Raw genomic sequence first — 72,089 nt, forward strand, 5'->3', positions numbered from 1 at the left:
GAAATCTGGATTTGAAATTATGAACCAAAACCCTAACCTCTTCGATTCGCATGATTTAGGAACTTTTAGGAGAAATTAAGATGATATTCGTGTTGTGTGTTCTTAGACGGTTCGATTGGTTATATGCATGCTAATTTCTGTGAAGATTTTGTGTTCATCAATTTCTTGAGGATTCTGGAAAATCTGGGCGAAAGTGATGATGATAGGTGTGTTAGATCCGTTTTTCCATTTAAATTTTCAAACTACATGTTTCCCGCTCCCGCCATCTTTATTTACCAAACTGCCATTGTAAATTCCATTTAATTTGATTAATTCTTAAAAAATTATAAACACCTTAAAAAATTCATAGAAAATTGAAGAAAAATCAGAAAAATGTGAGAATTTTTGTGTTGACTTTGTTGTTGACTGTAGGATTTATTTGACTCATTTTTGAAGGTTGTGCATGGTAGGAATTTTGTTTGACCTAGGCTTGTTTCACATGTACTCATTTTTGATACATTCTACCAAATCCAATGTGAAATGCTCATAGTGTGAAATAAATTCTTGAAAATTTTTGTGATGATTGTGGACTGATCAATGTTTATTTACATGTAAATTTCATGAATTTTTGATACCTGGCCATTGAGATATGAATTTTGGAACTTAGGTGTGATAATTTGTGTCACACCTCATTATGTCAACTTGCTGGATTTATTTGAATGACCTAGACCTGTTAGAATAATATGAAATTTTGCATGATGGTTGATTAACATGTTAGGATGCTATGTGAATTTTTGTGGAATTTTATGTGGCATTTTCAAATTGATTGCTATTTTCCATTTCTGTTGGTCAAATATGCAAGCTTGTGTGACATAGGTTGGAATATTTGATGTGAAATGCTCATATGGTATTGAATGATCATGAGATTTGGTATGCTTGTGATAGACACATGATGTGACATCCCTGTTTTGGTCTCATCCATTTCTTTATTGTCTTCATGGATTTATGAATTTTTTAAGTGGAAGCATGTGTTGATGTTGTGATTTGGAGCATGTAATTGTGTCTGTTTGTGTTGATTTTCATTGACATAGTTACCTTTGCCCAATTAAGCTGAAATTTGGTGTGCCATACCTGGATTAGGCCCTGTTTAGGTGTAATTTATTTGAGAATTTTTGAAGTTGTTTTGATGTGGATTTGAATGCAATAGTTCTGTTTGCATGTTTGGTGCTTCATTTGAACTAATTTGCCTTGTTTTGTGCATAACATGAACATGATGGATGATATAAACATGAGACTAATGGTGTTTGCTCTTGTTTGACATTAATTTGACTTTGGTTGGTGAATACCTTGCTGTTTAGGAATTTTTCTTGCCTTTGGACCCTAGGCTTAGCCTAGTGGTCTTGTTGCTAATATTTGCTTGATTTTTCAGGATCAAAAGCATAATGCACATGGAGAATGAATCAAGTTAAATGCAATTGATGTTGTTTGATGTTTGTACACTAACATAACATTGTTTTGTAGGTTGTGAAGTTTGGGATTAAGCTTTGAGCTTGCTTTGTTGTGCATTGATCTGTATAGATTAATTGGTTGATACTTGCTGTTTAGTTTTGTCTGTCTGAATACTAACTGTGTTTGACTGTTTCCAGGTACTTTTAGTTGCTCAGTTCCTTGTGAACTTTTGCTTTGCTTTGCTTAAGCAACTTGCATTGAGGTATAACTTCCTAACTTCATGTAGTCTGGAGACCCGGCTGTTACCGGGCCGGGCAAATAAATGTCTGAAGTCCTCCTTAAGAGGCGATGATTGTGATTGTTTAATTTTGTGCCTAAGCAGGTAAAGTCCTTAATCAAGGCAATTGGTGGAAGGTAGGGATATGCAATCTATCCCCCACTATTAAGTTGAGTCTTCTCCTTGCTCCCATTACATGGTTGTAGCATTGAGATTACAAGCCCAAGATCTTGTGCAGTGCACATTGTGTCAGAGTCTCTGAGTATAGAAGGGTTCCCCCATTCTGGACCCATGCTCATTTGTCAGAAGCTCTCCCTGGTTAGGGATAAGAGCTGTGAGGTCTGATCCTCACTTCATCCTTTCATCTGCTTCACCTTAGCCTCGTAATGGCAAGGTTAAGAGCAAACCCAGCCCGTACAGACGACTCGCTTCGGCAGTCAAACCTATTGTGTGAGCCACTTGTTTGGTTATAGTGCGTGCTATGTGGATATCTGATTGACATGCTTGTTTGAGATGCTTGTTCTCATTTGATGTATGCTTATATTCTGTATGCTTGTGTGCTTGCTTCTTTCCTGGATAGGAGTAGTTTGCTTATGCAAGTAGGATAGAAAACTGAACTTAGGGATGACTGTGCATGACAACATCTAGGCTCGAGTCGTAGTCTCCCTAGTGTTGTGTCTCCCTGGTTTCTGGTTAGCAATTCAGTCCCTTTCAGGGGAACTACATCGCCCTGATCCTCGTTCCAGACGAGGTATGTAGGCAGGTGGTCGTGCGAGACCACTCCGGGCAACCTTTTCCTTTTTTGCGTGTGTTTACTTGTTATCTGGTTGCATGTTTGGCTCGGATGCCGACGTAAGTCCAGTAAGTGGCTGTCGGGCTCCACGTTTGCCTTTTGAGTGTGTTTTGGTTCGGATGCCGACGTAATTCCATCCAGTGGTTGTCGGGCTCCATGTTTGCCACCCTTGCTTGTTTGTATGTTTTGTGTTGTTTGGCGTGCGTAAGCCGAACTACAGAGGCTCTGATTCTTGTTCCAGACAAGATATGTAGGCATAAGGTGCGATACCTTATCGAGCCCGTTCCTCTTAACCCCACCTGCGTTCCCCGTGTGTGTGTGTGATGTCTAGCAACCTATTCTTTATTCTAGGACGTGGATCCCGTCGAGTACGACGGACGTGAGGGGTGCTAATACCTTCCCCTCGCGTAACCGACTCCCTTACCCTTTCTCTTTGGTCGCAAGACCATTTCCTTTCCAGGTTTCTCTGAGCGTTTCCTTTCCCTTTCTTGGGATAAATAACGCGCAGTGGCGGCTCTGTGTGTGTTTTTCCTTTGAGTCTCGCCGGTTGATTTTTCGCAGGATGCGACAGCTTGGAACCAACACCATCATCTTTTTATCATCATCTAATCCTTAACAACTTCTCCTCTTGCATTTCTTAAGGTGGGTTCTAGTTAGAAACCCTAGGATTTCTAAAAGATTAGAGTTGTAGAATCATAGATAAATCATGAAAATCCATGCTATATGATGAATATTTCTCTTGATTTTGTTGATTTCCATGAACATGTGCTTTGATATGTTCTTCATGATTGTTGTGACTACATGATTTGTTGTGGTTGTGGTTATGAACTTGAAACCCTTGATATATATGTGTATATGAGCATATGGTATGATGGGTTTGTTGGAAGAAGAAGTGGGTGATTTGTTAGAAATGGAGCAACATAGGAAATGGTGTTCTATGAAGTGAAAAGTGGAAATGTGTGAGGACCAATCGTTTGGTCCCTGTCTCCAATCGATTGCACAACCCTTTTGTTTTGCAGAAAATGAAATTTTAGCAAGACCAATCGATTGACAGTAGATTACATTCGATTGCATGAACTATCTGTTTTGGAACAGTGAAAATTTTCGTGAGCCCATCGATTGACACTAAGGATCAATCGATTGATATTTTGCAAACTTTGAAAAACAGAAATGTGAGAGGAACAAATCGATTGGGCTTCCCCAACCAATCAATTGACTTATGCCAAACACTTCAAAAACTCATTTCTTTGATGTTCTGAATGCTTTTTATCGACCATTAATCAATTGTGATGCTATGCTTATGTTGAATACATGGTAATGGTGAAAACTACATAATGAAACTAGCGAGTTAACCTAGGATTGGTATTAGGCGATAAGTTAAGTTTATAACTTAGATAACATTTGAAGGCGGCATTCATTCGTACGAAGCTTATGTGGAGGTCGTGGACGAATGGTTGCCATAGTTGAGAATGAAACACATTGTATGGAACATGCCATGTTATTGTTTGTCTATTATGGTGAATGAAGTCACATGTGATTGATGGATCTTGTTATGATTTGTGGAACCGATCATGTATTCAGAATGTGTGTTTTTATGTGATGGTGCACATCTTTATTTGGTATGCTTAGATGAGTAAGCATTGGGATGTGAGACCGATGATTCGTTCCTCAATTGGGTTTGAGTCCCAACCACGACGAACGTGGGGGAAAGGTGGACACCTAAGTTGGTTAGAGTCCCATACGGTGAAAGAGACCCTAAGTGGGTTAGAGTCCCATATGGGTAACTGTGGCTTGAACTGGGGATTAAGCCTCATAGAGGACCCGATATCCACCGCGAAAGTTGAATCATATGAGCATGCATGAATCGGGTCTGGCTTAGACGTAAGTCCGTTCGGGGATTGATGTTTCGTGATCTGAATAATGATCCGGGTTGAGTTTTGAGAACTCAGGTGCATGTTGCCATACATTGCGAGTTAGTTCTCCTTTTCTTAAGTCTTCGTTCCCTTGTTGACTTGAGTTGAATATTGATTAGAAAACCCTGTAGAGCCGAGTGGACCCATAAGATAGGGAACACACGAAGATTATTATCTCACCCCATGTTGTTGATTATTTTCCAGGTGGTTCTGAGCAGGCGAAGGGTAAGGACAAGATAGAGTGATGTCTTGCTTACCTGATGGCTAGATGGCTGCTCCCCTGTATAGATTTTTTTGGGATCATTGTTTAATGATCTAGCCCCTAGTTTTTATTTTAGGCACTTTTGTGTACATTTTGTGCCATGTTATGTTTCTTTTGGACATGTATATATATGTACACTGTGTTGCTAGGCGCTTATGTATTTCAGTACCAGTTTTACACTATGTACAATATGTATTCTAGACATATATTATATGTGGGTGTTATAGTTGGTATCAGAGCAGGTCGTATCCTCGACCTAGCCATGAAGTATTATAAGCATTCCTTTCTGCCTCATATGTGGGTTGTCATCATTGTCCTTGGTGTTATATTCATAGTATTGAGCCTAATCAACTTAATCCTATCTGTATGACATTCAGGATCATGGCTGACAGGTGCAAAGGTCGTTGTAGACCCAAAACCTAGAATTCAGACTCTGAACCGCCAAGTGGTAGTGAAGGTTTTCAATGGCCTCAGTTTGTGCAACAGATGCAACAACAACAAAATAAATTCATGCAACAGATGATGCAACAGTGGAATGGTGGTTTTCATCCTCAAGGGGTTCCACAAGAAGCTATAGGTGGTAGTTTCCGAGAATTCTTCCGCATGAATCCTCCTGAATTCCATGGTGGGTTGAATCTTGTGGAGGCTCATGAGTAGATAGCCAGCATGGAAAGAATTTTTCATGTAGTGAATTGTAGTGAAGAGAATAAGGTTGTGTTTTCTTCTCACATGATGAAGGGTCCAGCTGTGAGATGGTGGGAGAGTGCTTCGACTCTTATGACCAATCAAGGAATACCTAGGGATTGAGAGCATTTTAAGACTACTTTCCTGGATAAGTATTTTCCTAGCCCTTTGAGGACTCAAAAAGAGTTTGAGTTTCAACAGCTTAGATAGGGTACTATGACAGTAGCTACGTATGCTGAGAAGTTCGAAGATATGGCTGCTTATTCTAGACAGGCTGCGTACGCACCAGATGAGAGGTGGAATATTGATCAGTTTCTTTTTGGTCTAAGAGGTGAAATTTCTCATAGTGTTTCTCAAAGGGAATTCACTACTTATGCTGAATTGTTAAGGCAATGTTATGTGGCCGAGAACAGTTTGAAGAAAGTTCAATAAGAAAGGGATCAATATAGGAGTGGACAGAAAGACCAAGGGAGGCCAGGTAACCAGTTTAGGCCTAGACCTCAAGCTTTCAAGGGAAAACAAGTGCAACATGCAAGACCTAACCCTACTCCTCAATGTCAAGTATGTAAGAGGTCTCATTTTAGAAGTTGTGCTGGAAGTGGAGTTAGGTGTTTTACTTGTTAGAGGGAAGGGCACATGTCTATGGAATATCCTTATAATAAGAATCAGATGGAAGGGAGGAGCACTATCCGAGTTTATACTTTGGATGTAAGGGAGGCTAAGAGCAACAATGCCTTAATTGTTGGTATGTGTCTCGTCAATAATCATCCTTGTTTTGTATTGTTTGATTGTGGGGCGACACACTCTTTTGTATCAGTTTAGTGCATGAAGTGTCTTGCCTTGCAAGAAATTCCCTTGTTTCCTCCTATGGTGGTTACTACCTCCATGGATGATGTGGTTGAGACACCATTGATTTGTGAAAATTGTTCGCTCTCGGTGAATGATAGAATTTTCCAGATTGATCTTATTTGTTTACCACTTAAGAAGGTTGACGTGGTTTTGGGGATGGATTGGCTTTCGTCCAATTCGGTGTTTATTGGATGTGAATAGAAGTTGATTATCATTCCATCTAGTGAAGCTACTCCAAAGGATGTATTAACTACTATCTTAGAAGGTGTGGTTGGTATGGTTAATTTCTTATTTGAGAAGGAAAAGTCAGATCTCTTGGTTCTCACCAAGGAGTCTAGCGATAATCTGAGTGTTACACAAATTCCTGTCGTTTGTGAATTTCCGGAAGTTTTCCCTGAGGATGTCACCTCTCTTCCTCCTGAAAGGGAAGTGGAATTCTCTATTGATCTGATATCTGGGACGACTCCAATCTCCGTTTCTCCGTATCGCATGGCACCACTCGAGTTGAGAGAGTTGAAAAATCAATTGGAAGAGTTGTTAACCAAGCATTTCATCCGACCTAGTGTCTCACCATGGGGAGCTTTAGTGTTATTAGTAAAGAAGAAGGATGGTAGTATGCAGTTGTGTATTGATTATCGCCAGTTGAATAAAGTCACCATTAAGAACAAGTATCCTCGGCCAAGGATAGACGATTTGTTAGATCAGTTGAAAGGAGCCTATGTGTTCTCGAAGATTGATTTATGACCGGGCTATCATCTAATAAGAGTTAAGAGTTCAGATGTACCAAATACCGTATTTAGAACCCGATATGGCCATTATGAGTTTCTCGTAATTCCTTTTGGTGTAACGAATGCCCCTGCTGTTTTCATGGACTATATGAATCAGATATTTCAACCATACTTGGACCAGTTCGTGGTGATCTTTATTGATGACATTCTTATTTATTCTCGTACTCCCCAAGAGCACGGAGAACACCTAAGAATTGTCCCGTCAGTACTGCAAGAGAAGCATGTTTTTGCCAAGTTAAGTAAATGTGAGTTTTGGATGAACGAAGTGATATTTCTTGGTCATGTCATATCACAAGGAGGAGTATCAATGGATCCATCTAAAGTCGAAGCAGTTATTAATTGGGAAAGACCGAAGAATGCTTCTGAAGTCAGAAGTTTCTTAGGTTTCAAAGGTTACTATCGAAGATTTATAAAGGGGTTTTCGCATATAGGATTACCAATGACTAGACTTACCCGAAAGGAAATTTCTTTTAAGTGGGATTCGAAGTGTGAATGGAGTTTCATGAGTTTGATGGAAAAGCTAACGATTGCTCCTGTTTTAATCATCCCTGATCCTAGTTAGTCTTATGAAGTATTTTGTGAGCCTCTAAGAAAGGATTAGGAGGGGTGTTAATGAAGAGTGGTCAGGTTGTAGCTTATGCCTTTCGTCAGTTGAAGCCTCATGAAGAGAACTATCCAACTCATGATCTTGAACTAGCTTCTGTTGTTTTTGCATTGAAGGTGTGGCGACATTACTTGTATGGGGTGTGTTTTGAGATGTTTAGAGATCACAAGAGTTTGAAATACTTATTTGACCATAAAGAGTTAAACATGAGACAAAGGAGATGGATGGAGTATTTGAAGGACTTTGATTTTGAGCTTAAGTATCACTCGGGGAAGGCGAATAAGGTTGCGGGTTCCTTAAGTCGGAAAGAGATGCATAAAGTTGAGTTGATGATGTTAGAATACACATTGTTGGAAAAGTTCCGAGATCTTAATATTCAGTTTAGTTGGACGCAGGATGGTGTGATAATGGGAAATTTGAATGTTACTTATAACCTAAGGGAAGAGATCCGACAAGGACAAATGATAGATGAGAAGTTGCAAGAGATGTCGATTCAACTAGGTTTCGCTCAGTCACCAGATGGAGTTATTCTGTTTAATCAAAGGATTTGTGTTCCGAATGATGCTGAGCTGAAAATAAAAGTTTTAGAGGAAGGCCACAAGGGGCGTTTACCATACATCCAGGTTTGTCAAAGATGTATCAAGACTTGAAGAAGGAATATTGGTGGTCTGGAATTAAAAGGGATATTGCATAGTATGTGTCGGAATGCATAGTGTGCCAACAGGTGAAGATCGAACATCAGAAGCCAGGTGGTTTATTGCGACCTTTAGAGATTCTAGTTTAGAAGTGGGATAGTATTTCAATGGATTTTGCAGTAGGGTTACCTCGGACCCAAGGTGGTTATGATTAGATTTGGGTGATTGTGGATCGGTTGACTAAGTCCGTGCACTTCTTGGTCGTGAAGACTACTTACAAGGAAAGTCATCTTGCACGGTTGGTCATTTTAGAAATTGTTAGGCTGCATGGTGTTCCAACTAGTGTTGTGTCCGATAGAGACCCAAAGTTTACTTCAATATTTTGGAAAGCATTCCAGCAAGCTATAGGATCAAAATTATGTTTGAGTACGTCTAATCATCCTCAAACGGATGGTTAGACTGAACGAACGATACAAACACTGAAAGATATGTTAAGAGCTTGTGTACTTGAAAGTTGAGGGAATTGGAAGGAGGTCTTACCATTGATTGAATTCACATATAAAAATAGTTATCATGTAAGTATCGGGATGGCTCCTTATGAAGCCTTATATGGACGGAAATGTAGAACACCTCTATGTTGGACGGAAGTTGATGAAGGAAGGATCTTAGGACCGAAGATTATTCAAGAGACTACTGAAAAGATAAGGATGGTCCGTGATAAGATGAAGAAAGCACAAAATTGCCAAAAGAGCTATGCAGATCACAGAAGAAGACCACTGGAATTTGATGAAGGTGATCATGTATTTTTGAAGGTGACTCCGAGGTTGAGACTGAAAGGACCGTTTAAGTCACGGAAGCTAAGTCTGAGATACATAGGGCCATACAAGATTATGGAGAGGATTGGATAAGTAGCCTAAAAATTATCCTTACCACCTTCTCTATCAAAATTGCATGACATTTTTCACGTATCCCAACTCCGGAAGTTCATTCCAGATTCTCTTCAGCCTAATCTTCCAGATTCAATAGAAGTAGAAGCAGATCTGACTTTCGAACCTCTACCAAGTCGAGTTGTAGGACGAGAAGTTAAGGTATTAAGGAATAAGTAGATTCCTCTTGTTAAGGTTTAGTGGGATGAATCACATCCGGGCGATGCAACCTGGGAACTGGAGACAGAAATGCGAGAAGCATACCCTCATCTCTTCCAGGTAATATTTAAATTCATGGACAAATTTTTATTTAAGGGGGGGGGGATGTAATACCCCGTATTTCCTTAAATACCCATATTCCTATTAATTGAGATCAATTGAGTTCCTATGTGCTCTAAAAGTTATCAATTGGGATAAATAGAGTAAATAGTGAGTTCAGGTTGACTTAATTAATATTGATTGAGACTGACCTTTTATTATTTGGGACATTTTGGTAAAACTAATAATGGGTCAATAGCTCTAGTAGAACAAATATTACAAGTATAGTGCCACTTGAGATATTTGTTACTACTAGTAACCACTTTCTAACCCCACAAATGTTCCATGGCTTGTGGTCCACATGTTATTATATCTTACCAATTACCCACATGTGCTATTTCATTTGCTCTATGTATCAGAAAGCTAGAAAGATAGAAGAAGAGGAAGCAAGCTAGTGAAGAAGAAGAAGAAGAAGAAGAAACTTGGAGAAATCAAGGGCCTGGAACCAACACAATCAACTTTTTATCATCATCTCATCCTCAACAACTTCTCCTCTTCCATTTCTTGAGGTGAGTTCTAGTTAGAAACCCTAGGATTTCTAGAAGATTAAAGTTGTAGAATCATAGATAAATCATGAAAAACCATGGTATATGATGAATATTTCTCTTGATTTTGTTGATTTCCATGAACATGTGCTTTGATATGTTCTTCATGATTGTTGTGACTACATGATTTGTTGTGGTTGTGGTTATGAACTTGAAACCCTTGATATATATGTGTATATGAGCATGTGGTATGATGGGTTCTTTGGAAGAAGAAGTGGGTGATTTGTTAGAAATGGAGCAACAGAGGAAATGGTGTTTTGTGAAGTGAAAAGTGGAAATGTGTGAGGACCAATCGATTGGTCCCTGTCTCCAATATATTACTTGTCCATTTGATAATTGGTTACAGAAGATTTTTTTTACCTATAATCATCTTGAGCAAATTATTTTTGTTGCGAAACATTTTATTTTGAAAAAAAAGTATTTATTTTATCAAATCTAATTTATGTCAAAGGTCTGTTGGTATGGCCCCACATCGCTTCATCTTCATCTCTCAAATTAACATTGACTCTCAATTTAAACTTATTACATAGTTTTGCGGTGGTAAAGTGGAATTATTGTTTAACATTTGGCTTATATATCTAATTGTATATTTAAATTATATAGAATTTTGTTTTAAATCCATGTAAGTACTTGGTTTCAGTCCTTACATTTTTTTTGTTTATTCTTGTTATTTTATTTTAATGTTTGTAATATATTTAGTATTTGATTTTAGTCTTTTAAGTCAATAATATAAAAATTTCACATGATACAATGCTAATTTCAAATATAAGTCTAAAATTATATCAGAGAATATTTGATAGATCCAAAGCAAAAACCAAAAAAATTACCGTGACTAAAAACAAATTGTAAAATATTTGCTAGGACAATGTACATATTTAAATTGTAAAATATGATATTAAATATCAAAGTGTTTAATTTATTTTCAAGTTTATGTTATATCCTAAGATTATAATGGTGTTCGAATCACCAAGTAACAACTCTAAATACGCATTTCATTGACATGTAAACAAATATTTTTGAGGGTGAGTGGTAAATTTTTTTGAAAGTTAAAGTAAACATATGAATATCATCTGCCATGTTTACATAGCTTTTCATATTGGAAGATATAATACTTGTCGTGTATCAACATACACAACAGTTACTACATTAAGTATTTAGATAAACATTAACACGTTATTACACTTCAACAAACAATCATATGATAATATTTAGCGAATTTACGGCACATATACAAAATTTAATGCACTTTTACGATTAGAAGTCTATCCCTATTTTTTCAAGTCACGAAACATGTTTTACAAACTAGTTATCCCTCAGAAGTATTATAACATGATATTTATGGTCATCATGATATTAGGAAACACATGTCACACATACAATTGCGAGTCACAGGTACATTTTATTTATTAACTGACTCCAAATACAAAAAAATGAAGTGATAGATAGTAATTATATTAATATCTATATTTTTAATCTCAAATAACTTATTCCTTACTTATTAATTATTTTTCAATATTTAGTCATAAAATTTCATATAATAAATATATTATGGGCCCACCACGCTTCCGCTGCGGCACTCTGATTAACGTTCAATTCAAAAATTTCATATAATAAATATATTATGGGCCCACCACGCTTCCGCTGCGGCACTCTGATTAACGTTCAATTCAAAAATTTCATATAATAAATATATTATGCATTGGTGATATCAAATGAAAATTTTCATTTGGTAAAGAGTTCATGTCCAAATAACAACGAGCAATAAACCATTTATCATATTTTCACCTTTATGCTTGCTACACATCATACCAATGCTAGAATAACCAACAACTAACTTAAAAAAATCTATTTCACAAACACACCTATAAACAACGAAGAGTGAGTGGTAAAGAAATATAAAAAATAAAACACACATGTATAAGAAGATCATCGCTAGTATTTGTAGAATTTTTTATAATGACATAGATACGCATATCTCATGTATCAACATATTAAATAACGTGTACGTTTTAATTTCTAGAAACTCATTATAACTTAAACACATATCCGTAAGAAAAGTTAGACATCAAGTACGGGCATATTAATGCATATAAATAGATATTTCACATTCACAACTAGAGTTCTGTTTAATTTGTTGCAAATGACATCATAAATTTAACTAGAATCATTATGTTAGCATTCTAACCTGACACGTATATTCATTATGATTAACTAACACACAAGCCTCACATAAACATTTCAGTCACACAAACATTTTGTTGAACAAGTAACTTCGCACACCCGAACGGGAAAAGGCGTAAATGTTTGATACTAATAAGAATATCTAGAGTTTGAATATGTACACTTTTCAATTAAAACCACAGGGTATCTGATCATAATGGTTGATATAAATCATTCATTCATTTATTAAATTTACACGTCATTTTAGTATTTTTTGTAGGTCATCTTGCAATTCGAGATTGTCTTGGTGTAAAGGTACTTTCCGGCGTCTGTGGTGAGTAGACTACTGAGTGCAATACTTGTAATCTGGTACCTCCAATATATTACTTGTCCATTTAATAATTGGTTACGGAAGAAACAATTTACCTATAATCATCTTGAGCAAATTATTTTTGTTAGGAAACTTTTTTTTTTGAAAAATAAATTATTTATTTTATCAAATCTAGTTTATGTCAAAGGTTTGTTGGTATGGGCCCACATCGCTTCATCTACATCTCTCAAATTAAAATTAAATCTAAATTTAAACTTATTACATAGTTTTGTGGTGGTAACATGGAATTATTGTTTAACATTTGGCTTATATATGTAATTGTATATTTCAATTATATAGAATTTCTGTTTAAATTCATGTAAGTACTTGGTGTCAGTCCTTACATTTTTTTTGTTTATCTTGTTATTTTGTTTTAATGTTTGTAATATATTTAGTATTTGATTTTAATCTTTTAAGTCAATAATATAAAAAATTTACATGATACAATGCTAATTTCAAATACAAGTCTAAGATAAAATCGAAGAATATTTGATAGATCCAAAGCAAAAACCTCAAAAATAACCGTGACTAAAAAAAATTGTAAAATAACTTATTCCTTACTAATTAATTAATTTGATTTGTAACAAATACAAAAAATGAAGTGATAATAGTAATTATATTAATATCTATATTTTTAATCTCAAATAACTTATTCCTTACTAATTAATTATTTTTCAATATTTAGTCATAAAAGATACAAATTTATAGGCCCACCACGCTTCCACTGCGCCACTATGATTAACGTTTAATTCAAAAACTTCATATAATAACTAGATTCTGTATTGGTGATATCAAATGATAAATTTCATTTGGTAAAGAGTTCATGTCCAAATAACAATGAGTAATAAACCATTTATTGAAATATTGAAAAATAAATTACTTATTTTATCAAATCTAGTTTATGTCAAAGGTATGTTGGTATGGGCCCACATCGCTTCATCTGCATCTCTCAAATTTACATTAAATCTAAATTTAAACTTATTATATAGTTTTGTTGTGGTAACTTGGAATTATTGGTTAACATTTGGCTTATATATGTAATTGTATATTTCAGTTATATAGAATTTCTGTTTAAATCCAGGTAAGTACTTGGTTTCAGTTCTTACATTTTTTTTTATTCTTGTTATATTATTTTAATGTTTGTAATATATTTAGTATTTGATATTATCTTTTAAGTCAATAATATAAATATTTCACATGATACAATTATAATTTCAAATATAAGTCTAAAATAAAATCAAAGAATATTTGATAGATCCAAAGCAAAAATCAAAAAAGTTACCGTAACTAAAAACAAACTGTAATATATTTGCTAGGACAATGTACAAATTTAAACTGTAAAACTTTAATATAATATCTAGTTTATTGAAATATGATATTAAATATCAAAGTGTTTTTATTTTAAATTTTATGTTATATCCTAAGTTTATAATGGTTTTCGAATCACCAAGTAACAATAAATACGCATTTCATTGACATGTAAACAAATTTATTTGAGGGTGAGTGGTAAATTTTTTTGAAAGTTAAAGTAAACATATGAATATCATCTCCCATGTTAACATAGCTTTTCATATTGGAAGATATAAGACTGGTCGTGTATCAACATACACAACAGTTACTACATTAAGTAATTAGATAAACATTAGTACCTTATTACACTTCAACAAAGAATCATGTGATAATATATAGCGAATTTATGATACATATACAAAATTTAATTCACTTTTACAATTAGAAGTCTATCCCTATTTTTTCAAGTCAGGAAACATGGTCAACAAACTAGTTATCTTTCAGAATATTATAACATGATATTTAATTAGTTGTCAGTCAAGACCAATTGAGTTTATATGTACTTTATCTATTATCAATTGTAACAGTTAGAGCCCATATGTGCTCTATGTGTTGCCAGTTGGGACCAATGAGTAACCATTGAACTCTGAAGAGATTCATTATTAATAAAAGAGACATACCAATATTAATAAATACAAGAGAAGACATTTTTGATAACATTGGTAATTGGTCAATTGGTGCTGGAAGATAAAATATCAATTGAGATATTTTATTACTACCTAATATATATATATATATATATATATATATATATATATATATATATATATATATATATATATATATATATATATATATATATATATATATATTTGTGTGGTTAGAAAGAAAGAAAAGAAGAAGTGGATAAGAAGAGAGGTAATAGGTAAGATAGAAAGAGAGAGTTATCAGGAAGTGGGAGAAAGGAAAAAGGAAAGAAAGAAGAGGAGAAGAAGAAGACTCATGGAAGAAGAAGATGAAAGTTCATAAACTCATCATCACCACCATTATCTCATCTTCATCATCATCATCATCACCAACTTCACATCTATTGGGAGAAAGGAAAAAGGAAAGAAAGAAGAGGAGAAGAAGAAGACTCATGGAAGAAGAAGATGAAAGTTCATAAACTCATCATCACCACCATTATCTCATCTTCATCATCATCATCATCACCAACTTCACATCTATTTGTGATCTTTCATGTTGCCATATGAATGGATGTTATGCTGTGATGGATTAAGGCGTTGTTCCTTGTTTACATGATGCTCTACGAAGTTCCAATCAATCGATTGGTTTCATTCATTTGATCAATCTATTGACATGAATTAATTATTTGATGAATTAAAATATGTCACCAATGGGGTTCAAACCCGAGACCTCCTTGGAATGGTACAAGCCTTACCACTAGGCCAATGATTTTGTTGTTGAATATTTATGCAATGAATAAATGTTAATCTAAATCTTGATTAAGATAGATTGATGAATTAATTAAGTGTTATAAATCTGTTTTGGACGCAGTCGGAGGCGTTGGAAAGCTCTTTCAATGCTCTATCATATAGTGATGAAAAAACATGATTATATGTCAATTATTGATAGGATAATGATGATGAATATATATATATATATATATATATATATATATATATATATATATATATATATATATATATATATATATATATATATATATATATATATATATATATATATATATGAGTAGTTGTTTTGTTGATTGAATATATGGTTCTTGTTCTTGCCATAATTCAAGAACCGTGAATCCGACTGATATGAGACTTAAAGCTTTGAAAAACTCATACAATGAGATATTGCATGGTGATGAGAGACCATGAGCTAACCAAGAATTATTGGTAAAGGATAGTGATAATTGTATGCTTGGGTTATGTTTGACTTGTTTGTATGTGACAACTTGAATAACCTAAGAAAATGAAGAGCATGTTGTGAGTCGGATATATCTAGGGTTTATTGTGACATATTATGCTACTATGGGTGTTCTTGTATTATATTTAATGTGCTAATGTATATGCTATAAATTGATTGGATGTTGTTGGATGTGAAATAACATGATTAAAACTTTATAAAGATGAGTGAGGAAACCTAGGAGAATAACTTGATTAATAACTTAGAAAGATGATATAGGTTATGAAAATGAGTATACGGTGATGCTTGGATGCAACGGTACCTAGGTGTGTATCGTGGACAAGTATTCACTTGGTAAGTGAACCAATATGCCTTGTATGAAACATGTGTGATTTACGTTTGAGAATGGATCATGTTATGATGCCATGATGTCGTACCTCAAATGAAAAATGAGAGAATACGACCTAAGCGAAGCGCAATCGCACGCTCGCAATGATGGACTGAACAGAGTTGCCACCGAACTTTATTTATTCCTAAAAAGGAAAGGGGAAATATCGATAAAACCCAAGAAAGAACGACAATGATTATGGTCGTCGCAACCAAATCATGGTTCGGGAGTCGATTACGCAAGGGGAAGGTATTAGCACCCCTCACGTCCGTTGTACTCAACGGGAACCATTAGGTCAGTTGTGTGCGTTAATGTTAGTTTGAAATGTTAGGCTTTAAGTTACTAGATGGGAAAGAAAGAATAGAATGAGAGGAGAATGTTTTTGGATTTTTGACGAAGGACTAAACCTAAGTTTTTTATTAGTGGGCCTGACAAGATTTACAAATCCTGCTCCTACGTATCTCAACAGAGAAATCAAGGCTTACGTAGTTTTGGGTAGAAAAATGTTTATTTGTTGGTCGATTTTAGCGAAAGCTACTTTGTGTCAAATCGACGAAAACATTGCTGGACTACCCAAAACAGGTGGAAAAACATTGTCTTGCATTGTTTTGAAACAAAGTACCTTTCGTTTGTGAAAAGGTTTGAAGGGTCAATCGCACGACGGCGAGAAAAGAAATTGGTTGGTTTGATGTGTTTTGAATAATGGCGAGAACTTGGATGAGCGAGATATCCATCTCGAATCCTAGTCTCAGGAGTGCGCGGTATACACCACGTTCCATTTCCATCTTTATTTGTAAAAGTGTGTAATAAGAATTAAGTGTTTTTGAATTTTGATTGAGAAAGGGTTTGAAGAAACTGTATTGACAAATTTAAATGATGGCGAGAGCTAAGATAGGCGAGGCATCCGCCTCGAATCTTAATCTCAGGAGTGCGTGGTATCCACCACGTTCCATTTCCATATTTATTGAAAAGTGTTTAGATAGGAATTAAGTATTTTTTGAGTTTTTATGAAAATGACTTGACATTAGATCAAGCATTTGATGAACGATTGAGAAAGGTTTGAATGAGTGTTTGAGAGAAACAGAATAGATAAATTTGGATGATGGCGAGAACTAGGATGAGCGAGACATCCGTCTCGAATCCTAGTCTCAAGAGTGCGCGGTATACACCACGTTCCATTTCCATCTTTATTGAAAAGGTCTTGAATATGAATTAATATTTTTTTGAATTTTTATTATGAAAAATGGCTTGACGTTGGATCAAGCATTTTGATGAAGGTTTGAAAGAAATGGAATGGAACGGGGAGAAGAAATGGATTGATTTGTTTATTGAGAAAATACTCGACGTTGGATCGAGTCATTATTTTTGATCTTTTGAAATTGTTGATTTTATTCTTGTGTTAGTAGCTAACTAAGCAGTCAAGCAATAAAGAAATAAAACAGTAAAATTATTACATGCCAGGGGAGTGAGGGTACATTTTGTAAAATGGGGATTCAAAGTACTGGAATAATTTAATCGGGCCCAAACAACAAATAATGCAATGTATGAGTGTAAGTGCAAGAGAACTGTCTCATTGTAAGAAGGCCCAAGAGTAAGCCATGTGAATAAATAACACAACAAGTTATATATACAAAATACTCAAAAATTAATTTGAAAGAAACAACATCGGGACGTGCACGGATAAAAATTGAGGGACACACAAAACCTAAATAATGTGCTCAAAGCCGGTTTGCACATATTAACAACAATCGAAATGTCATATGTGATTAATCAAAACGCGGCGAAATACCATCAATGTATCGATAAAAGTAATCGTGGATAAACAACATGGGAATTGTTGAATCCATAAATTAAAATCGATGTTTAACAAATAAAAATAAAATAACCGCGAAAGAATAAAAGCTAAAGTTGAAAAGTGAGAATAAAATAAAACAAAATGATTAATAATAAAATAGATCCTAAATCAGTTAAAGATTAAAAATTGACTAAAGTGAAAAAAAGCTAAAACCAAAGTGAAGCACAAGGGTATCGAACCCAAGACCAAAGGCTTGTCAAAGCATCCCTTTACCAACTCCGCCAGACAAGCATCCTTGTCGTATGATCTCAAGCACTAATACATAAGATAAACAAACGGACCAAACCTTTTAAATAAAATACAAAGTTGAAAAAGAAGTAGCAGAACAAGTTCATCTTTAACGCACATAGATTCTGTTTCTTTCCATTTTGAACATCAAAATTTTTTTTAACAGGAAGTTAACATCACAAACAAACAGGCAACAATATTGCTAAATCAAACATGGAGTTCAAATCGGAACAACAACCATGGTTCCCTCAGAAGGATGCAAAGCATAATCGAAACATAGAAATAAAGCTCGGAAAGGAAGCTAACCGGTTGCGGCGAGATCGACCGACGAATGTGAGTAAGCGTTTCGCCTGAACGTTTTCCCCTTCTTGTCCTCTCTTCACCACCAAGAAAAACTATGGCTTTCTTTTCTCCTTGCCGTCGACTCCTCTTTCTCTTAGTGAACAGTAACGACGCTTTGTGTTTTTCAGAATTCTCCCTTCCTTGTGGGTGAACAGTGGCGGCTATCCAAACTTAGGGTTTTTCGTGAATAGTGATTGCTTTTTATATATGACTCCTCCTTTCTCTGCTGTGTTGCTGTCTTTCCTCAGAGTAGTGGGAAGTGTCTGTACGGAAGATGTTTTGAATTTTGTCCATATTCAACTTGTGGTCCCCTTCCCAATTCTCTTTATTTCCAAAACTTCAATGTTGGTAAGGAAACAAATTCACCACTGTAACTCACTTGAATATGTGTTTTCTCTTTTTTTTTTTTGGAATTTGGACTGATTTTATATGGTGTTGTTGTGGCAGCTTGACACGGTTTTGGTTTGACCTTTGCAGGGCTACGGTTGTGAATTGAGGTGCTGATGATGATAAGTCGTGCTGACCAGATGGAAATGAAAGGTATTGAAGTCTCAGATGCTGGCTCAGAGTAGGATTCTATCTTGCTTATGCAGCAACTCAGTTCATGCCACAAGGGCTCTAATGCTGAATTGATTTCAGAAAACTCCAAATGAGCCCGAGAAATTCCATCATTCTCTTTCTCAGTCGATGAGGTGACAAAGGAACTCAAGGCTTGCAAAACCCTCAAAATCGAAGCACCATTAGCAGACGTGGTAAGAAGAGCCTTTATTGCTTCACTGAAAGTGCGTAATTCATTCATAGCAGATGAAGTCAAGTCACGAACTGCTCCTGACAGGTGCGAGACAAAAAGCTGATAGTGAATTGGAGCAATGGATACTAATTTAGCATCTCGTGTTGATTGGGATAATTATCTGCCGTTCATGGAGGTTGCATGACAACTTTCGAAGACTCCGAGAAGGAGAGCGAATACGGTTACATTCCCAAGGCATCTGAACTCGTCGTGGTTGCAGATGACATGAATGAGGCTGCTATGTACGAACTGGTGCGTAGTGGTCGAGAAAATCTTAATAGTGAAATCATCCGTTTGGAAGGAGATTCTGCCGCTATCCAAGTTTATGAGGAAACTGTTGGGTTGATGATTAATGATCCGGTGGTACGTGCACCCAAGCCTCTGTCTGTGGAGTCGGGACCTGGAATATTGGGAAATATTTTGGGTGGAATTCAGGGGCCTTTGAAAACTATTGCAAGAATACCTGCTGATGTCTATACTCCCTGTGGTGTCTCTGTTTATGCTACTGTTTTCAAGAACAGTTTGATGGAGCACCGTGTGGCACTTCCTCCTGATGCGATGGGAAAGGCTACCTATGTAGCACCGGCAAGCCAATATTCCTTGAAGGACACTATGTTGGAGTTGGAGTTTCAAGGTGTTAAAAAGAAAGTCCACCATGCTTCAGAGTTAGCCTGTACGTACACCAAGGTCTGTTGCATCAAAACTTGTAGTTGATGCTCCTCTTCTTACGGGTTAGCGTGTTCTTGATGCCCTTTTCCCCTCAGTACTTGGTAGGACATACGCTACATCAGGAGCTTTTTGTTGTACAGTCATTAGTCAAGCTCTTCCTAATGGTCGTGAGGAACCTGTCATGAAGCATACAACACTTGTGGCTAACACTTCAAACATGCCAGTGATCAATCGTGAAGCTTCATCTAGCAGGAATCCAATCCAAGCACTATTTGACAGCAACAAACTAACAGTTTGTGCATCCATTTCAAAGCAATTGGACCAATCCACGTAACTAAATAAAACGATGGAGTTCAGCACAGCAAAACGGATGCACTTTAGCTGCAAGTGGAAATGCGTAGCTAAGACATGAAGCAACCTCTCCTGCAGCCACAACAATGCGGCAGATCATACACACATGAGGATTGCTAGGGAGTCTTGGAAACAGCCTCTCCCAGTGGATGATGGTACTGTTTTGGTTGAGATTTGGCATCATGACCAAGTTAACATGTTGGCCACTCAGGAACCCAAGTCTAACAGATGAATTCAAACACAGAGTTTGAACCTCACAATGACAATTGCTGAAAGAGCCATTGCAGTTGTGTCCAACATGGTTTCAGTTCTGAAAGAACTCATTCGCTCCACTGCATGCCTGATTAAAGAAAAAGGAACCATACGATAACAATGATTTTGCGGATTCACTTGAAATTGTTGCAGCTCTGTCAGGAACTCAGCCGACAGATTGAAGATATTGGAGTTTGTCCGTGTCCTCCGCAGAAGGTCCCTTCCAGTGAAGCAGCGGCGGATAAATCCGCAACGTCATTGACAGCATGTAGGTGGAAATAGGGAGGCCTACAAGTTCGTACACAGGCGATGGCCACAAAGCCGAATGGGATGACAACTTAACACTTAAGGGTCATGGAGTCCATGAGAATGATTCTGAATTGTCAGCCCAAGATCAAGGTGTAAACTCTCTGAATGTTGGCGCTGATGTAGTAGAAGATGTTTCTTTGAGAACTTCAAATAGTGAAAGAGTAATAACACACAATCTTGCATCCAAACCTGCCGACCTTTTGTCCCCGCATGCTTCTATTACAACTGCAGTGGATGAGTCTATCACAAATGAAAAAGAGAATGAAGAAAAGGAAAGATTGTTGCCTTTATCTGAAGATGTTTCCAGTACACATGTGGTGCGAACGAGAGAAGATCAGGAAGCTGATGAGTTGGATATGGCGAAATCTTGTCGAAAAACTGATGCAATTATAGATGACCAAAAGGATATTCCTTTGTTCGAAGCCAGTAAGGATGACCAGTCTCTTCCAGGAATTACTACGGAGAGTACTACAATCAAGGAGGCATCTCATGAAGCGGAACAACTAGACAGGCCAGTGGAATTATTCTCCTCTCTTGACATTGTGTCAAACAAGCATTCAAACTCTGATAAAGGTCAATAATGTACCCGTGTCGTATCTACACCTGATGATTCCACTCACGAGTTGTCAACCAGAGCTTCCACCAGATTCTTTGATCTTTCTCCTATTTCTGATGCGAGCTTGGTTAATCTTTTCCAAGTAGCCAAATTGATAGGAAGGCTTAATGAAGAAGAGTATCGGTTTTTGCTCAAGGCTAGAGAACCATTTTTGATGCAAATCCATTAACTAGCAGTTCAGTTCTGCCAAACCATGAATTTTCAGAAGTTTTAACAGGTGCAATGTAACCAGGAATGCTTCAGGTTTGGATGTGTGAGAAGCAAGCAGGACAGAAGCAATAAAATCGAGTAGTCCAACTTGTCGAGATGCTTGTAACTCAGGGCCCTTTCCCTCCAAATACTTGATCATTTCAAAAATTATCAGCCCTGTACTTGAGGCCCCTTCTCTTCTTGCTTTCAATGACTTGAGTTGCATCAGATTTTGTTCTTTTGGTTTTGGGTACTGACTGTTATGGTTTGGTTTGATTTTCGCAGGGCTTTGGTTGTGTTTGATGCAAGGTCATCAAAATATGTCGGCGATTCTGTTTACCGCTGACCCACATTCTGCTCCACTGGTGGCGGTGTTAAGTTGGAGAGCCTAAACAGGTTGATTAGCTTCAAATTGATCAAAAACTCGCTTGGAAATGCAAATAGATATCCCGTTCCAATTTTTTTTTTCTGACAAGCGGATAGACCGGTAACAAGAGCTGCCATTTTCTCCTTCAGACTATCGTTCTTTGTGCTGGCCCACATTAGAGTTGATGCACTCAAGTAATGCCCAACAAAATGTCCTATGAGTTCCAAACCAGGAGCTTCCCATCCACCATAAGGTGTACCCGGAGTTGGTAATCCGGCCGTCTTCCTGAAGTTCCAAATCAAACTATCAACATCCAACATCAAGAGATACTCCAAATTAGTCTGTTGTGCATCAGCATGAACAGAACCATCCAGTAAACTCACATCCTCAAGAGGAACTTCTTTGAGAAATCCAACGGGTGGCTTAAACACACCCAAATTCTTAACTTTCCGATACATAATAGTCCAATCACGCTGGTGCTCTTCTGTTAACAACTTCCTCAGTAGCAAATCTGCCCAAGCTGAATCATCGATTGGTGTTATATGATAGTGAGACATCACTTCTTTCTTCAATGTCTCACTCTTTGATGTCCCTAATTCATATTGCAATGTATGTGACTGAGTAGGAATGTTTGTGCATTCTCTTCCAGCAGCACAACTAGACAGCATGAAGGCCACACAAACAACAACAATATCGTCGGAGATTCAAGTGATGGAAGCGGCAACTTCGGGGAGAGAATGACAACAGCGGATGCTTGCTGACAGTTGGATTAAGATCATACCAAACAAAGCATCTGTGCTTAGGCCTGAATTGGATGAGGTCTCAGTCCCGAAAAAATCATGATTAGGAATGACCCATCTAGTGAATATGTTTTTGATCCGTTGGATTTCACTTGAACTGAAAATGCGCGAGCTATTGTTATCAACATATTCAGGAAAAAACTTCAAGATCATTAGCACCCGTGGTCCTACTTGCCACTCAAAAGCATAACTCAGTTGATTAGCATATAACTTAAGATTAGAAGTTAAATATTCCTCAAATGCATTGAAATATAGAGCTCTTTCAAGTTTACAGAACTGATTGAATGTGTTATCTGAGCATAGAGGATTCCCATCAAGCAAGAGTGTGACATTTGGAGGAAGATTAGTAGCGCCTGATATGTTTACAAATTGATTATTTTGTAACTCTAGTAGCAATCTTTTATTAGGATTTGAAATCTTGTTCTGCCAAACGCTGGATGGAACACTTTCACTCTGTCTACATCTCTCAAAGCAAAACCCAAATTATTGTAAGCTTCCAAAATCTGGGGTCACATGTAACAACTTGTTTGTAGTGTAAAATTGCCATGTCCAGTCGACCTTGCTCACAAGGTATACTGGCCAAAATCCTGCTTGTTTTATTTCTTTATGGATAAATAATGTGGTAAATGAAAACGTCCATTAAAAGGTTTATGGATTAATTGTAATGTGAAATTGGATGATTGGTTATTTGAATGGATACAAAGAAGAAAAATAGATAATGGATTTGGAATGAAACTTGGATTTAAAAAATGGACTTAAGATATGGATATTGAAACGTATGATGACCAAAAACAAAAACGTTTTGCACTCGACACATAAATTCATTGAAAAAGGAGTGAGTACTAAGAATATGACAACGTAAAAGCAAACGGTCACATGGATGATATATTGGAACAAAAAAGATAATGTTTTATGAGGGAGACAAAACGTGGATTGGATTTAGACATAAGAATGATATTCCACCAGATCCTATCAAATGAGAAAGAGATTCTAAGTCTTGCTCGACTATGGAGATCAAACATCCAAGGTCAAATGAAAAGGTGAAAATCCAAAAGTTATGGAACGACAAGTGATGGCAATGTCTAAACAAAAAAAGTGGGTGGACAGCCTCATGACCAGATGAAATGGTCATGAGGAGGAATGCAAATGAAATATTGATTGGGAAAATTTTCAGGGCCAAAATCGGGGTATGACACATGAGAATTGATATGATGTCATGAGAATCGTTTGATATTTTTGGTGAGGAACATTTGTTCCAAAAGTCCTATTTTGGTGAGGAGCATTGCTCCGAAATCCCTATTGGTTATTGAGAATTAATCACGTATTCAGAATTATTGTGATTGTGTACATACCACTTCAAGGGCTTCGGTAAAGCAGTAAATGGGGATGTGGCACCAATGATTCGCGCCTCAATTGGGTTTGAGTCCCAACCATGACAGATATCGAGGAAAGATGGACACCTAAGTGGGTTAGAGTCCCATATGGTGAAAGATACTCAACATGGGTTCGAGTCCCATATGAGTGATGGTTTTTAAAAGTGGGTTCGAGTCCCATACGAGTGATGGTTCTTAAAAGTGGGTTTGAGTCCCATAGGGGAACCTGATATCCACCGTGAAAGTCAAACCATACAGACATGCATGAACCAAGCCTTGACCTAGACGTAGGTCCAGTTGGGGATCGATGTTGCGTGAATCCAAATAGTGATTTGTTGAGTTATGTGAACTCAAGTGACATGTTTCCATACATTGTGTTTATCCCTCTGTTACTAAAGTCCTAGTTACAAGGTGCGAGTGATGCACAAATAACGGAAGGTGAATACTTGAGTTAGAATCGAGTAGGAATCCTGTAGAGCCGAGTGGACCCATAGGATAAGATAACTCACTGAGATTTTTATCTCATCCCATTATTAATGTTATTTTTCATGTAATCCTTGCAGGTTGAATCTAAGAGAAGCCGTTTATGAGTGTTTCAAGGGATGCTGTTTATCATGATCTTCCGTTGTGGAGTTGTGTGCAATGAAGATATTGCACATGGTTCTTAGATTTTTATTGTTTAGGCACTATTGTATAACATGTTCCATTTATGTTTTTAGTTTGGACATGTATATATATTAATGCCATTAGGCACTTATGTTGGATCAGTACCAATTATTAACAATTGTATGATATTATTCTAGATATATATTATACGGGTTGTTACAGTTGGTATCAGAGCAGGTCGATTCTCGACCTTGCCTTGAAACATCATAAGTAAATCTATTCCTACCTCATATGTGTGTTTAGCCAACATGATTCTTAATATCACTGTATGTAGTATTGGGCCTGATCAACCTAATGATATGTGCATGGTAGGTAGGATCATGGTTGATTGACCTTAAGGACTCCGAAGTGTGGGTTGAACTTATGCTTTGAGGATAGGCTCAAGCCAAGAGTTAGAAAGTTAGGAGTACTAGATAGCCAAGTTGAAGTTTCAGTAGGAATTGTGATCTGAGTATTATGGAATTGAAGAGTAGTGTATCGTTCAAGCGATTCTGCAGTGTTAACGGAGTTGAGAAGTTGAGGATCTCTATTGGATAAATTGTCAGAGCTTTGAGAAAGGTGTGAATTTCTAGTGGAATAAGATATACTCACTGATATGGAATAAGTATTGTGAGTAATTATGTATGGTGAAGGAGAAAGGATGGTTATGTTGCACATATGCCACAAGGTCTGGAAGTAAGGTAGTGTATCAATGTTTTAGTTTCTAAGGCCAATAAAATATTTTTGGAAGAACGAGAGCACTTCATGGAATATATATTTGGAATGGTACCTTGCAAGTGGTTAAGGACTTGAGGGATAAGGATGTTCGATTTTGTTGGGAGCCTAAGGTAGTGGTGAAGTCTAAGGAGAGACTCAAGGACATGACTACCTATTTCAAGTGAAACAGGTATGGGCCAAATGGAAGCTAAAAGATAAACCAAGTATGTTCAGTCTTAGGAGGGAGATCGGATTTGGGATAGCTCGTCAGCGGTTCAGTGTTAGTAAGAGACCATTATGGAATGTTGAGTTACCTAAGGATAAATTATAAGGGTTTGTGTGAAGGGGGAGAACGCACATTATATAGTAATGGAAGCTCCGGTGAGTTTTGGTTGTAGGAGATTTGGTTGAGGAGAAGAGCAAGTAAGTAGGATTTAAGGAATTCTAGTAGAATGGTTTTGTAATTGGAACTGGGAGAATTACCATGGGAAGATAAGTGAACACAGAGTGTGGAAGCAGTGTGAATGTTACAATACAACCGTTGTAATGGGGTACATTTTAGACAAAGGCACAATGGGATCATTAAGATTCATTAAGACGAAGTTATGGGCGTGTAGTTGATGATTGTTCGCATCGAGGATTTTTAGAGTATGTAGTGGAATGGAGGAAGTTAAACCTTGGTATTAAGAGAAGTATGTGATAGCAGCATTATGGTCACAAGTAAGTGTAATGGATTCCTTGTCTTGAGATGGATGTAAAGTAACATACATTTTGTTGAGTAGTGAGTCTTATGTTCTAAGAAGTTGAGTTGATGATAGACAATGAAAGATAAACCAAGCTGGAGCATGTGGACTAAGTGTAGGATATGGAATATGTTATGTTGCAAGAGCTTATTGGGAGACAATGAGGATCATCCGTGGCAACTCATAAAGATAAGTAACCCCGGTATGATAAAGTGTGTAGTAGGTATTGGGTTAGAATAAAAAATTCCAATCATAAGTGTGTGGCAATGATAAGGTTCATCTTAAGTGCATTTTATTTGAATTGCAAGAGTAATAGTGGCTTATTGGAAGTCTGGTTGTTATTTATCTTCTTGAGGAGTGTTTAGTTGATTGATCACAGAGTATAAACATTCACACCGTGTTGGAGCTTAGGGTGTCTTAATTGTCATAAGTGTATCGTTGTGGATGTACAAATTGAGGATGGAGTTACAAGTCACCACAAGTCAGATTGGTAGTTTTGAAATTGGGATTTCTGAAGGTGTAGTGCGTAGTTGGTCTTCTGTAGAGATATATGGAAGTCAGACATTTGGGGAAACCAACCTAGTGAACCATATTCGGTGTGAGTAACTCTTGGGTGTATCACTATTACAGATAATGAGGACCCTAAGGAGTGATGTTGGAAGAGACTTACTAAGTGGTGATCTGGAAGGGATTTGTTCAGTATATTGTATGTGTTAGTAAGGTGTAAATTGATTAGTCGGAATATGGCATTCAATAATTTCTTGGATTCTAGGCTTCGGATGAGGACCCCCAGGAGAGTAATATTTGTGGGTACAATGATACTCTACCCTATTGGAAGGATTCATGAATTATACTTCCTAGGAGGAACGGGAATCGTATATTCATGAAGTTAAACATGTAACTCGGACTGTATATTAGTAAGAGCATGAGCTAAGATTAGGGAAGATGGGACAAGACGAATGAGATGTATGATTTTGGATACGAAGTGAGATGTCATCTCTAGATGTGTGTGAAATATTGTGTGTGACTCTATGAGGTGTATGAACACTCATAGCTACGTTCTAGGTTGCTTAAGTTCCTTATAAGTGGTGTCTCGTTGATGATTTAAAGTTCCTTGATGGTGTTATGTCGTTTTTGGTCGAGATCATGTATCGGGAGAAATCTTAAATGAATCAAAACCCTATAAGAAGATTTGATACGGAATATAGTAACAAGAATTGGATAATGTCAAGCTAATTTGGGTAAGTTCATTCTAACGCAGAATAAATTTGAATGTTATACACCTTTATGGTTGTGGTTGCGTGACTCCTGTAAATATATCTTATGGAGGATGTTGGTCATATTTTAAACCTTTGTGTGTCAGCGAGAAATTTATTCTACTAATGGATGTCAGTGAGGTCCTAGTATTGTTTTGGATGGTGGGCACTCTACAGGATGGACGTGGTCTTCTATGTAAACTGTTAGCTAACAAGTGGCGCCTAGGAATCCCAGGTGATCCATTGTTGGAATCAGAGTAACGCAGTAGAAGGTGATGGATAAAAGAGTTCAATCAAGATTATGAGGATCAGAGAGATAGTTACTCATAAGAGTGGGAGTAAGACAATCTCGTGCTAATGGTGCTATCATATTGGAGTAGTACGAGAGGAGGGAAACAGTAAGAGCAGAGGCTTGCAACATATAGTATCAGATCAAGTGAAGTTTATGAGATTATCAATAAATGGATTACAAGGTTGTCACATTTGTTGAAGGAATAATAAGAGAAGAGTAGTCAATATTGTGTGCGGTCAAGGAATCAATAAAATTTCTTATGGAGAATTAATGAGTATTGAGTAACCAAGTCAAGATAAGATGTCGTAATTATGTTTTGTGTAACTTAGTGCGAGGAAGGGAAGTCGTGGTTTTCAAAGGAAATTGACCAACTGATGTTGAGCGGTATATCAGATGAATTAAGTGGGAGCAAAGTTAAACGTTAATCCAATATTGCAGTAAGGATATGGCTAAGATCATGAAGTATTGGGAGTTGACACAAGAGAGAAGTTTGCCAAGGAGGAAAGGTTAGAAGAATGAGTATGTCAGAGGCTTGAAATCGAGGAGAAATCAGGTGGTGGTCTAAGATGTTGATACAAGAAGAGTTTATTTTTTCAGTGAAGCAAATTCGGGGGAGAATTTCAATTTAAGGGGGGGAGAATGTAATATCCCAAATTTCCTTAAATGCTCAATTAGTTGTCAGTCAAGACCAATTGAGTTCATATGTACTCTATATATTATCAATTGTAACAATTAGAGCCCCTATGTGCTCTAAATGTTGCCAGTTGGGACATATAGAGTAACCATTGAACTCTGAAGAGATTAATTATTAATAAAAGAGACATACAAATATTAATAAATACAAGAGAGGACATTTTTGATAACATTAGTAATTGGTCAATTGGTGCTGGAAGATAAAATATCAATTGGGATATTTTATTACGACCTAATATTAATATATATATATATATATATATATATATATATATATATATATATATATATATATATATATATATATATATATATATATATATATTTGTGTGTTTAGAAAGAAAGAAAAGAAGAAGTGGATAAGAAGAGAGGTAGTAGGTAAGATAGAAAGAGAGAGTTATCAGGAAGTGGGAGAAGGGAAAAGGAAAGAAAGAAGAGGAGAAGAAGAAGACTCATGGAAGAAGAAGAGGAAAGTTCATAAACTCATCATCACCACCATCATATCATCTTCATCATCATCATCACCAACTTCACATCTATTTCACCATCTTGATCTCCAAGGTGAGTTCTTAGATAGATTTAGCATTTGGGGGAAAATAATTCGTGTTTGGTGTAACACCCCTTTTTCTATCCCAAAATACTTAACATATAATCAGAGTAAATAAGCACGCATATAAACAAAAGGGCGTCACATCGACGTTTTCAAAAACTAAAAGCTTTCAAAAACCAACATCATCCATCATCAATATACAATACACCTGGTCATTTAAAATAACACATTTCAATTATCATGAATATTCAAGAATATGCGTTCACAGCGGAAAATAATGAATATCCATGCATTTCATAAAATGATCCATGTCCCATACCATGATCATCTCTCCATAATCTCTTCAATTAACATGTTCACAAGTAATAGCATAAAACGTATCCAAATCAGATATGAGTTTAATACTACCAATCTACCCCATGTTACATGACCAGAGCATTGACTCACTACTTAGTCTCTAAAACAAAGCACCGCAGCTCTCCAGCTAATCTCGAGTGAGCTACCGTCCACTTACTTCAGCAATACTACTCTGGAGTATCTGCACGATGCCGTGTAAAACATCATTCCAACAGAAGGGTGAGAATTCAAATCATTATGAAGAAGTATAATAAAGCACAATGATTAAATTAAAGGAATTCATCACACTTCATATAACCATGTAAATAATACTAACCAATATTTATTTCACATGTTTCAAACATCCATCAAAATTCAAGGAGTATAATATTCAAATCCAATACTATATTCCCAAATATACACATAACTACAATTATCACATAATCACATATTTTGCCAAGTTATGTATCCAAACATCACCAAATTCAATTACCAAATCTCATACACACCAACTCAATCACATCAATGCATACATTCAATTATCACATAACTCTAATGTGACTCAATGCAAGACATGTGACTCTATGCATGTGGTACCGCAATGTGAACCCAACGTTTCACCGCTTTCCGATCCAATATCTAGAATCCAAGCCATGCTTCTGATCCGGACAAGATTAAAGCCACCTCGTCTATTTCCAATTAAGGATCAACGTCTACTACGCCTATTTCCAATTAAGGATCAACGTATGCTACATCTACTACGCCTATTTCCAATTGAGGATCAACGTATGCTACATCTACTACGCCTATTTCCAATTAAGGATCAACGTATGCTACCATGTGAACCCACAGTTTCACCGCTTCCACCATGAAGCCGACCATGCCATGAATGAATGTACAAATACCAACACATATGCAATTAAGATCATCTCTACCATCTTAACATTCCACATATCACCATAATTCAACTCGATGAATTATCCATCAATGGTACATATACACATCCATAACAATATATCATTCACAATATAAACTAATTATCAAACACGCACACTAAATTTCATTGCAATTGAATACAACTTTTAAAATCTAAATTTTTCAATTTTCAACAGTGGTAACCGGTTAACGTTCGATGGGTAACCGGTTAACACAAAATAGAGCAACTAACCGGTTAACGCTTGGTGGGTAACCGATTAACGTAAAACAGAATCAATTTCCTACGCAAATTTTCAAGCGAGTAACCGGTTAACGCTCGGTGAGTAACCGGTTAACATAAAACAAAATTAACATATTTTTAAGAAAGTAACCGGTTAACGCTCGGTGGGTAACCGGTTAACGTAAAACAGAATGCAGAATTTTCTGCGTTTTTCATCGTTGGAGGACTTTCGGACCTCCGATTTCGATTCCGTAAAAAGCCAAACGTTCAGAAAATTGTAACTCATACAATACCCTAGGTATATAATGTTAAGTTTCAATTTTTAACACAATTAAATCACCAAAATCAAGAGTACTCATCAAACCTAACAATTCCAAACAACCATACAAAATTAGGGATTTTAACCTAACATGCTTCTACCCATTGACCCAATCATACTAACCCATAATAATAAGGATTCTCCCACTTACCTCTTCAATTTTCTAGAAACCCTAGCTTTTCTCTTGTTCTTCCCCTCTTCTCCTTACTTTTCCTCTTCTCTTTCTCTATTGCCTTCAAATGATCAATTGAATCCTAATTCTCACTCTCCTCCCTTTTATATACTAGTATTCTATTTGGGCTTAAAGCATGATACTTCTAATTTAATTAATAGGCCCAATAAGACCTAATATTTAAATATCTCTATTTAATTCAAATAAATTAAACCAACTAAATATGCACACCAAGTTAATTAATCCAATTATTCATTATATCTCATTTCAACTAAATAATTAATTAACACACCAAATTAATAATATAATCAATTACTATACTACCTAACAACCAATTAATTAATTAACACTCCAAATAAATAAAATAAAATATAGTAATAATAATATAAGAGATAATTACTAAAATTGGGTTGTTACATTTGGGGGTTAGGATTTGTGAGAATTTGTGATGAACTTGTTGTGTTTATACTCCCCTTGGTTCCATGTAGTTGTTGTTGTTCTATGTTGTTTGTGATCTTTCATGTTGCCATATGAATGGATGTTATGTTGTGATGGATTAAGGTGTTGTTCCTTGTTTACATGATGCTCATGTTGGTTGGGTTGATGGGATGAATTAAAGATGATTAGGGATGGTATAAATGGAGTTAACAGATGAATTTTTGAAGAAAAAGGAAGAACCAATCGATTGGATGAACTTTCTGTGGTGAAGAAGTGAAATTTTTTAGGAACCAATCGATTGGTCTTTCTGTTTTTGAATCGATTGATTCATTTGATCAATCTATTGACATGAATTAATTATTTGACGAATTAAAATATGTATATTTTATTGGGATATTTTATTACTACCTAATATTATAATATATATATATATATATATATATATATATATATATATATATATATATATATATATATATTATATGTTATATATATTTGTGTGGTTAGAAAGAAAGAAAAGAAGAAGTGGATAAGAAGAGAGGTAGTAGGTAAGATAGAAAGAGAGAGTTATCAGGAAGTGGGAGAAGGGAAAAGGAAAGAAAGAAGAGGAGAATAAGAAGACTCATGGAAGAAGAAAAGGAAAGTTCATAAACTCATCATCACCACCATCATCTCATCTTCATCATCATCATCACCAACTTCACATTTATTTCACCATTTTCATCTCCAAGGTGAGTTCTTAGATAGATTTAGCATTTGGGGGAAAATAATCCATGTTTGATTGTTAGGATTTGTGAGAATTTGTGATGAACTTGTTGTGTTTATACTCCCATTGGTTCCATGTAGTTGTTGTTGTTCTATGTTGTTTGTGATCTTTCATGTTGCCATATGAATGGATGTTATGCCGTGATGGATTAAGGTGTTGTTCCTTGTTTACATGATGCTCATGTTGGTTGGGTTGATGGGATGAATTAAAGATGGTTAGGGATGGTATAAATGGAGTTAACAGATGAATTTTTGAAGAAAAAGGAAGAACCAATCGATTGGATGAACCTTCTGTGGTGAAGAAGTGAAATTTTTTAGGAACCAATCGATTGGTCTTTCTGTTTTTGAATCGATTGATTCATTTGATAAATCTATTGACATGAATTAACTATTTGATGAATTAACATATGTAACCAATGGTGTTCGAACCTAGGACATCCTTGGAATGGTACAAGCCTTACCACTAGACCAATGATTTTGTTGTTGAATACTTATGCAATGAATAAATGTTAACCTAAATCTTGATTATGTCATACCCCGATTTTGGCCCTGAATTTTTTTTCCCATCAACCAGTCATTTGCATTTCTCTTCATGACCATTTCACGTTTAGATTCTTCACTTCTTATTGAGAGATCTTTCATTCATTCATGTTTAATGATTTCTACGAAGTCATTCATCTAGAAAAAACAAGGAAAAGTTGAAGAAGCCAGAAGGGTATTCTCAAATGTCATTCACAAAAACCATGCCACATATAATTCCATGATAACCGTGTTTGCAAAAAATGGCAGAGTTATTAAGGCACAATAATTGTTTGATAAAACGTCTCATAGAAACATTATTTCATGGAACACCATGATTGCTGGGTATCTTCATAACAGCACGGTTGAACAAGCCAATAAGTTGTTTGATGTAATGTCTGAAAAAGACAATTTGTTCGTGGGCTTCGATGATTACTCTTGTCAGAAAGAGATTATGCCTCTTAGAAAGGAACTTTTGAGTGTAGAAATGCTGCCCATAGTATCCCCAATCTCTAATACAACTGGAATGAGATTAATGAGAAGCATATGTCATCTTGAAAGTGCTTACTTTTCCATGAGATCTAAGGTTCAGCTCTCTGAAACAGGTGCGACAGATCACCCAGAGAAAGATATGCTAAGAACTCGCGAGAACTGGCGTGGGACACAAAAAGGCGAAGAAAAACATAAAAGTAAAGATGCCTTAGGAACCTTCTTTGATGGTTTGAGCAAATATGCACGTTACAACAGGCTTGAAGTGCGGGCTATACTAAGAAATGTAGATTTTAACAATCCTGCAAATGTGATATGCTCTCTGAGCTTTGATCGGGATGAAGATTACTTTGCTTCTGCTGGGATATCTAAGAAAATAAAAATCTTTGACTTCATTACACTTTGCAATGATTCTGTCGATATCCATTATCCTACAGTTGAGACGTCAAACAGATCAAAGCTCAGTTGTGTTTGCTGGAATAACTATATTAAGAATTATCTTGCCTCTACAGACTACGATGGTGTAGTGAAGTTATGGGATGCTAGTACAGGTCAAGAATTTTCTCAGTACAGTGAACATGAAAAGAGGGCTTGGTCTGTTTATTGTTCTCCAGTATGTCCTACAAAATTTTCCAGTGGAGGTGATGATTGTACTGTCTAGGCGCAATCCGGAATGTTGCTAATGTATGCTGTGTTCAATTTTCTGCTCATTCCTCTCATTTGCTAGCTTTTGGATCTGCAAATTATTCAACTTACTGTTACGATCTTCGCAATCTTAGAAGTCCCTGGTGTGTACTGGTAGGCCACCGTAAAGCTGTAAGCTATGTCAAATTCTTAGACTCTGAAACACTTGTTTCTGCCTCTACTGATAATTCACTAAAGATATGGGACCTCCAAGACAATCTTATTCTATGGAGATTGATGATCTTAAAATTGCCGGTAATAGTTTGCAGCCGCATCAGTATCAGCAACAGTGGATGTCCATGCAGTATCCTACTACTGCTATGGCTATGATGCAGCATCAGATGATGATGTATCCACAACATTACATGTTGTGTGTTCATCCTCATCATTATCAGGCGCCGCCTCATTGACATTAATTGTCGGCCGGTTGCAGCACAAAAGCACAAGAGAGCCTGCACGCACAACATACTGCAAGGAGTTAAACTTCTTATCCAAGGCAGGATTACCTCCCCCATTTAATGTTCTTCTTGTGTGTTATTCACTTTTCGAACGGTACAACCCACAGTAGAAGGATGATCGTAAAATTTTGAAGCGTTGGAAGTGGAGTTGTGTTATGATGGATGAGGCACATGCTTTAAAGGACAAAAATAGCTTTAGGTGGAAAAATCCGGAGAATGTGGAGTTATTTCAGTTTATGGGAAAGGACAATGTGCCATTCCACACTGTAATGTTTCCATCTACTCTACTTGGGACAGATCAAAATTGGACTTTAATGAAGACTATTAGTGTTACTGAATACCTGAATTATGAAGCAGGGAAGTTTTCTAAGAGCAAAGGCATCGGGGTATTTGGTAATGATGCAAAAGACACTACTATTCCAGTTGAAGTCTAGAGATATTGCTTGCTCACAAATAGGCCTGAGGTATCAGATACACTTTTTATGTGGTCTGACTTGCAAGCAAAATTAAATACTGAGTTGCTGAATAACTTGGGAAAACTTCGTCAACAGAGTTTTGAGTTTTATTGCCAAACCTGCAGGTCAAGGATATGATTCCATTATTCCTACTATTCCTGATGATGTAAGCGGTGACTCCCATGATCCAACCAAAAAATTGGCCAGCAAAGTTGCTGCATATTTGGAGCAATACATAGAAGCAATGGAGAAGGTTAAACTCAAGCAAGGATTGAAAATTGCAATGAGCATATCCGGTGAAGGGAATGCATATTTGCAGGAAACTGAGTTTTGGCGTCTTTACAAGCAAAACCAATCTCTCTGCTCCCTTGTTATGAAAACGGCTGCTGGGGTTGTATATCTTCTTGCTTGTTTATTGGAACCTTTTATGCCATCCTTCAGTCTCGAGGTATTCAAGCAGCTAAATTTGTCTACGGAGATACATCTTTCACTTTCTGTTGATAAAGGAGATGTTGATAGATTAAGAAAACCCTGGGATCTCCTGAGTGCCGGTCATAAAATTGGAACACCAAAGCCCTTGTTCAGGGAACTGAAAGACGAAGAAGTGGAGTTCTACAGGAAGAAATATGAAGGAAGTCAAGCAAATAAGGTTTTGCATGCAGAGGCCGAAGCTGCTGAAAATGTTGCCGCACAGTTGAAAAAAACAAAAGTTTCAGATGGCACCGGGAAGAAAAAATCAGGAGCAAAATCAGGAGCAAAATCATCAAATGAAGCCAAAAACAAGGCTGCTGCTGAACCAGATATTTCCATCACAAGCTTGATATTCGAGTTGGTCTCATAAAAAAGGCTGAAAAGCATCCTGATGCAGATTCACTATACGCTGAAGAGATTGATGTTGGGGAAGAACATACAAGAACTGTTGTCACTGGACTTGTCAAGTATATACCACTTGATGAAATGCAGAACCAAAAAGTCTGTGTTTCTTTGCAACTTAAAACCAGCAAGCATGAGGGGCATTAAATCCCAAGCAATGGTTCTTGCTGCTTCCAATGATGATCACACCAAGGTTGAGTTGGTTGAACCGCCCAGTTCTGCTTCTGTTGGAGAACGAATTACATTCCCAGGGCACGAAGGCAGTCCCGATGAACTCTTAAACCCAAAGAAGAAAGTTTGGGAGATATTGAAAGTCGATCTCCACTCTAATGAGAAGCTAGATGCAACATATCAGGAAGCCAAGGAGAAGCCTGGTGACTGTCCCATATTTTTGCTATTTTCGGTCAATACTAGTGGACAGTTTGTTGGTTTGGCAGAAATGGTGAGCCCAGTTGATTTTGATAGAACAGTAGAGTATTGGCAGCAGGACAGTTGAACTCAAAGGATCCCAATCAACAGATATTGAGAGATCTTGATTATTCTCGGGTTAGTCGTCGCCTTCTTGTGGCAGTTGGTGATGATGGTACAGTACATTTGTGGGATACAACTGGACGCAACCCTAAGCTTTCATGGATGAAGCAACATTCAGAACCAACTGTTTTTCAATGCTTCAATTTCCAACCAACGCATGACGGATCCATGAAGACTTTGATACGGAGGAGGATGCAATATTATGTGCAGTTGTTCATGAGTATGGTCCTAACTGGAGCTTTGTTAGTGAAATGCTTTATGGCATTCCTGCTCTGATCAATGCTACCATAACTCCTTCAAAAGCATTCATGCAGGGTGAGTGTGCTCAAGCATTACAAGAGAATGCTATGTGCGCTTTAGCAAATATCTCTGGTGGTTTGCCCTATGTAACACCCCAAAATTTGCCCTCCTTATTCACGCATTCATTTTTAGGTCATTTAACATTAGATACATTGCATTTCATCATGTCAATCGGGATTAGCTCCAAGAAGCTTGAACATCATCCAGGACACTTTGTGGGTTCTATTTAGATGATCAGTCAACACAAGGGAAAGACTTGAGTTACTTCCAACAGGGGTCTATTCGTCATTCAAAATGTTAATCTTGAAGGAGCAAAGGTTTGTTCATGAGCTGTCATGCTCGCTAGGCGAAGCCCACGTGTTATGCAAAAAAAAGAAAAAAAAAAGAAAAAGAAAAAACGAAAAACGAAAAAAAAAACGAAAAACAAAAATAAATAAAATAAATAAATAAATAGATAAATAAATAAATAAATAAATAAATAAAAGAAAAAAATCTCAGACTTTGACCTCTCTCAAAAGCCCACTAAGCTACCAATATTAGGCTATAAATACTAGAGTTTTCATTGAAACAAGACCCTGGACAAAACCTGGAGAGAAACCTAGACAGAGAGAGTGAGAATTAATCTACAGCAACCTCCAGGCAACTCTGAAAGGTTCATTCTGACTCACACACTTTCAGCTCAAGCAAACCCTAACATTGGTTTACAAATCCAGCCGTGCCATTTGATTTCAACCGATCTCTCCAATCAGGTTTGCCCTTATTCCCATTACCTTTGTGCTTTGAAGTTGAATACTCTGAATGTTTGAGGTATGATGGATGAATTTCATTAGGTTTTTGCCCACGGGTTCATAATTATGTATGAATGTATAAATAATGTCTTAAATGCTTAATCGTTTAATTTCTGAAGTGTATGCCACAGGGTTTGAGGTTTTTGAAACCATACTGTTATCCATGAAAAATCCAAAACCCGCAGGCGCTCGCTAGCACCTTCGCTAGGCGAGCACGCAGCGACGCTTCGCCAAGCCTTCGCTAGGCGGGACAGTAGCGATCGCGACAGTAGCATTTGCTTTTTTCTGTTTTGCTCTAATCTGACTTACGTTTGTCATAGCATGTTTTCTCCTAATCCTTATCGTGTTTCACTAACCCTTTTGTTGAGTTTTTGTGAAGGCTCACATGACTTTTGCAGGGATAGCTCGCTGGATATTCCACTTTGCTTGTGGGATACCATTTGGGAGATTTATTCTGATTGCCTTGTTGGCACGTTTACTTTATACATGTTTGTTTTGTATGTGTTCGTATCCCCACAGGTAGCGCGGTTCCTTCGTCAAGGACTGCCTTTTTGCATGAGCATCTCTAACCCTACCAACTCATTGATTTTTCTTCTCCTAAGAACACGTTAACTCCTTCTACTACAGGCGAGTAAGTCTCCAAAGGTCGAGCATCCGGTAGATTGCGTAGTAACGTCGTTCGTCCAAAACCCAATCCATAACCCCGTAGTTATCCGAACTACGGCTTGCTTTGATTCTCATTCCAGATGAGATACGTAGGCATGAGATGCGATGTCTTAGCGAGCACAATTACCCTTAACCCCTAGGTAGCCGAGCTACGAAGACTCTGATTCTCATATTCAGATGAGATACGTATGCAGTGGATGCGACATCCGTGCGAGTCATTTTCTTTTGACCCTTTTTTTTATAGTAAATAACACATTAGATAAACCCACACCCTTTAGACAAGAACTACAAAAGTGGATCCCGTAGAGTACTACGGATGCGTAGGGGTGTTAATACCTTCCCTTCGCATAATCGACTCCCGAACCCAAGATTTGGTTGCGAGACCCCGTCTTGTCCTTTCCTTTTTCCAGGTTTACTTCGAGCGTTTCCTTTCCCTCCTTTGGGATAAATAACGCACGGTGGCGACTCTCCTGTCTTTCTTTGCCGGTTGTTCTTTTCGCATTCCATTTTTCAGGTTGCGACAGCTGGCGACTCTGCTGGGGACCCGGTTTCCCTAAGCGAGTCCCTCCTAGCTTTTGTAGGTTGTTTGTTTATTGGGTGTTTATTCTTTTGTACAGTTATTTATCTTTCATCATTTACCTGCTTTATTGCATTGTGTACATATGACTGCCGTATCTGCTGGTTCTGTTTGTGAGATGAGTTCTGTACCTGAACTCGAGTGCACTTAGGATAGGAGAATGGCATAGTCTTGTCGACTTGTGTGGAGTTATTCCTTAGCAAGTTGACTTGCAAGCCCATTCACTTGGTGGAGGTCATGTTGGGATTAATAATGTCACACAAGTAAGTTGTGGTTAGACATTACTTTTTCCAATATAGTCCTTAGAAGCCAAGGAACTTAGTTTACCAAACCCATCTTGGCCTATTCATAGGACGTAGTGCGAAAGTCGTTCAAGTGTAAGATTTGATACGATTGTTACGCGATACTACACTCATAAGAGTCTCTCTTGAGAATATTTTTGGAATACGAGTAGTCGTTCCTCCGATAATATCCGAAAGATGGGATTATGACTATGGGAACCTTTTCTAGAACATGTTTGGCAGGTTTAAACCTTAGTACACTCCCTTTGGGTGGTTCTTAACCTAAACTCCATGCTCGTGACTTGCAACAAACCCTTGATTCATGGTTGATCCGTTCAGGTATCCTTAATATCAATGAAACTTGGGTGTTGATAAGGTGTAAACCATAATCCACCAAAAAATGGATGGTTGATATTAAGGATAACATGATCCATCCCATGACCTTTGTTTGGTGTGCTTTGCTTGATCCTCTTAATTTCGCTCCAGGCAGTGCAACCTAACAGATGTTCAAGCGGATCCAACAATTCTGATTGACATGCCATTGCATTGCATAACATCATCTGCATATTTGCATCCAACATCTCATGCTTATTCATTTGTAGGGTATTCCCTTTTTAAGGGGGACCCTTAAAATCGAATAAGCAGTGCATCGCATACCATGCATACTAACCCTTGTTTGTTTTGCAGGTGTCACCGCAGTGTCTAATGTTTGTTCCCTGTTGCGGGCAGTTATTGGTCCCAAGCGAGTTCACAGGTACCCGACAAAGGAAAACCGTCCACGACTAGCAATGGACCAAATACAGAAAGAACTGGCTGATATGCGTGAAAGGATGGATCAGTTCATGACATTGATGACTGGTATGGCAGAAGGCCAGGCGAAGCTGAAGGAATTCGTTGAGCAACCGAGGCCCAATCCAGAGGTGGAAATACCAAGTGCTGAGGGGAACCCTGGTAACCCTGGGAACCCTGGTAACCCTGGGAACCCTAGTAACCCTGGGAACGCTGATAACCTTGTGAACACTGGAAACGCGGGTAACGCAAATGTTGATGGAAACCCGGGTAATGTTGGCAACACGAGAAATGTTGGGAATGGTATTGGCGGAAGGTACAATGTGAATCAAGAGATTCGGATTAACGGGCGCCCCGTTACTGAAGATTGTCAGTATGATCAATTTTCTTTGCACGACGAGGCCCTCGAGACCACTCGCCGTATGGGTGAGCTTGCTGAGAAGCTCAAATCTTTGGAGTCTCAAAATTCCTTAGGTTTTGATGTCACCAATCTTGGTCTGGTTCAGGGAGTAAGGATCCCTCACAAGTTCAAACCCCCTACTTTTGAGAAATACAACGGGGCTTCTTGCCCACGCACTCATCTCCAATCTTATCTGGGAAGGTTGGGAGCTCACACTGAAGATGAAAAGCTGTGGATGTACTATTTTGAAGACAGTTTAACTGAAGCTTCTCGTGAATGGTATTCTCATTTGTCTCGTACTACCATCAAGAGTTGGAAAGACTTGGCAGAGGCTTTTGTCAAGCAATATCAATACAACTTGGACATGGCTCCAAATCGGACCTTGTTGCAAGGAATGTCTCGGACTGCCAAGGAAACCTTTAGAGAATATGCTCAGTGTTGGAGACAGATTGCTGCATTCGTCCAACCCCCTATGTCTGAAAGGGAGATGGCAGACATGTTCATGAACACTCTTCAAGGCAATTATATCGAGAGATTGGCTGCTTGCCCGTCAATCATCTTTGCAGAGATAGTGATTGCTGGAGAAAGGATCGAGAGTCTGTTGAAGATGGGCCGAATTCAAGACAACAGTGCTTCCAACTCATCAGTTCCCAAGAAACCGTTTGCTGGTAACGGTCAGCGAAGAAGAGAAGGTGAGACGAGCGTTGTATATGCCGGCAGAGGCAGGGGCAGAGGACGCCCTAATTATTATCAAGATCAAGTGGCCGCAGTCACTATTCCAACACCTGCTCCTCAACCGCAGTATCATCCGCAACAGCAACCCAGGTACAACAATCAACAACAAGGAGGTAATCCGGGTCAGCAGAGACCCTATCAACAACGTCCAAGGCAGGCGGACCGGGTCATTGAGCCAATCCCAATGCCTTATTCTGCATTACTTCCCAAGCTGATTGACATGAATCTGGTTACGTTGAGAACTCTGGCCCCACCGGTCGATCCCAATAATTTGCCTAGAGGTTATGATGTCAACGCCAGATGTGCTTTTCACTCCAACGCACCTGGCCATACTACAGATAATTGCAAGGCTCTCCAGCTAAAGGTACAAGATTTGAGAGATGCCCAGGCCATCAATTTTTCTCCGGTGCCTAATGTTATCCAAATACCGATGCCAGCTCATGGCGGGCAGAGGATTAATGTTGTTGATAGTGGGGAAACTTTAAATTTGGTTTCTGATGTGACTAAAGTGAAGACTTCGCTATCGGTGGTCAAAGACCGACTCTTGAAAGGACGGATTTTCCCGGGCTGTGGGGAAGAGTGCAGAAATTGTCAAGACACAGAGAACATATGTGATAGTTTGAGAAGGGGTATTCAGCAACTGATAAATGAAGGTTGTCTTCAGTTCGATCAGACTCGTCCAGTGAAGAATGATGTGTCGACAGTAACGTTTTATTTCACTCCTGAAGAAATATATGTTCCCGAGAGACCCGCTCCGACAACAATATATTTCCCAGAAAGTCCAGCACCAATTTACTCTGACAACCCTCAACCGACTTTGATTGGTCCGGTCACCATCACGATACCAGGACCTGTTCCGTATGAGAAAGACAGTGCTATCCTGTGGCACTATGGGGCTGATATCTACTGCCAGGGGCAGAAAGTTAACGAAGAAGACATTGACATTGGTAGCTCCGCTGTAGACAATGTCGGAGGAGTTGGTGGCTTCACTCGCAGTGAACGCCTGTTTGCACCATCAACATTGCGCACGAATGCTGAAGCTGAGGCAGCTGCCAAGGCTAAAGGAAAACAGGTATCCACCGAAGAGGTTACTACCGAGGAAGCTCCTCCTAAGACCGCATTCGAGAAGGAAGTGGATGAGTTTATGAGGATTATCAAGAAAAGTGACTACAAGGTAGTCGACCAGCTAAATTAGACACCCTCAAAGATCTCCATTCTCTCATTATTGATGTGCTCTGAGGCTCACAGAGCAGCCTTGTTGAAAGTACTGAATATGGCCTATGTTCCACCAGAGATAACTGTTAACCAGCTGGAGTCGGTAGTTTCGAATGTACACACTAGCCATGCGCTAGGTTTCACCGATTATGACCTAACATCTGAGGGCAGGAATCACAACAAAGCCTTGCATATCACAATGGAATGCAAAGGGACGGTGCTTTCCCATGTTTTGGTTGATACAGGTTCTTCTCTGAATGTTCTCCCAAAGAAAGCCTTAACGAAGTTGGATTGCGATGACGCCACCCTGAGGCTGAGTAATTTAGTTGTAAGGGCTTTTGATGGCTCTAAGCGAGCTGTTTGTGGCGAAGTTGAGTTGCCAGTTAAGATTGGACCGCAGGTATTCAAGAGTACCTTTTATGTGATGGATATCCAGCCTGCCTATAGTTGTCTGCTAGGTCGACCCTGGATTCATGCTGCCGGTGTTGTTACTTCTACTCTCCACCAGAAGCTCAAATATGGACTAGAAGGTCAGATCGTCACCGTCTGTGGTGAAGAGGATATTTTTGTTAGCCACCTGTCTACATTTAAGTATGTGGAGATGGATGGCGAGATGCATGAGATGCTGTGTCAGGGCTTCGAAGCCATAAACATCAGTGAGGTCGCGCCCGAAACTGTCTTTTCACCTGAGTCTGAGAAGGTCGGGACTTCTATCTCTTCATACAAGCAAGCTGTTGAAGTGGTTAAGGCTAGTAATGCCCAAGGCTGGGGAAAATTTGTGGAGCCAATCATAAAAGAAGACAAGTTTGGATTGGGGTATACTCCGGGGTCTCAAAAGAATGAAGCCGGTACTTTCTCCAGCGGGGGTTTGGTTTCTCCCCACACCGTCAATGCTGCAGATGAAGACAAGGCTGACAGCGACTGTGACTTAGATAGCTGGTCGCCCGTGTGTCCCAGGAGAAAAGCTCGACAATTGGTCGTCTGAAAAAGTCGTCCGGTTTACTCTACTGAAGGAGTAATTTTTATTGTTTTCCTTTTATCACATGCATAACTGTAGGTATTTAATTGGCTGCATTGTATGGTAAAACACTAGCTGGATTCTAATGTCTTGACTGATGTCATGACATGCTGTGGAGGTATTTGTTTGAATGCATAGTATGTTAGAATATCTAGCTGTACTCTGATGTCTTGGCTGATGTCATGACATACTTGAGTAGTATACTGTAGGATTAGCTAATACAGGATTTATTGAATGTCAAACTGGATGTTATGACATTCATCCTTGTCAGCAGATACTGAGGAATAGAACAGTTGGTGTTCTGTTAGAACTCGGTATTTATTTTCAGTCTGGTTATCATGGAAATACCAGACCTGGCATAAGGTCTACTGTTTGAATGTCAAACTGGATGTTATGACATTCATCATTGACAGCATATACTGAACAATAGGCAGAGTGGTTTTCTGCTACACGTCAGTATGTAACTCAGTCTGTTCTTCAGGAGGATAACAGACCTGACATAAGGCTAATTGTGTAAATGTCAAATTGTAAGTCTTGACATTTATTAATGTACGCTGATACTGAGGTATGGACAGATTGGTTCTGTACAGTTCAGCAAATTTGTACAGTCTGTTTTCAGGAAAAATAGACTTGGCATATGGCCCTTGATTTGGATGTCAAACTGAATGTTGTTACATTCATTCCTGACAGCGTATGCTATATTGTAGGTTGTTTAGTTTTTCTGTTTCAGCATTTTTCTCAGGCTATTCTTCAGGGATTCAACAGCTAAGAGAAAATTCAGGAAACCAACAACCAAGCTACATTTAATGAACCTAACAAATAGCCTATTTGTTAGTAACCTAGATGTAGAATTTAGGGGAACTCGCGTGACCTTAAATTCAGGAGAATACAAGTACAAGGCCCAAGTGCTGCAATATAAAAGGATGTCATTCCTTCATTCAGAACTGGGGATTTGAGGCGTGAAGATTTAGTGTGTCCATCATACTTCACTGCTGTATTTTTGTGAGTCTTGTATTAGACGTATCTTGTAAGCCAATCTATTATCACATAGATGATTGCATTGGTATAGGGTGTTCATTGAGTTGTAAGTGTTGTGTCACTCTAAGCTTTTAAGCGTGAGTGCTGTAGATCTTGATTAAAGCTGTTAAGCACAATCAAGAGTTGTTTGAAGTGTGACTTCATAATTGTCTTTAATATTGATTAAAGGTAGTAATCACTGAGGTGATTGAGGGGGAGTGAGTAGGAACTCTGATCTTAGTGTAAGATTGAAATTGCATTGGGTAGGTATTAAGTGATACGGTTAAACAGTTGGTTTAAGGTCTGAATTAATACTACTAATAGTGGATTTCCTCCCTGGCTTGGTAGCCCCCAGACGTAGGTCATGTTGGACTGAACTGGGTAAACAATTACTTGTGTTATTTACTGCACTTACTTTTAAGTTCTGCATAATTCTTGTCTGTGTAGAATTGGATGTTATAACAACCCGTGTGACATCGAAAGTCTGATAACTAGAATTTGAATTGGCATCAGAGCAGGCACCCTGCATGTTAATTTCTGGGTGATATCTAGGGAAGTTACTTTCTAGTACCATGGACAAGGATATAGGACACTCAAATAGACCACCCATGCTGGATGGTTCTAACTATGATGACTGGAAGCCACGTATGATAGCCTTCTTAAAGTCTCTAGATAGCAAAGTCTGGAAAGCTGTCAACAAAGGATGGGAACATCCAACGAAGACAGGTGAAGATGGAGTCAGTGTGTAGATTCCTGAAGAAGAGTGGGACAAGGAGCAAGAGGCATTAGCCCTTGGAAATTCTAAGGCCTTGAATGCATTGTTCAATGGAATCAGTAAGGAAATCTTCAGACTGGTGCACCACTGTGAGCTGGCTAAGGAAGTTTGGGATACCCTCAAGATAACTCATGAAGGTACCTCCAAGGTGAAGATGTCCAAACTTCAGATGCTGACCACCAAGTTTGAAAATCTGAGGATGAAAGAGGATGAGACTATTCATGACTTTCACATGAATATTCTTGAGATTGCAAACACCTCTGGTGGCCTAGGTGAGAAAATGGCTGAAGAGAAACTTGTAAGAAAGATTCTCAGGTCTTTACCTAAGAGATTTGCTATGAAGGTCACAACCATAGAAGAGGCTCAAGACATCTGCAATATGAAGGTGGATGAACTCATTGGTTCTCTCCAAACCTTTGAAATGGGCATGTGTGAGAATGTTGAAAAGAAGAACAAAAGCGTAGCTTTTGTATCAAATACTGAAGAGGAGTCAGAAGCAGGATATACTGGAGGTGATGAAAGCATATCAGAAGCCATAGCCATGCTTGGGAGACAGTTCAACAAGTTCGTGAAGAAGATTGATCAAAGAGGTATACCAAATGTCAAGAACATCTCGTCTGACATCAGGAAAAGATCAACTTCTGAAGAAAAGTTCAACTAAGGCAAGGGAATCCAATGTCATGGATGTGAAGGCTATGGACACATCAGAGCTGAATGCCCTACGTACCTCAAGATGCAAAAGAAGGGGCTAGCTGTCACATGGTCTGAGGGAGATTCTGAAAGTGAATCTGAAGGAGAATCTGCTAAACATGTCACTGCACTAACGAGTGTTTGTGCCACTGATGATGACTCAAGTGCAGATGAACTGACCTTTGATGAACTTTCTGCAGCTTATAAGAAGCTATGTGTCACCAGTGCAGAAGTGCGTGTACATGGAGAAAACCAGAAGAAGCTCATCAAGGAGCTGGAAGATGAGAGACAGAAGCATCTGACAGTCATAGAGGGTCTAAATGGTGAGATAACCTTGCTGACCTCCAAGCTGGATCAAATGACTAAATCCATCAGAATGTTGAATAAAGGAACTGACACCTTGGAAGAGATCCTAAAGGTTGGACAGAAGTCTGGAACCATAACTGGTTTAGGCTTTGTGAAAAAATCCTCAGCTGAACTCAAACGCCCAAAGGCTAAAGTTCATAAATTCAAGCGGAGGTCACACCCAATGTCTCAACATCAGGGAACCAGGATGAATAATCATCAGAAGAGGAAATTTCAGAAATGGAGATGTCACCACTGTGGTAGGCCTGGCCATATAAAAGCCTTCTGCTACAGGCTTCATGGTTACCCTAACCAAGCCCCTCATGTCAGACCTAAGCATAAGACATATAGACACTATGTCCCCATCAAGAAGCGACAATGGTATGCTAGGTTAGCTCACACAACTCTAAGGACATCTACCAGAGAAGACTGGTACTTTGACAGTGGCTGCTCAAGACATATGACTGGTATGAAGAATATATTGGTGGATATACAACCTCAAACTACCAGTTATGTGACCTTTGGTGATGGTGCTAAAGGAAAAACAAAAGGTGTGGGTAAGCTGGACTGCTCTGGAGTCCCAGAACTGAATAATATACTGTTAGTAAAAGGACTGACGGCCAACCTCATCAGCATAAGCCAGCTGTGTGATCGAGGATACTATGTTCAGTTCACTAAGGAGCTATGTGTGGTGACAAATGGAGATAATCAAGAAGTTATGAGAGGATCCAGATCCAAAGATAACTGTTATCTGTGGGAACCTAAGCTCTCAAACGTTTCCACAATGTGCTCCTCTGCCAAGGAAGAACAGAAGGTGAAGCTATGGCATAGACGCCTTGGTCATCTACACTTAAGGGGAATGAAAAAGATCATTTCCAAAGAAGCAGTTAGAGGAATCCCAAAGTTGCTTATTGATGAAGGAAGAGTCTGTGGAGAATGCCAGGTGGGCAAGCAAACCAAGATGTCACATTCGAAGCTGGGACATCCTACAACTTCCAGAGTTCTGGAACTGTTACACATGGACTTAATGGGACCTATGCAGGTTGAAAGTCTGGGTGGAAAGAGATATGCATATGTGGTGGTTGATGATCATTCCAGATACACGTGGATAAGCTTCATCAGAGAGAAGTCAGATACATTTGATGTCTTCAAAGACCTGTGCATCAGACTTCAAAGGGAAAAGGACAGTTGTGTTGTCCGAATTAGGAGTGATCATGGTACGGAGTTCAAAAATTCCAAGTTTGATGAGTTTTGCTCGTCTGAAGGAATAAGTCATGAGTTCTCCTCTCCTATAACTCCTCAGCAGAATGGGATAGTTGAAAGGAAAAATAGAACTATTCAAGAATCTGCCAGAGCTATGATTCATGCAAAGAAGCTCCCTATGCACTTTTTTTGGGCTGAAGCTATGAATACCGCTTGCTATGTTCACAATAGAGTCACCTTGAGAAAAGGAACCTTCTCCACTCTGTATGAAATATGGAAAGGCAGAAAACCCACTGTGAAGTACTTCATATCTTTGGAAGTAAATGCTACATTCTCACAGATCGTGAACAGAGAAGGAAAATGGATCCCAAAAGTGATGAGGGTATATTTCTAGGATACTCAACTAACAACAGAGCGTACAGAGTGTTCAACTACATGACCAATGTCCTGATGGAATCCATAAATGTTATTGTGGATGATAAAGAGGAAGGAATCGATGTCATAGAGGATGTTGGAACATTCCTTGATACTACAACAGACATACCAGTCAAGTCTGAAGAAGTACAGGAGACTCCTACTGAATGTGAGGTAGATGCACCCACCAAAATGCCATCTATCAGAAATCAGAAAGACCACCCTAAGGATCTTATCATAGGAGATCCCAATAGTGGTGTGACTACCCGATCAAGGGAAATTAGTTCAAATTCCTGTTTTGTATCCAAGGTTGAACCAAAAAATGTGAAAGAAGCCATGACTAGTGAATATTGGATCAATGCCATGTAAGATGAACTGGAGTAGTTTAAAAGGAATGAAGTATGAGAGCTAGTTCCACGACCTGAAGGGACTAACATCATTGGTACCAAGTGGATCTACAAAAACAAGTCTGATGAGAAAGGAGTAATTACTAGGAATAAAGCAAGACTAGTAGCTCAAGGATATACTCAAGTTGAAGGGGTCAATTTTGATGAGACGTTTGCACCCGTTGCTAGGCTTGAGTCAATCAGATTGTTGTTAGGTGTAGCATGCATTCTGAAGTTCAAATTGTTCCAAATGGATGTGAAGAGTGCATTCTTAAATGGCTACTTAAATGAAGAAGTCTATGTGGAACAACCGAAAGGGTTCTGTGATCCTAACCAACCTAAACATGTGTACAAGTTGAGGAAAGCCTTGTATGGGTTGAAGCAAGCACCTAGAGCTTGGTATGAAAGGTTGACTGAATTTATGACCTCAAATGGATACAGAAAATGTGGGATAGATAAGACCTTGTTTGTGAAGGATGAAGATGGCAAAATCATGATTGCTCAAATCTATGTGGATGATATAGTTTTTGGTGGAATGTCAGAGCAAATGGTAAAACATTTTGTTCACCAAATGCAATCTGAGTTTGAAATGAGTCTGGTTGGGGAACTGACTTATTTTCTTGGAATGCAAGTCAACCAAATGGAGGATTCTATGTTTCTCTCCCAAAGCAAGTATGCCAAAAACATAGTTAAGAAGTTTGGTATGGATAATGCTAGGCACAAGAGAACTCCTGCACCTACTCATCTAAAGTTAACCAAAGATGATGGAGGGCCCAGTGTTGATCAATGTTTGTATAGAAGCATGATAGGTAGTCTTTTATACCTAACTGCAAGTAGACCTGACATTTCCTATGCAGTTGGAGTGTGTGCTAGATGCCAAGCAGAGCCCAAAGTGAGCCACTTGAATCAAGTCAAGAGGATTCTCAAGTACATCAATGGGACTTGTGATTATGGGATGCTGTACTCACATGGTTCTGAGCCTGTCCTATCTGGGTACTGTGATGCTGACTGGGCTGGGAGTGCTGATGACAGAAAAGCACATCAGGAGGATGTTTCTTCTTGGGAAACAATCTCATATCATGGTTCAGTAAGAAGCAGAATTGTGTATCTCTGTCCTCTGCAGAGGCTGAATACATAGCAGCTGGAAGTGTAGCGGTGTATTCGTCACTTTATGATTTATTGATTAAATCAAAAGCAAAGCATACAAAGAATCGAGTCGCCACCGCACTTTTATTTATCCAAAGGAATGGCTAAAAAGCGAACAAAAGCCTAAGAAGTTTTACACATAGAAAACTAATGAAAAGGTCAGAGATCTGGATAAGGGGTTAATTACGCAATGGGAAGGTGTTAGGCACCCAAAACGTCCTAGGTACTCCTAGGGAGCCCTTTTCACAACTTGTTGTATGAAATGTTATTTGTTTATGAAATATTTATTGTGCAAACATGGATTGAAGGGATGAGAAAAGAATATACAAGTTATTATTTTTTGTGTTTGAACGGATGAACCCGTTGCCTACGTACCTTTCCATGGAAGGTAAGGATCAAAACGCCGTAGTTCGGCTAAAAGATTTCCAAAAGTATGGGTGGATTCATTTTAAACAAAAGCACTAAGGTCTTTCGTTATCCACGGGAGAAAACTCAACCTATACAAACAACAAGTCCACCATGTGAGAAAAGCTTCAACTTGCTAGTGAGGGGTTAACCCTATAATAAGCAAAGAAGTCTTACAATTCAGTCACTAAGGACAAAAGGTGAGATTAACATCAACCAACTAGGATAAATCAAACCTATGGCTAATGTATGAAAACTTATCAAGAATGGACAAAGCAACAAAACAATTGAGTGAGTGAAATTAACCAATTAGGATTATTCACAAAAAGTGGTCAAAATATGATTAGAATTCAACTCAAAAGAAGTATTATGAAAATGAAGTTTGAAAAATCAAAGGCCTAAGGCCTAGGTTTCTAATTTGAAAACAAATGAAGATGTTTGCACAATAGTTTTCTTGTTTTGGATTAACATGCAAATGGAGGTTTAAAGAAACAAAAGGTGGGAGGGTTAGGAAGTAAAACTTCTTAGATGTTCACCTCTTGAGATCATATGTAGATGATTCAAGTGATTCCTTTGGAATAGGCAACAATGCAAATAACAGATGAACAAAGTAAATGGATACCGGATGCCAATCAATGGACTTATTCCAATCTCACAAAACAAAAACGGATACCGGATGCCAATCAATGGACTTATACCAATCTCCTAAAACAAAAATGGATACCGGATGCCAATCAATGGACTTATATCAATCTCCTAAAACAAAGAGAAACATGGATACCAGATGCCAATCAATGGACTTATACTAGTCTCCTAAAACAAAAATGGATACCGGATGCCAATCAATGGACTTATACCAATCTTCTAAAACAAAGAGAAACATGGATACCAGATGTCAATCAATGGACTTATGCTTGCCTCCTCCATGGACAAAACCAAATGTTACAAAGTAATGAACAATGTTTATGAAATGATATACAAGTAATGATGATAAATGCACAAAGGCACACATAAGAAAATATGCACAGATGAATCAAGTAAGCAACAAACAAGTCAATTAGCACACACTATACACAATCAATTAGGCTCAAGCAAGGTTAGGCTTTACAGCCAACTGGAATGGGGTATTTTGAGCTCTTAACCCTAACATTGAGAGTTAGGGTGAAGCAGATGAAAAGGAGATGAGGGGTGTGCCTCATAGCTCTTATCCCTGGTCAGGGAGAGCTTTGATCAATGGAAAGTGTGGGAGTTCAGAAAGTTGGAACTCTTCTCCACAAATGGACTCTATAAGATCTTGGGTTATTATTCACCATGCATCAACACATGGTGTGAGCAAGGTGAATGACACACTGAGTAGCAGGAGATGGATTACACATCTCTTTTATCTTCCAATTGCCTCATAAGAGGACTTTTCCTGCTTGGCACAAAGTTAAACAAGCACAAACATTGCCTCTTAAGGAGGACTTCAGACAGGTGCCTACCAATAACAGTAGGTCTTCCAGACTACATGAAGATTAGGGATAATACCTAAGTGGTTAAGCAACCAAGCAAAAGAAAAGTTCAAATGAACTTAAAGCAACTTAGGTACCTGTGGAAACAACTAAACAAATCAGTACAATACTCAGACAAACAGACAACAGTCAATAAGCAACAGACACTCCCAATGTACAAAATGTGTAAGCCAAAAGCAAACTCATATGAGTTAGCATCAACCTACAAAACACACAAATGTTAGTAATCAAAAAGCAAACATCAATATTCACATGATGAAGCATCAACCATGGCATTTGGATGCTAAAACCTGAAATCAAAGCTCACAAGTAAGCAACAAACCACTAGGTCAAAGCCTAGGGTCAAAGATGAAGAAAAAAAATTCAAAACAGGAGCTGAAATTTAACACAAAGCAACTTCAAGCACATATTGACAAGTCCTAAAAAGGCTCACATCAAAATCAATCACCAAATGCATTTCATGATCAAGTGAAGTTCAAAGCAATTTCAAAGCTCATATGTGATCAACATGAATGAAAAATTCAAATCAAAACAGAAATGATTCAAATAAATCTAAAACAATTCATGCACATTCAAGACATCTAACATGATCCACATACAAAAAATCAGGGGAATCAGAGATCATTTGGCATGGAAATCACATTGTACAAGTTGAACATTCAAAGGTGTGACACAAATTGTCACACCAAGTTAGCACAAGCATAAAACAGAAATGGTAATTGAGAAAAATGTCAAACCAAAACCAAAATGTCCAGCAATGTGTCTAGATTCATCATGCAAAATTTCAAGTTCATTGGATAAGAAACAAGCATTTCACAATGAGATAAGCAAGACAAGGTCACAATTATACATATGATCAATCAACCTAGAACAAATTATTTTTCCAGCCATGCACAACTTGCAAATTTATGCGCATAAAAAACTAGACAGAATGAGGAGCATCATGCAAAAAATTGGAGTGAAATTGATGCATTTTTCTATTTTATATGATTTTTCTAAGTTAAGGAAAAAAATAAAAAATGGAAATGGACATAGCATGTGAAAATAGGAGGGAAAGTATAAAAATGAAATAACATTTGAAAATATCCCCTCGCTGCGAATCGAAGCCAGTGCATATTTGAATTTGGCGCCTCAAGTGAAATGACGCCGTTTCACTGAAGAAACCCTAGCGCGCCCGGAATCGTAGCTAAACATGCACGCTCGTAGCAAAATCGAAGCAAGTTCATGGCTAAACTTGGAAATGATGAACTTCATAGGTTGAAGATGAAGATCATGATGATCTTCATGTGAATTTTCCAGAAAATTCAAAAAGTGTCCAGAAATTAAAAACAAGCACATCATTCGAATCCTCATGTCATGCACATCACAAATCCATAAGCATTTCAACATAATTCATCACAACAAGATCAAATCGAAGAAAATAAAATTGACCATCAAACTTTCAATCATGCATATCTAGCTCAAAACAACACCAAATCACACGATTCTTTCACCAGATTCATCAGGACAACAAGATCTATAACAATATAGCAATGGATTTGAGAATTAAAGAGGTCGAATCCTGACCTCTTGAAGAGCAGCACCTTTGAATCACGCGCTACAAGCTCAGCCAAGCCTCAAATCTCCTCCACGATGCTTATTGAAGTGATTGATGATGAATTTGAAGCTCAAGTATGCACGAATCCAGCTCAATTTGCAAACTCCATGGATGCTTCAAGCTTTGAATCTGGTTCAATATGGCACGATTTGCTTTGATTTCACGTCCAAATCTCCTCAAAAACACCTCATGAACATGAATCAATCAATAGAAAATGTTCTTGTGTGAAGAATTTGAAAAATATTTTGAGAGAAAAAATTTGATGATTCTTGAATCTAGATCTGAAAATGAGTGTTTTTTTGTGAAATCAGTTATGTTTAACCTTATATATGCCATGCTAATCATGCTGAAAACCTGTTTAAGCCAAAGCTAATCGAAATTAATCAAGTTTTAAGGTGTATGCACAAATTGGATTTTCACCCCCATGCATGAGGTAGCCACGTGAACAGTGCTCAACTCTGACCCAAAACCACTTAAACAAGGCCCATGCAAGCTTATGGATTGGTATTTTATGCCCATGATCAACCAAAATGATTTTATGAAATTTCCTTCAAAAATCTTCATGAGTGAGCACATGATAATGCAAATGGAATTCATGCCATGTAATGGATGTTTTGGAAACTAGAGGTCATGATGAACAAAATGCCAAAAGAACCACTCATTTTGGAGCTTTGGTTGAAAAGTTATGCCCATTTGAATTTTCAAGCACACTTTGCCATGTTTTGATTATATCTCCTCAACCACACATTAGAAATTCATGATCTTGGACATTTTGGAAATGGGAGAGAAAGATCTACAACTTTCATGTTCAACAAAATTTCATTTGAAGCCTTCTTGATGATGTAATATTGAGTTGAAGTTGGTCCAAAACCTTTCCATTTTTGGAAAGTTCAAATTATAGGTCACTTGCTATTTTTGGAAAGTCTTGACCTGACTTCAAATTCTTCAATGTGAGTGTTTGAAATGTCAAATGAGACTTGTTTGAACATGAATGAAGTATTTCTAATCACTTCCCACCTCCAAATCCACAGTTGACTTTGCAGTTGACTTTCTAGATCTTCAGTTGACTTGACAATGTTCTGATGAAGTTCAAGCCTCTACCACTTGGGATTTTGCTTCAAAATGGCATCATAACTCATATGAACTCTTGTGAATGATTGTGGGGTCCAAATCTCAAGAATGACCACCATCTATTGCTCAATGAATGCCTTTGATTGCCTTGACCTGTTATTACTTCATCTGCAAGACAAAGGTTAGATGACATATTTTTGTACTTTTGGTTAGTGATAAAAAGAAAAACAATGATATACAAATGCAAACATGCTTGGTGATCAAGAATCACTCTCAAAAAGATAATCCACCCACAGGGAAGGACGCAAGGTGTCCAATGATCCTTGAGGCAATGCAATGTTATGATATGATGCCATGAGGGATCTTAGGGACAAAATTGGGGTCTTACAGGAAGCAGTTGTTCCCAACTGGTTTGGATGAAACAGATGCTCACTGAGTATAATGTCTCTCAAATTGTCATGACATTGTTCTGTGATAATCTCAGTGCCATCAATATTTCCAAGAATCCCATCCAACACAGCAGGACCAAACATATTGACATTAGACATCACTTCATCAGAGATCTGGTGGAAGACAAAGTGATTACCTTGGAACATGTAGCCACTGAACTCCAACTGGCTGACATATTTACAAAGGCTCTGGATGCTACTCAGTTTGAAAACTTAAGGGGCAAACTGGGAATATGCCTCTCTGAGAACTTATAGCAACCAATGATGTTTGGGATGTATTGTTTAATATCTCTGCCTATTAAACAATTGGAAGTGTGCTCTGATTGGTCAACAGAGCATAGCTATGTCACTTGCAACAAGTGTGGCAACAAGAGGTTAAGGAGATATCCTAACTTGAGGCAGCCTATGCACCTGCAGGAGTTCAAGGACAATGTTCATGCAGGAGTGGTTCTGGATGTCAGACACAAAGTCATGGCATCTGATATGGTGGTACCTACTGTAAAGCAAGAGTGTGTGACTACTTGATCAAAGCTGTGAAGCAAGATCAAGCGGGTGTTGACTTGGTTGAAACTGTGAAGTAAAACCAAGTCTGTAATTATGTCATTTATGTGTAATTCTGTTTATGTGGATCTGTAATTTAAAGTGTTGCTTTGGCAACATTTTTGACAAAAAGGGGGAGTAACAGGTGATACCCCAGGACAACAGATTGTTTTGCATATTGCTAAACAGATATTCAGAACAAATATTCAAGATCCTCTAATCCAGAGGTTGTGCTGCAGCATATGTTCCACTTCTAATGAGTGTGAGTGTGTTTGTGTGTGCTGTAATTAGAAGTTTTTATTTAACTTCTGTATATGTTTTGTTTTATGAAGTTTTTATTTAACTTCCATGTGTGTGAGTGTGCTGCCACTCTAAGTGTATTAGCTAGGTTAATTTCCTGCTAGATGTGAGATTTCCGCTGCTATGGACTCTGTTGTGAGACCAAAGTGTTTTAGCCAAAAATTTGCCAGAGGGGGAGTTTGTAGGTATTTAATTGGCTGCATTGTATGGTAAAACACTAGCTGGATTCTAATGTCTTGACTGATGTCATGACATGCTGTGGAGGTATTTGTTTGACTGCATAGTATGTTAGAATATCTAGCTGTACTCTGATGTCTTGGCTGATGTCATGACATACTTGAGTAGTATACTACAGGATTATCTAATACATGATTTATTGAATGTCAAACTGGATGTTATGACATTCATCCCTGTCAGCAGATACTGAGGAACAGAACAGTTGGTGTTCTGTTAGAACTCGGTATTTATTTTCAATCTGGTTATCATGGAAATACCAGACCTGGCATAAGGCCTACTGTCTGAATGTCAAACTGGATGTTATGACATTCATCATTGACAGCATATACTGAACAATAGGCAGAGTGGTTTTCTGCTACACGTCAGTATGTAACTCAGTCTGTTCTTTAGGAGGATAACAGACCTGACATAAGGCTAATTGTGTAAATGTCAATTTGGAAGTCTTGACATTTATTATTGTACGCTGATACTGAGGTATGGACAGATTGGTCCTGTACAGTTCAGCAAATTTTTACAGTCTGTTTTCAGGAAAAACAGACTTGGCATATGGCCCTTGATTTGGATGTCAAACTAAATGTTGTGACATTCATTCCTGACAGCGTATGCTATATTGTAGGTTGTTTAGTTTTTCTGTTTCAGCATTTTTCTCAGGCTATTCTTCAGGGATTCAACAGCTAAGAGAAAATTCAGGAAACCAACAACCAAGCTACATTTAATGAACCTAACAAATAGCCTATTTGTTAGTAACCTAGATGTGGAATTTAGGGGAACTCGCGTGACCTTAAATTCAGGAGAATACAAGTACAAGGCCCAAGTGCTGCAATATAAAAGGATGTCATTCCTTCATTCAGAACTGGGGATTTGAGGCGTGAAGATTTAGTGTGTCCATCATACTTCACTGCTGTATTTTTGTGAGTCTTGTATTAGACGTATCTTGTAAGCCAATCTATTATCACATAGATGATTGCATTGGTATAGGGTGTTCATTGAGTTGTAAGTGTTGTGTCACTCTAAGCTTTTAAGCGTGAGTGCTGTGTATCTTGATTAAAGTTGTTAAGAACAATCAAGAGTTGTTTGAAGTGTGACTTCATAATTGTCTTTAATATTGATTAAAGGTAGTAATCACTGAGGTGATTGAGGGGGAGTGAGTAGGAACTCTGATCTTAGTGTAAGATTGAAATTGCATTGGGTAGGTATTAAGTGATAGGGTTAAACAGTTGGTTTAAGGTCTGAATTAATACTACTAATAGTGGATTTCCTCCCTGGCTTGGTAGCCCCCAGACGTAGGTCATGTTGGACTGAACTGGGTAAACAATTACTTGTGTTATTTACTGCACTTACTTTTAAGTTCTGCATAATTCTTGTCTGTGCAGAATTGGATGTCATAACAACCCGTGTGACATCGAAAGTCTGATAACTAGAATTTCAATAACAAAGTCTTACACTTTGACCAAGGTGTAATGACTCATCTGTAGGGCCATCCATTTAGTTACATTTCGCAATTATTTTCATCATCAATAAAGGACAGCTTTTGCAAACAATTTTGTGTTCTCTTTCTTTCAATTATTTTTACTTTTACAAAAACGGCAATGTTTCTTTTTCATGTTTCTTTTTCGTTTTTATTTCCAAAAAACACCTCGTAAAACTGATCACCTGGATCTCACTGTTAACGACACTGCTATGGCCAAGTATGACTTCGACAATCCTATCTATCAAGCCGAAGAAGGGGTTGAGGAAGATTGTGAATTGCCTGAGGAGTTAGCCAGGTTGTTGAAACAGGAGGACCGAGCTATCACACCTTATCAGGAGGTGGTTGAGACCATCAACATTGGTACCGAAGACGACAAGAAAGAGATCAAGATCGGGGCCAGTCTACAGGCCGAGAGGAAAAGACCGTTGATAATGTACTTGACTGTGTTAGAAAGGTCAATGGGTTGTGTGCTCGGTCAGCATGACGAGTCAGGTCGAAAAGAGCATGCAATATTCTACCTTAGCAAAAAGTTTACCAACTGTGAACAAAGATACTCACTGCTCGAGAAAACTTGTCGCGCTTTGGCATGGGCTGCTCACCGACTAAGACAGTATATGTTGACTCACACGACTCTATTGATATCAAAGATGGATCAAGTCAAGTATATTTTTGAAAAGCCAGCAGGGTTGCTAGGTGGCAAATGATGCTGACAGAGTATGACATCCAATACACTTCACAAAAAGCCATCAAAGGAAGTGTCTTGTCAGACTATCTTGCCGCGCAACCGATTGATGATTACCAACCTATGAGGTTCGACTTTCCTGATGAGGACATCATGTTTCTCAAATCGAAAGATTGCGAGGAACCACTCCCGGAGGATGGGCCTGACCCTGAATCCAAATGGATTATGATGTTTGATGGGGCGGTCAACGTCAATGGTCGCGGAGTTGGTGCAGTGTTGATCACATCAGAGGGGGTTCATATGCCATTTTGTGCCAGAATAACTTTTCCCTACACCAACAATGAAGTCGGACGAAGCAGAATGGGTCCGTTCTCGATACAATCAGCTAAGCCTAGTTGAGGAAAAGAGACTAGCAGCTATATGCCATGGCCAGCTATATCAGAGACGGACGAAGAGAGCGTTTGATCAGAAAGTGCGCCCTCGGGAGTATCGAGCCGGTGAGTTGGTACTCAAAAGAATTCTTCCTCCCAACACAGATCACAGGGGCAAATGGACACCGAACAACGAGGGTTCATACGTGGTTAAAAGAGTTTTCTCTGGCGGAGCTCTGATGCTAACAACCATGGATGGCGAAGACTTCCCATCCGCTGTCAACTCAGACGCAGTTAAAAAAATACTTCGCATAAAATAGACCCGCTGGACAGTAAAAAGAATAGTCCAGGCAAAAAAGGGGCATCCCGACGAACAAAAGAAAGAATGAAGAGGTTCGGGCAAAAATTAGGGATATAAAAATCAAAAAAAATGTACACCCGGTGAGTCGAAAACCCGAAAGGGCGGCTCAGGAAAAAAAGAGTATCCCGGTGGATTGAAAACCCAAAAGGGCGGTCCACGCAAAAGTTAGGGAATAAGCGAATAACTGCGATCTGAGTTCATCCGTGTTATATCACCGTTTCATTCAATCCGGCAATCTTCGAAGGTAAAAGATCGACTAATCATCCACTTCAGAAAGCAAGATGAGCAGAGCGTCTTGAGGACATACGAGCCATAGCAGAGTCGAAACTCGGTGGGACCCCGTTTCCACATTGCCATTAGGATAGTTTCTCTTGTTCAATTTATAGCGATCGCCTCTTTCCAGGGATCAGCTTCCTCATGTACTCGCCTATTCCTGGCACAAATTTTTCCACCAACAAAAGTCGAATAATTCAGTTAAAAAGCCTCTTTACTTTTTATTTATCAGTTTGTTTGCAAAAGATGTCTGAATTCTTGAGGAAACATATTGCATCTGAATGTAATGGTGGCTTTTGCAGATGACTTGCGCAGGAAAACAGTCAAAATTGCTTTGAATGTGCTTAATCCCGGACAGTGAATTCAAACCGAGTAATTCCCCGGGGCATACCTGTATTTTTTGGTTACAGGTCACAGGAACCGGATGCCAAGTCATGAATCCTCACCCCCAAGCGGTTGACAAAGCCTTTCCTCTGCAGAGTAGGTTCCCCAGTAGAGTTGACAGTATCCAGACTGTATATCCCCAGCGGAGTCGACAATGCCAGACTGTATCTTCCCAGCAACAGCGGAGTAGTCGCATACCCAACAGACAAGAGGGTGGTGTTCCCAGTGTTCATCTCATCCCCAGCAGATTATCTTTTTTAACAGATTTGTTTTAATCCCCAGCCTGAGGACGATTAGCAAGTTCATATCCCCAACAAAGGTCGATTCCTACGACATTTCCCCAGGAAGTGCTTTCCTCACAGACTCTCCTCGCAGAGCCTCGCCAAGCAAAGTTTCCATAGTTGATACTTCCCCAGCAAGGTCAACTTTTCAAAAAAGGCCGATTTATTTTCGGTGGCTCCCCGGTCCCGGCAGACGGATTGTTCCCCACAGAGCATTCAAGGATTGATACAGCGATCCGCTCCCTGCCAGAGTTGCTTCCCCAAGCAGATTTCTTTTTTCTTTTGCACCATGCATAACATTTGCATTTGCATTTACATGCATATCAAACATACACATAAGCTGATAAACAGGTTCTTCAAAGCAGACTGAAAAATTACTTTACAACCAAAGTCATGAGATTCGGCTAAAGGATCAAGTGTGCGTGTGACCCAGCATGAGGGTCATTTCGAAGATTCAGCCTGAGAATCGTTTTCCAGAGATCCAGCCTGAGGGTCATTTCGAAGATTCAGCCAGAGAGTCGACTACGAGCGTTATTTCCCCAGTAAGCCAGCTGGAGGAATAGATTGACAGCTCAACAGAAAATCAACCTACAAGAGGATCCAGCCCACGGATCACATAAAAAAAACAAAGTCTAATCGAAGTGTCGTTATAACATGTTCTAGCCTGAAGAATATGTACGAAGCCCAAAAGTGGGATATTCTCGAAGCTGCATATCTAACATGAAGACTGTAGATTTCGAAAGAGGGTCAACTAGCGCATGCCCCAGATGCGAGATCCTGATGATGGGAATTTATCATCAAAACAATCCAGATATAGCCAGAAGATCAAAGTCAGGTCTAGCCCGAAGACCGAAAAATAGATAGATTCAGCCAGAGACTCAAAGAAAATAGATTCAGCCAGAGAATCGAAACAATTCAGATCTAGCCAGAAGATCGAAGAAGATCTAGCCAGAAGATTGAAGTCAGGTCTAGCCCGAAGACCGGAAATAGATTCAGCTAGAGAATCGAAACGATTCAGATCTAGCCAGAAAATCGAAGTAGATTCAGCCAGAGAATCAAAGGAAATTGATTCAGCCAGAGAATCGAAACAAAGGAGATCTAGCCAGAAGATCGAAGAAGATCTAGCCAGAAGATCGAAGAAGATCTATCTAGAAGATTGAAACCGTATCCAGCCCGAGGATCAAAATTAACATCCAACTAGAGGACTAAATTGAGTATAGATTCAGCCAGAGGATCGAAACTCTAGATTAAGTCAGAAGACTGATTCAGATTCAGCCAGAGGATCGGAAGAGAAATAAGCAGCGCAGTGTATTTCAGCATTTTTGTGGTGTTCTCGGAGCGCAAATTTTCGGTCTGTCTTTGGTATTCAATCACAGCTCACCCTGTTTGTCTGATAAGCTGTTCGCTTTCATCCTGCTCGGGTTAGCTGATGACTGAATAGGGGCAGCTGTAACACCCCAAAATTTTCCCTCCTTATTCACGCATTCATCTTTAGGTCATTTAACATTAGATACATTGCATTTCATCATGTCAATCGAGATTAGCTCCAAGAAGCTTGAACATCATCCAGGACACTTTGTGGGTTCTATTTAGATGATCAGTCAACACAAGGGAAAGACTTGAGTTACTTCCAACAGGGGTCTATTCGTCAGTCAAAATGTTAATCTTGAAGGAGCAAAGGTTTGTCCATGAGCTGTCATGCTCGCTAGGCGAAGCCCACGTGTTATGCAAAAAAAAGAAAAAGAAAAAATGAAAAACGAAAAAAAACGAAAAACAAAAATAAATAAATTAAATAAATAAATAAAAGAAAAAAAATCTTAGACTTTGACCTCTCTCAAAAGCCCACTAAGCTACCAATATTAGGCTATAAATACTAGAGTTTTCATTGAAACAAGACCCTGGACAAAACCTGGAGAGAAACCTAGACAGAGAGAGTGAGAATTAATCTGCAGCAACCTCCAGGCAACTCTGAAAGGTTCATTCTGACTCACACACTTTCAGCTCAAGCAAACCCTAACATTGGTTTGCAAATCCAGCCGTGCCATTTGATTTCAACCGATCTCTCCAATCAGGTTTTCCCTTATTCCCATTACCTTTGTGCTTTGAAGTTGAATACTCTGAATGTTTGAGGTATGATGGATGAATTTCATTAGGTTTTTGCCCACGGGTTCATAATTATGTATGAATGTATAAATAATGCCTTAAATGCTTAATCGTTTAATTTCTGAAGTGTATGCCACAGGGTTTGAGGTTTCTGAAACCATACTGTTATCCATGAAAAATCCAAAACCCGCAGGCGCTCGCTAGCACCTTCGCTAGGCGAGCACGCAGCGACGCTTCGCCAAGCCTTCGCTAGGCGGGACAGTAGCGATCGCGACAGTAGCATTTGCTTTTTTCTGTTTTGCTCTAATCTGACTTACGTTTGTCATAGCATGTTTTCTCCTAATCCTTATCGTGTTTCACTAACCCTTTTGTTGAGTTTTTGTGAAGGCTCACATGACTTTTGCAGGGATAGCTCGCTGGATATTCCACTTTGCTTGTGGGATACCATTTGGGAGATTTATTCTGATTGCCTTGTTGGCACGTTTACTTTATACATGTTTGTTTTGTATGTGTTCGTATCCCCACAGGTAGCGCGGTTCCTTCGTCAAGGACTGCCTTTTTGCATGAGCATCTCTAACCCTACCAACTCATTGATTTTTCTTCTCCTATGAACACGTTAACTCCTTCTACTACAGGCGAGTAAGTCTCCAAAGGTCGAGCATCCGGTAGATTGCGTAGTAACGTCGTTCGTCCAAAACCCAATCCATAACCCCGTAGTTATCCGAACTACGACTTGCTTTGATTCTCATTCCAGATGAGATACGTAGGCATGAGATGCGATGTCTTAGCGAGCACAATTACCCTTAACCCCTAGGTAGCCGAGCTACGAAGACTCTGATTCTCATATTCAGATGAGATACGTATGCAGTGGATGCGACATCCGTGCGAGTCATTTTCTTTTGACCCCTTTTTTTTATAGTAAATAACACATTAGATAAACCCACACCCTTTAGACAAGAACTACAAAAGTGGATCTCGTAGAGTACTACAGATGCGTAGGGGTGCTAATACCTTCCCTTCGCATAATCGACTCCCGAACCCAAGATTTGGTTGCGAGACCCCGTCTTGTCCTTTCCTTTTTCCAGGTTTACTTCGAGCGTTTCCTTTCCCTCCTTTGGGATAAATAACGCACGGTGGCGACTCTCCTGTCTTTCTTCGCCGGTTGTTCTTTTCGCATTCCATTTTTCAGGTTGCGACACCTTATGTCATATCTAGCCTCGAGTCATGCTCTTCTCCAACACAAATTGCCGACACTTTAGGAGCTATAGCATCAGCTCTTATGATATATGATAACAAGGCCGAATCTACCAAACCGTCAGACCCTTTGGTGGTTGAAGAGATGTTACTCAAACAATTCAAACCTCGCTTGCCTTTCCTTGTGCTAGAACGGACCATCGAAGCTCTTGCTAGTTTATACGAACAACATCAACAACCAGAACAGCAACCTCAAGAGGATGCTAATGTCCATTCTAATGGGAATGCGGAGGATAATGGTAATCAAGTCCCAGCAGCCTCTGGTGGTGAACCAATGGAGACTGATAAACCAGAGAACCCCGACTCAGCCTAATTTTTGTTGTTTATTTTGCTATGAAATTCATTACATATTCAGTCCCACCTTAACCTTGCTTTGCTGGACTTGGAGGATGATGCAGTTTCTATCAGTAGCACTGAGAAGAGTGTCTCACACGAGGATTATTTGCAAGGAAGGCATTTATTTACAGTCATTTCATTAAGGGTCATGTGAGAATCTCTCCAATATCACGGTTGCCCCTCATTACCGTTTTAGATACCAAGCATCATCTGGAGGACTTTCCAGTTTGTGAGCCATTTCATTTGGAGCTAAATTTTTTAATAAAGCAAACCGAGTTCTTCATTATCCATCCGGGGCGTTCTATATGGACGGATTGAACCTTATGGCACATAACCTTTCGTCTGGGTCTGACACTATCTATAGGAAGCTCTATAATTCGATTCTTGGAAATGTGGAGTACCGAGCAAAATATTTGATTCACAGTAAAAAGCCAATGCCGCAACATTTTGCCTCCGAACGAATCGCACCCAAAGTCATGTGAAAACCATGCCAAAGCATCATTCAATTTCCAAGCAGGACTGCTGCAACACATAACACACAAAATCAGTAATTCCAAAACAAATTTTTCAATTAAGTGAGTTACAGTGGTGAATTGTTTCTTACCAACAGTGAAGTGGAAATGGAGAGAATTGAGGAAGAGGGACCACAAGTGGAATAAGGACAAAACTCCCTAGACATCCTCTGTACAAACAAGCCTCTCCACTACACAGCAGACCTCCACTACACAGCAGGAAACACAGTAGAGGAAAGAGATGGGTCATATATAAAAGAGGGATTACTATTCACAACAACCCTAATTTTTTGGAGAGGAGGTGGCTACTGTTCAAGAAGAAAAAACCCCTAAGAATCCTTTGACGGCGAAACGACAAAAAACAACCTTCCCTCCTGTAGCACCTCAAATTTGCACTCTACCATTGTGTACATTCATTTCATATTAGGTCATAGCATTAACAATGTCCACTGCATAACATTGCATTGTCCATTTGCCTAAGTGCAAGCTCAGTTGATGAATCAGGTCTAACTGATCAGGAGAATCAGTCAATCAAGCAAGGGAGTGCCATTTTCATTGGGACAAGGCCCTAGGGTTGATTTATCAAGCTCATATGGTCTAAGGATCATTTTGAAGTGGTTTGGCCAAAGGTTGGATGCTCAGAAGTCACCAGTCATTGTCCAGTCAACCAGAAACCCTAGAAAGTCAACTGTGGTCAACTGTGCCCGATTTTATGGATTGGAAGGTGGGAAATGGTTTGAAAGGCTTCATTCATGTCCATATGTGTCTCATTTGACATACCAAAGACCAAGGTTGAAGATTTGGAGGTCAGACAGAAAGTTTCCAAAAATAGCAGGTGACCTGTAATCTCAGCTGCCCAAAATGGAAACTTTTTCTCCTCAAAATAACTTCATCATACAAGCTTCAAATGGAATTTTGTCCAACATGAAAGTTGAAGATCTTGTTCTCACCTTTCCAAAAAGTCCAAGAACTCAAAAATCCAATGTGTGGTTTGCAAAATATGGCTCAGTGAATTTCAGAAAAGACCCGTAATCAGGAGGCCATAACTACCACATGGATTGTCCAAATTGCAAGTTCTTTATATGCACAAACTCCATTTGACATGTACTTCAAGGGTGCATCATTGGATTTTTCCAAAAGTGGCCAATGCAAAAAGTCACTTTTCAACTGGACTGTTAAATTGGATCAGGGGCAAAATTGTCCAAATGTCAAAATAATTGGAATTTTGAGATGGGACTTTTTGCAACACCTCAGGAATGGCATTTGGAATGTGTTTGAATCATCACTTTATGCATAGGCTTTGTAAATTGAGATTTGGTTTGAAAAATGCAATGGTTAAAATTGGACATTTTGCTATCAAATGGTGAAATTCAAAAATACATGGCCAATGGAAATGGGACTTGTTTCTACACATCACATGTGATATTTTGGACTTGTTTGAATCAAAGTTGAGCTGATATATGGACTGTTTTAGAGAAAGGGCATTTTGGCCACTTTGAGTGAAATGCACAATTTGCTTAACATCCCAATTTGGTTAATTACCTTGATTAAGCATGGATTATGATATCATATAAAAGCCTAATCATTCCATAAACATAACAGAATTTCATTTCATCAAAAAATCAGATCAAATCATCACAATTCTCCAAGATTTTTCAAGAATTCTCAAAAACCAAAATTGATCAAACTTCATCATTCTTTGATCAATTTGAGAAATTCTTTTTGCATCGATCTTACATCGGCCTATGCTTCATCTGTTTATGCTCAAGAGCTTCCAAAACCGCGCCATTCCCAACTGCATCTTCAAGGTTCATCCATGGTGAATGGTGATTTCAAGCGATCGGAGCAAAGTCGAGCGAATCAAAGCTTCAAATATCCTTGCCACTAGCCTATACTGTACCTGTTTGAGGTTTATTCGCGCGAATTCCACCGATTCTACTACTGCAATCTCCAGGTAACTTCGGATTCGATCATCACGGTTTGTTGAATTATTGTGTGCGCGTTGTAGAGCATGTTATGTAGATCACGGTGCTGCTTTTGGAATTGCAAATGGACAACTGTAGGCTTAGAAATCGTGACCTGAAGTTTGGATCTAAAACCCTAACGCGTTCGATTCTTGAGATTTAGGAACTGTTAGGTTGATTTGAATGCATATTTGTGATCTACTCGTTCGTACGGTTCCAACGAATGTCTGTTTGTTCATTTTGGTGAGGATTTGAAAGATGAGTGTTCTTGAGCATTTGGTGCGATTTCTGGAAAATAGTTTGGTTGAAACGATGATGAGTGCTGTGCTAGATCCAAAAAACGTTTTAAAAATTCAAATGGGAAGTTTCCCTCCCCCGCGCCCAAGAATTACAGTTCTGCCATTGTGTTAATTTAATTAATTTTAATTAATTCTAAAAATTTCAAAAAAATGCTTTAGCACCTTAAAAAATTCATAGAAAAATGTAGAAAAATCAGAAAATTGTGAAAATTGTTTTGCTGACTTTGTGGCTGAGTGTAGATGATTTTTGACCTATTGGTCAAAGTTGTGCTTGGTGTAAATAGTATTGGACCTAGGGTTCATTCACACATGTATATTTTTGATACCTTGCACCAATTTGATCATGAAATTCTCATATCATAAAATAAATGTCTGAAAATTTTTGTGATGAATGTTGACTGGCTGAGGTTTATTTCCATGTAAATTTCATGCATTTTTGATACCTGATCATTGAGATGTGAATTTTTGAACTTAGGTGTGACAATGTGTGTCACACCTCCTTATGTCAACTTGCTGGATTTAATTGAGTGGTCTATACTTGTTGAAATGATGTGAAACTTTGCATGGTGAATCATTAACATGTTAAGATGCTTTGTGAATTTTTGTGGAATTTTTCATTGCATTTTCAAATTGTTTGTGATTTTTCATTTCTGTTGACCAATTGTGCAAGCTTGTGTGATATAGGTTGGTAGATTGATTGAGAAATGCTCATATGGTACTGTATGATCATGAAATTTGGCATGCTTGTAGTATACACATGTTAGGACCTCCCTGTTTTGGTCTCATCCATTTCTTTGTTGTTTTCATTGAATTATGAATTTTTGAAGTGGAAGCATGTATTGATGTTGTGATTTGGAGCCTATAATTGTGTCTGTTTTTGTTGATTTTCATTGACATGGTTCCATTTGCCCAATTGAGCTCAAATTTGACATGGTAGACCTTGAATATCCCCTGTTTAGGTGTAAATTATTTGAGAATTTTTGGGATTGTGTTGGTGGGGATTTGAATGCAATAGTTCTGTTTGTAGGCTTAGTGCTTCCTTTGAACTAGTTTGCCTTATTTTGTGCATAGAATGAGCATGATGAATGATATGACCATGAAATTTGGTAGAATAGTTCCTGACATGTGTAGCTTTCATTTGGCCTTGGTCCTACTAATTTCCCATGTAATGTCACTGTTTACCATTGAATTGAAGTTAATGTACATTTTGTAGCTTCATTTGATTGTGTTTTTGCATGCTTAGACATGTTGAATTAATTCCCATTGTTCCACTAGCCCAAATTGCTTGAAAATTGACATGTAGCTTGTTGAAGGTCCTCTGTTTAGGATATAATTTTTGTGGAATTTTCCATGCTGTTTTGGCATTTACATGGATTTGATCTTGCTGGTTGCTCTTATATGATCCATGTTTGTTCACTTTGCCTTACATGTTGCATAGAATAAAATGTGTACATAGTTTGGATATGGGACCAATTGGGATCCCTTTGTAATTGAAATAGCTTGACTTTGATCATGAATTGGTTGCTGTTTTAGGATTTTTCCTTCTTTTGGACCCTAGGCTAGTCCTAGTGGTCTTGTCACTTACATTTGAACTTGTCTTTGGCTTTTCAGGTTAAGAAGTTAAGGCTTAAGGATATTGTTTCACATTTGGGATTATCTTACTTGACTTGTAAACTAATGTGGCTGTTTTGTAGGATGTTGGTTCACATTGAGCTTTGTGCTGTGCCTATTATTGTTTGATTGTACCTTACTGATTGATCATTATATTGTTGTCTGATTATGGATGGGATGCTGATTCTGTTTGACTTTTGTACAGGTACACTTAGTTGCTCAGTTCTCTTAAGAACTTGCATTGCTTTGCTTATAAGAAATTGGCATTGAGGTATAGAACTTTCTTCTTCATGTAGTCTGGAGACCCGGCTGTTACCGGGCCGGGCAAAACTGTCTGAAGTCCTCCTTAAGAGGCAATGCTTGTGTATGTTTATATTTGTCCCGAGCAGGAAAAGTCCTCATTTGAGGCAATTGGTGGAAGGTAGGGATAAGCAATCTATCCCCCACTATTCTGTGAGTCTTCTCCTTGCTCCCATTACATGGTTGTAGCATTGAGATCCAAACCCAAGATCTATCGAGTCTAATCGGGGAAAGAGTTCCATCTTTCTGAACTCCCCCACATTCTTATATCTACATGCTCTCTCGGACCTGAGATAGAAGCAATGAGGCACACCCCTCATCACCTTTCATCTAGCTTCACCTTAGCCCCTCAATGGCAAGGTTAAGAGCTAACCTGACCCCGATACAGAAGCTTGTTTGTTGAGGTTGATATGACCCCTCGACTAAAGCCTAGCCCTGATGTTTGAGCCCCTTGTTGGTGTGTTTACTTCATGCTGTATATGTTTGTGTGGTGTGATTGTATCCCCTAGGTTTGCTAGACTCCGCGTAGTCTCGTTTGCATGACAATTAAGGTAGCACGGTTCCTTCGTATAGGACTTCCTTTCTTGCTTGAGCTTTCCTAAAACACAAACAAACATTACCCCCTCTCAAGGATATGTCCACTCCTTCTACTACAGGTGAGTAAGTCTTCAAAGGTCGAGCATCCGGTAGATTGCGTAGTGACGTTGTCCACTTAAAAAACACAAACCAACAGGAATAGTTTAGCCGAACTACGGCAACTCTGATTCTCATGTCCAGATGAGATACGTAGGCACGAGATGCGATGTCTTGTCGAGTTTGACTAACAACTAACACTAATTCTTTTCTCTCGCCCTCGTTGCGATTGAGACCTCCCCTTTCTCTTGCCCTAGTTGCAATCGAGACCCTTCTTCTTCTTGTGTTGGTGTCACGAGATGGATGTAAGCCCAGCGATTGGCATTCCACATCCTGTGTCTTGTTGTGTGCTTGGAAGCTGATGTAAGCCCATCGAGTGGCATTCGGGTTCCAGTGTGCGTGTGTTTGGTTCGGATGCCGACGTAAGTCCAGTGATTGGCAGTCGGGCTCCATGTTTGCCTTCTTGAGTGCGTTTTGGTTCGGATGCTGATGTAAGCCCAGTGATTGGCATTCAGGCTCCATGTTTGCCCTCGCCTGTGTTTGTTTGTGTGCGTGTTAGCCGAGCTACGAATGCTCTGATTCTCCTTCGTCCAAAGGAGATACGTATGCATAGGATGCGACATCCTAGCGAGCATGTGTCGTTTCCCTAGTCCGAACTACTTTGACTCTGATGTCTATGCCTGATAGACTAAGTAGGCCCAGGATGCGATATCCTGCCGAGTCAGTCTTGTCTGTTTTCTCGTGTCTCTTTCAGCCAGTGTGTGTGTGAGCAGTGTTTTTAGCAACCATTTTCCTTCCTATTGTGCGTGGATCCCGTCGAGTACGACAGATGCGTAGGGGTGCTAATACCTTCCCTTCGCATAACCGACTCCCGATCCCATTCTCTTTGGTCGCGAGACCACGTCTTTTCCAGGTTTACTCTGAGCGTTTCCTTTCCCTCTTTTGGGATAAATAACGCACGGTGGCGGCTCTGTTGTTCTCTTTTCCCGCCGGTTTTTCGCGTAATGCGACAGCTGGAGACTCTGCTGGGGACCTAAGAAGTTGACCTGTGCTGGTCCATCTTCCCTAAGCGAGTCTCTCCTAGCGCTCTCTAGGTTAGGGCCTTGGTTGCTTTGTGCTGTTATTTATTGCATTCATTGTATATATGTGCATTTATTGTTTGCATTTATTGTTTGCATGTATGTTTGCATGCATCATACTGTCATTGAACTGTCTCCTGTGCAGGTGGTTCTTCTGTCTGGGGTGGGTGTTCTGAGTGGGGCTAAAACCCAGGCCCGAGTATACACCTAGGATTAGTGTGGGTCTCACGTTCCTCATTTGCTAAATCAGCATGATGTTGTAACGTGACATACCACAAGCCGGACGAGGTTCATCTGATAGTGCTTTCCATTGTGGAATATTCCACTTTGGTTGAGTTACTTCATTTGAGCTGTTGACTCTGGTGACCGATCATCTCCCGGATCTTTGGTTTAGACGATCTCAGGAGAGCTACAATGGCACACCCGAAAGGGCAAACCCATTGAGTATCTCTGCCCGATTGTCGAGACTATTATCCGCCCTAGGATGACCTTGTTAGAATTCACCTGTGAGGGGCGGGTTTGATGTTTGCCAGCACAGTTTCTGCCAGTGATGCTGTAATAGTGACTATGGTTCAGCCGGATTCATGGATCTCTATTTTTGGACGCCGGAGGTTTGACCTTGGCCAGTATCAGAGGGTTCCGTTTATTTCGGATCCCTGGGCTGAGTTTGAGGTTGCACAGATGTAGGTTTGGTTCTTCAGATTGGGCTCGGATGACAGTTGACCAGATGACTTTGGGGTTTCAGATGAATGGGTGATTCTGAGTTCAAGCCGGAGTTTTGATCCTGTGTCGTGTGACACGCAGCTGACCAGTCATGCCTGCATAACTTGCATCATAGCATGTTTATCTTCAAAAAAAAAAAATACAATATATGCACAGAAAAAGAAATGTAATCTGCATATGCATTACGCACATCATATACATATCATTCTCGCATAACAGGTGTTCTAGTTCGGACTTCTCACTCTGGTTCCTGTGTCAGGCAGGATAGCTGATCAGAGACCGCACCGGTATTCTACGAGACTAAATCAGCGAAGAAGTATGGATCAGGTTCAGACTGAGCTGGCTGAGATGAGGGCGAACATGGCCCAATTTTTGACAATGATGCAAGGGGTTGCTCAGGGTCAGGAGGAGCTCCGTGCTTTGGTTCAGAGACAGGAAGCGGTTATTCAGGCGTCTAACCGTGGTTCACCCGTTGCTCCACCCGGTTATGAGAATGTCAACGTTGCTGCTGCTCCTGTTTATGGTTACGCCACTGGAGAAGAACTCAGGGGTATAAGGGTTGATGGTCAGCCTCTTGCTGCAGAGGTTAATGCCAGAGCTACCAGGGCTCCGGCGCGTCATCCAGCTCCTCTTGTTGACAGACAAGAGGACGTGTTCACAATGCTGAGTGAGGAAGATGGTGATGTTGCTAGAATGGAAGATAGGGATCGTAAGGTCGATGCTCTGGCTGAAAAAATTAGGGCGATGGAATGCCAGAACTCTCTTGGGTTCGATGTCACCAACATGGGGTTAGTGGAAGGTCTGAGGATTCCCCACAAATTCAAAGCGCCCACCTTTGACAAGTACAACGGTACTTCTTGCCCTCGCACTCACGTGCAGGCCTACTATCGGAAGATCTCGGCATATACAGATGACGAGAAAATGTGGATGTACTTCTTTCAAGATAGCCTGTCTGGGGCATCTTTGGATTGGTACATGGAACTCAAGCGGGATTCTATCCGGTGTTGGAGGGATCTGGGAGAAGCTTTTCTCAGACAATACAAGCACAATATGGATATGGCACCGAGCCGGACTCAGCTGCAGAGTCTGTGCCAGAAAAATAATGAGAGCTTCAAAGAATACGCCCAGAGGTGGCGTGAGCTTGCTGCCAGGGTCCAACCCCCTATGCTGGAAAGGGAGTTGACTGATATGTTCATTAGCACACTGCAGGGAGTGTTCATGGATCGAATGGGGAGTTGCCCATTCGGGAGCTTTTCTGATGTTGTTATCTGCGGTGAAAGAACCGAGAGTTTGATCAAGGCCGGGAAGATCAACGATGTGGGTTCCTCTTCATCAAAGAAACCTTTCTCTGGGGCACCCCGCCGTAGAGAAGGTGAAACCAATGTTGTTCAGCACCGCCGAGGTCAGAACAGAAATCAGCATCAATATAGACAGGTTGCTGCAGTAACCATTCCTGCACCGCAACAGCGTCAACCTCCGCAACAACCAAGACAACAACAACAACAGCAACAACGTCCCTATCAGCCAAGGCAGAGGCTGCAGCCTGACAGAAGGTTTGACCCGTTGCCCATGACATATGCGGAGCTCCTGCCTGAGTTGCTCAGATTGGGTTTCGTAGAATTGAGAACGATGGCTCCACCAACCGTCTTGCCACCTGGGTACGATGCAAATGTCCGGTGCGATTTCCATTCAGGGGCACCAGGACATCATATTGAGAAATGTCGGGCTTTTCAGCATAAAGTCCAAGATCTGATCGATTCTAAGGCGATCAATTTCTCCCCTGTGCCGAATGTTGTGAATAACCCTATGCCTGCGCATGGTGCTCCTAGGGTAAACCGTATTGAAGGGGTTGAATCCGAAGATCTGGTGATCAGTGTGGATGAGATTCAGACTTCTCTATTTGTCGTCAAAGACCGTCTGCTGAATAGTGGTATTCATCCGGGCTGTGATGAAGACTGTTTGGGCTGTGCAGAGGCTGAGAACGGTTGTGATCTACTGCGGGCTGGTATCCAGGGTTTGATGGATCAAGGCCATGTTCAGTTTGGTAGGGCTGACGATAGAGATCATGGGGCAGTGTCTACTGTCACTATCTTTTTCAAGCCAGCTGAAGGGCGTGCGCCCACAACGAGTGGTAATCCAGTTACCATCTCCGCGCCAGTTTCCACCAACATCCCAACAACAATCGTCGCTCCGGTTAGAAGGGCCGAGAACAATAATG

General features: G+C 39.0%; 2 protein-coding genes and 2 pseudogenes across 2 annotated transcripts; all 4 read left to right on the forward strand.

Moving 5' to 3' along the window:
• Positions 1-7,082: 7,082 nt before the first annotated feature.
• Positions 7,083-7,556, forward strand: LOC127103526 (uncharacterized mitochondrial protein AtMg00860-like). Its single transcript, XM_051040779.1, has one exon. It carries the CDS (start codon positions 7,083-7,085, stop codon positions 7,554-7,556), a length of 474 nt encoding a protein of 157 aa, XP_050896736.1.
• Positions 7,557-7,822: 266 nt separating this feature from the next.
• On the forward strand, positions 7,823-8,382 carry LOC127103527 (uncharacterized). Its single transcript, XM_051040780.1, has 2 exons — positions 7,823-8,221; positions 8,323-8,382. Exons 1-2 carry the CDS (start codon positions 7,823-7,825, stop codon positions 8,380-8,382), a joined length of 459 nt encoding a protein of 152 aa, XP_050896737.1.
• Positions 8,383-18,315: 9,933 nt separating this feature from the next.
• On the forward strand, positions 18,316-23,407 carry LOC127107894 (V-type proton ATPase catalytic subunit A-like; annotated as a pseudogene).
• Positions 23,408-34,673: 11,266 nt separating this feature from the next.
• Positions 34,674-36,344, forward strand: LOC127103529 (probable methionine--tRNA ligase; annotated as a pseudogene).
• Positions 36,345-72,089: the final 35,745 nt, after the last annotated feature.

This window comes from Lathyrus oleraceus, chromosome 7 (assembly GCF_024323335.1).
Source record: "Lathyrus oleraceus cultivar Zhongwan6 chromosome 7, CAAS_Psat_ZW6_1.0, whole genome shotgun sequence".
In the NCBI taxonomy this organism is placed as follows: Eukaryota; Viridiplantae; Streptophyta; class Magnoliopsida; order Fabales; family Fabaceae; genus Lathyrus; species Lathyrus oleraceus.

Excerpts from the sequence above, each read along its gene's own strand:
- LOC127103527 (XM_051040780.1), top strand. The coding sequence starts at position 7,823 with ATGGAGTATTTGAAGGACTTTGATTTTGAGCTTAAGTATCACTCGGGG. Across the intron at positions 8,222-8,322 it reads GGCGTTTACCATACATCCAG|GTGAAGATCGAACATCAGAA; the intron begins GTTTGTCAAAGA and ends GTGTGCCAACAG.
- LOC127103526 (XM_051040779.1), top strand. The coding sequence starts at position 7,083 with ATGAATCAGATATTTCAACCATACTTGGACCAGTTCGTGGTGATCTTT.